The 72,089-nt window shown below is 44.9% G+C and overlaps 2 protein-coding genes across 2 annotated transcripts; both read right to left on the bottom strand.

Moving 5' to 3' along the window:
- Positions 1–34,035: 34,035 nt before the first annotated feature.
- Positions 34,036–61,027, bottom strand: LOC8041917. Its single transcript, XM_029994280.3, has 5 exons — positions 60,933–61,027; positions 59,307–59,322; positions 44,465–44,612; positions 36,863–37,250; positions 34,036–34,360 (listed from the first exon to the last, which is right to left on the bottom strand). The coding sequence occupies exons 1-5, from the start codon at positions 60,978–60,980 to the stop codon at positions 34,055–34,057; spliced, it is 906 nt and encodes a 301-aa protein (XP_029850140.3). The 5' UTR covers positions 60,981–61,027; the 3' UTR covers positions 34,036–34,054.
- Positions 61,028–63,574: 2,547 nt separating this feature from the next.
- LOC121837308 (uncharacterized protein K02A2.6-like) lies at positions 63,575–67,117 on the bottom strand. The gene has a single exon (XM_042292909.1). The coding sequence runs from the start codon at positions 67,115–67,117 to the stop codon at positions 63,575–63,577; it is 3,543 nt and encodes a 1,180-aa protein (XP_042148843.1).
- Between the last annotated feature and the right edge of the window lie 4,972 nt (positions 67,118–72,089).

The following is a 72,089-nucleotide window of genomic DNA, read 5'->3' as shown; positions in this document are numbered from 1 at the left end:
TACGAGTATAAAGCAAAGCTGCATCACCGCGATGAAATATTTATGCATATACAAATAACGTTTTGCTAAAATCATCATCTGCACATGCAAGTAGAAAGAAGGGCATCTGTGCATTCCCCGTACAAGTAGCCATCCTCCTGACAGTGGCTCTGGCACAGCATGTCGTTGAAGGGGCAACCATATGCAGGTTGACCTAAAAGAAGGAAAGGGTTTGATGTCGCATGTTCATTATAGGACAAACAGCTTCTTCTACCATAGTTATACCCTGTCACTGATCCTTCATTCTGGCGGCTGAATATAGCCCGTAATGCAAGCCGCAGATTTGTGCAGTAATTTGTTTCCAAGCAACAATACATTTACCTTCAAGTCAAAAAGCCGTTAAATATGTGTATTCTCGTCATATTTGAATAAAAGGGACAATAATGTTCACATGCACTCCATGGTCGTTGTGAAGTGTCCGTGCGCTCTGGGATATCTATTGCAATATTAATGTCGGAATAGAAATCAAAATGTAAGTGCTTTCAGCATAGTTTACCATAATGATAATGTATATAATATTATAATTAAAATCAACGATAAGATAAAATACCCTTTAGAAATCTTCATATAAATTTGTTATATGTACATCCAGCACACACTTCTCCTTATCTTGAACAGAATATCCGACTCGGGTTCTATTCTTATAAGAACCAGAAATTGTTCAAACTTTTTTTTTACGGTGGAGGCCTCAGCGATTAAGGAAAAAACTGCAGAGCTGTGTCTCCTCTACAATGTTAAAACATTGCAAAGATTTATTTATATAATTACATTTTTTAAAATTAGATGCAACCTTATATCTCCAGACTCATAGGGTTGACGAGGAACTCAACGGTTGATTTAACATGTTTTCGGAGCCCTATCGGATTCTTAAATGTCGGTTTTGAACATAGTTGATTTGTTTGGGCCTGCTTTAGCTTGATGTCTAAAAGGCGCTTTACACTGCGAGTCGCTGTTTTGTTTTGTTTCGTACTTAACATTTTTGCCTTTGGACTCGACAAAATAGACAGCTCTAATGTTTCGTTAAAAGTATGTGATTCCAAAATTTTGCTTCTCTAAATTTTTTTGCTTAATATATGCAACACTCACACGTTTAAGCCACGTTCAAGCTGAACCCTTTATCATAGCACAAATGACACGCGTTTTGCTAACGAACCATTTCTTTTCATCTGAACGCGATTGAAATGCCCCAGGAATACTTCGCAGAAATACTTGACTAGTTTGGCACTAATTTTATAGATATTATTGTCTGCGAAACAAAGCTTGTATGTTTGGCAATTCCCCCCAAAATTATGAACCTGAATATTCATCATTTATTACGCACAATACAGAGTGTTGCCTGCCATTCTACTCCGATTTTCTGTTCAGACACAGCGAAATTTTTATGTATCGCTTTCGATCTTACATTTTCACAAAGTTTAAACCTCATAAAAGGGTGTACCAATGAGCTTTCTTGCTCAATGTTTTACATTTAAACATTTTTATTACTTGTTCATAAAAAGATTACAGCCTGCTCATTGCTCTGTGGTACACTCAAACTTGTACGGTACTCCTTACAAGTAACCGAATTACTTGTAGTTGATTACTTTTTGAAGTAATTTTGTAATCATTTGAACATATTTATCAGGAAGTAATCACAAGAGCGACGTAATGATTTTTGAAATCACAATAATATTATTTGTAACCATTACTATTTTCCCACTCCTTTTGAATTTCGCCCCTTTTTTTCTACAAGTTTTCTAGCAGCGCATCCTTGAACCAAGCTTCTGACAGGATAATTAAGAACAATGGGTAGATTCAGAAGAATGGTAGTTTATAATTCGGTGAGTCTAACTGAATCAGGGACAGTAGAAAAGACCCGTTTTCAAACCGGAAGAAAAACCTGTCGTTTTGAAAACTTGAAGTAATCGGAAAATTAACGGTTGCTATTTCGAACATCGTCTGATTACTTTTCTTCTCAAGTAATCAGATAGTGTAATTTGTTACTTCTTTGACCGAGACTAATTGTAATTCATACCATTATTTTTTTTTTGCGAGTAACGTTTACAAGACTGTACGCACAACTCAAGTTATTACAAGTTTTGACAAATGCTCTTCTTTTTGTCGCGCAAACGAAAATGGTATTTACTAATAAACACTTCGTAAAGTTTATTACAAGCATACAACCGACTGTCTGAATAGTTTTCACGCAGGTTATTTACCATTTACTAATTCATTCTTAGCTAGCAAAAATAAACATTAAGTTTCAATAAAAAAACTTTTCCACGTGCGTCATTCAAGACGCATAGGTCAGTCGATTTGAGAAAACTTAAAGCAGATGTGAAGTGTTGAGGTGCACGAAAGAATCCCCTAGTGCAGCAGGCACAAGGCTGCCGATGCGGAAACGCGGCTGATATTCTTATTCGTGTTGTCGCGTCACCAGCCTGGTGCCTTCTCCACGAGTGGCAATTTTAACGCACTCCCACTCGTCACACGTGCTTCAAGTCTCTCTAAAATTCACTGGTTGAAGAGTTCTCAGTGACATTACACATTACATAAGTTTCTAATTGGTGTCATACCTTTATATGCACTAATTAAAGAGTTAGAAAATTTTAGGTAGTTATTTAGTTCATTAGTATCCTGTTTTTTAATCCCCGACGTCCACCGTGGCTGGCAATTTATTTCCCGAAAGCGGTTCTTTTCCCTCAAGCAGGCTATTGGTAGGAATTGTTTCTTTTAACCTACGCTCATACATACGGTGTATAGTTTTCATTTAGTGGTACCATACGTATTCCAATTATTGAGCAATATACAGAATTAGTTTGCATTAATGATAAATGATATCATCAAGCGGGGTCTTCGACAAAGTAGAAATATATAAAGGGCAAATTCTGAAGACAAAAAAAAAATGTTTTGCAGAAAAACTACAGGAATATCTTAGAACCATTGACTATATTGTCACTTCGTTACCGGGTGTAAATTGCAAAATAAGAATACGGGAATGCGGAGCTAATCACAACAGCCGTCTGAATCACGAATAAGGCCACCAGGCAGCGTCAGAATCAAAACATATAAAAATAGGTATAAATAAAATACAAGTGCGGGACAGACCGGTTGCTGCTTCTTGTTGGCGAGCGATCCGACAACCTACTTTTTCTGACATAACAAGACGCTGCTAAATATGGCCACGAATATCAAATGATGAGGCGGCTAATAACTGAAAAAAACTAAACGTTTACTACGCAAACTTGTGCCCAAAACAAAATAGAGAAGGTTAGCGTCGCGGTCGTCGATGTTGGCGAAACAGCAGGATCGAGCGCTGGGGCGAGCCTGGCCTCGGACCACCGCGCAAAGAACCTTTTTAGGGGCGAAGCTCCTTAGGGGTTACCATGTCCGTATGTCCGTCCGATGTCCGGCGTCGGGTGCTCGTGCTCACGAGCACGTGAGCACGTGCTCCCGTGCTCGTGTAGGGCAAAAAAAAAAAGAAAAAAAAAAAAGAACTGCATCTCTACGGGGTGAATGACGGTGATTGGGGTGAAGCTCTGGTGGTGCTTGTCTGCGTAGACGGTGAGCCGCAGCATGCCGAGCCTTTCGTTCGTTTTCATCCATGTCAGAAAGAGAATGTATGGAACGTGTTTATATACGCATTTGAGCATTTGACCGTACCGTGACATGGATGAAAACGAACGAAAGGCTCGGCATGCTGCGGCTCAGCGTCTACGCAGACAAACACCACCAGAGCTTCGCCCCAATCACCGTCATTCACCACGTAGAGATGCGTTTTTTTTTTACCCGCTTGGATTTCTGGTACAAACGCCGTAGAACGTTTGGGGCGCAGAACATTCATACTTCGATCAGACGACAAGGGGAACGCTAACTTGAACGAATAAATAAAAGAAGCGGCCGCTTCCAAGAATCGAAGCTGAGGCCACCACGCGGAAGACAAGCACGGTAAACATTCGGCCACGCACGTGCTCGCTCGGCGAAGCGCGCGGCAATATTTCAGCGTGCTCGAATGAAAACAACTTGAACACTGACCACCAAATAACGAGTAATTTTTCTACTGCGTAGCCTTCCCACGCAGACGATTGAGCAGCAAATGGTCACCAAATTGTGACAGGCAAAACAAGAGCACGATTCGTGCATACATCAGGCAAGTACGGTCGTAGACAAAGCAAAATGGAACGACCGTACTTGCGTGAGCGCAACTTCCAGGTTGCACGGCCTCGGTGCGAGAACTTCCTACCAGCAACGTGAAGATAGCGTCCAGACCAGACTGTGGTGCCTACTCTACATGGGACAGTCTGATCATGCTTGAGAACTGCGCGCTCCTGCAGAGAACGTGCGACTCCGCGCGCGTTTTTAGTTATCGTCAATTTGGCTGGTCCATGCACTTGACAAATGATTTACCCGGCGCCGACATACACCCGCCCTGATATTGAAATGAGAGACAAGATCGAGTGGTCGGGAACAAAGGATTTAGGCTAAGTGCTCCTCCCACAATAAAAACGAACAGGCTTAGTAAGTCCGCAGTGGCCACCTCGCCCCTGTCCGCATGTTACATCTCGTTGCTAGTTCATCTCCATGTATTGCAGCAGTGCCAGTGGAACATTTCGGTCGTCGCTCAGTCGTTTCAGCTTACATTGTTCACAACTCTGCGTGGAACTATACAATACTTTAAGGTTCTAATTTCCCAGAACGTTCGTATTATTGGAGTGAATGCTTATATTTTCGACGCGATAGCTAAACTACTAAACCAATGTGTGTTGGTATATTTTGAATTTCACGGTGTATAGAAATTTTCTTCGTGTCGTACGCGGTCTGATCTCTTAGTTTGGATTTAGCCGATTCTTTGGTACTTGCCTTCATTATGGTCAACGTGAACTCTTCCCGATGCCACCGAAACTGCTGAAATATAAACAAAATATTTCAAGACACTTTGACTGTTGCTGCTTTACTATTAGTCTCTTCTGTGAAACACTAGTTATTATCAATATCTAATTGCACTACAATTTATCTTCTGCATTCTAGCCAAAACGTTTCTTGTTGAAGTCCTCGATTGAATATCACACATAATTAACAAACTAATGGGCGAGACGAGCTGTTTTAGGTTAAGAATGACGACAACACAACCGAGATTGCACACAAGAAAATAATGCACCCTGAAACATGTGAAGCAGAGACTTTATGACGTACGTGTGTTGTTAATTTTTTTTTCTAGGCTGGTTTAGGGGGAGAGGTAGTCCTCATGCATGATATCTCCCTTCGAAGACTCTTGTTATATGTATGAAGACAAATAAATGCTGCTTTTATACAGGGTAGCCTGAATGTTAAATTACGCGTCTATTAAATAAAAAAAGCCTGTTTTAAGCAAAGCACAACCAGAAAATTGGGCACCAACTCACCTACAAGAAGGACGAGAAGACGCGAGAATCTCAAGGCTGACATGGTTCCTCACACTGTCGTCACCTTTCATAAAAGTGTATGATAATAAAAAACAAAATACAGTATTTGCCTTGAAACACGATAGAATATTTTAGTAGTATATAATAAAAGTGTTCAATACCCTCCTTAAAACAAAAAACGAATCAAAATAATAAAAAAAAACAGTAAAGTCGTTTTTTTTTTTCAATAAAGCTAAGTTTTTTTTCATTTCTTAAAGGGCCCATGAAACGATTTTTGGGTTGGGATAAATCATTTTAGATTGGGATTTTACTAATAGCACATTGTTCAGTGGACCAAAAGAAAAAAGGTAGAAAGTCAAAAGCCTGACTTTCAGTGCGAAAATTTGAAAACAGAGCGGACTATTTCGTACCTCCTCCCCTTCGCGACCTCTCTGCCTTTTCACTGTGATACATCCGCGGTCCCAAAAGCGCATCATCGGGTCCAAACTGACGTCACACGCAACCGGACCTCACTTATTCCCTTCACCCCTAAGCTGACATTGTGGTGGAAGCTACACGCTTGCCGGACCAATCAGCCGCCTCCCTTTCATCACCTGACTTCATTCTCTGCAGCCACATTTGCCACGCTCACGTGGCAAGTGTGGCTGGTCCAACGATTACGTAGCTTCAACAGCACTGTCAGCTTCGGAATGAACGGGGTGGGGAAAGCAACTTTTGTCTGAATTTTGAGCGACGGGCTAATCTTCTAGGGGGAGAATGGATGTGTCCGGATTATACAAACGACAGTGCGAGAAAGAGGGGTCTCCCCTTTTTCGTCTTGTTTAACTCTTTTGGTGGAATGCGCGATTTATGAGTTGAGGAGGAAAGCTAAACAGGAAAAAGTTGGAAAAGCGTTTCATGACCCCTTTAAGGGGTCACCGAAACGGAAAAAGAAAAGATGTTATAAACAGTCTGGTGGAGACACGCGTGTCAAAAATTGAATTTTACGCGAAAAAAAAATAATGTTAGAGAAATATTGGCGGCGCAAGACGCGATTTTGACGGTAGTCACCTCCTTTCCAATTGTCTTCTCTCTCGGCATTTCTGGCGCGTGGAGGAGAAAAGCAGTGGCAGTGAGAAGCTGTAGCCATCACGTTGAGGTGGAAAGAGTGTACTACCATTCCATGACGTCATGGACTTTGCGCGCATAATTCAGACGCAACGTAAATGAATCTCGCGCCGTCAACATTGCGCTAAAAAAATATTTTTCGATTAAAATGAATTTCTCGACAAGCGTGTCCAACACACAGACTTTTTAAATTATTTTTCTTTTCGGTGTTTTTTTTTTTAAGACTGCGGAAGATTAAGGGCATTATAATGTAGGAATCAGATGAGAATTAGATGAATCGTTCCATTTTTTTTATTATTTGGGGTGATTTTATTAAATACAAAGTGAGCGATGACGGTACTTCGTTTAACGGTCAAGAATTGAGATGGCCCTTCAGTTGATTTGAGGGCAGAAGTAAGTTATAATGACAACTCAAAAGCTTCGTTTACTGTAAAAAATGCAGTTATATACATATGATTTAAAGCATATTTCTCGCCTGCAAAACATACTCGGAATTAAGTATATTTCAAGCGAAACAACCTTACCTCAGATTGCCGATGAAATGTTGTTACGGGAATTTTTACGTACCCTTTTATACTGTTCGGCAAAGCAGAGATGTATGTCAAACAGCGTGACTTTGATACCTGCTCAGACATTCAGATAAAACATATCATATCAAAAAGCCATTAAGGGCTATGACCTGCTAAGATATCCTCTGTGGTTGCCTCACCTCAAGCGTTCATGCACCGTAGTTTTATCATACGTTTTGAGCTTGCTGGGAGCCTGAGCACATGTGTATAAGTTCTCCATATATCTTGTCTTTTGCTTACTTTATATACATTAAGGATTGTTTCGTTCTATTTACATTTTAACAGAAACTAGCCAGGTTAAATTTTGAGACCTTTGCAAGGCAAACTAGAAGAGGTTTGACATCTATGAGATGTATATTCAAGAATCATCATTCTTCTCATTTTGTCTACTTGTGAAATATATCTTTTCGCTCCAACATATTTTTTATCATCGAATTTGTGTTAAATTTGTGATGTCCTAATGGTATTCACACACACACACACACACACACACACATATATATATATATATATATATATATTTTTTTTTTTTTTGCATTGTGACACCATATTTTTTGTGTATATTTGTTGATCAATCCTCTGGTGACTAGAAATGTTTGGAAACAATCGACTAAACTGAAAATTTCTTACAACAAATATCTGCGCAGTTTCCGATTTAGGTGGCATAACAGCGAAGACTTCTCGATAAAAAAATATTAACGCTAGTCGCCTTTTCTCAAATTTAAAAATCGGCATAGCCCCGAATAATTTTAAACTTCAAAAGTGTGACACAAGTGTGACCCAAAACAGCAATACTTGATAGGTTCATGAACACACGTTAGTTAGTCAGGCGGTCGTGACGGTTACTAGGGCTAGGCACTTCATCGATTAACCTACGGATTATTCAATTAAAGGGCACTCAGGTGGTTTTTGGGGAAGCTACTTTTTGGTGCGATGGCGTTAAGGAAGTGTCAGTGAATGAGTATCTTCAGTTTTGGAAGGCAGAACCGCCTATTAATCACGCAGGAATAAAATACGTGCGGTCTCTTTTCTGTTCCTGCGCCGACCAATGAAATTATCGTATGTTTGAAAATTTTGGCGGCCTTTGTAAAGTTTCGCTAAAAAAACAATTTTCAGTTCATTCAGATATGTTGTGCATGATAATTTCACAAGACGTAAAATAGTTCTAGTTTAGAATACGCGATACTGCAATTATCGTTTCACAAACAAGGGACTACGTTTTCTCCTTGCCTTCCTCCGCGGGGGGTGAATTTCCCGTTCCCTCGACCGGCGACTAGAGAACTTCGGCGCTCACTTTAATGAACGAAATTTGGTGACGTCACGACCAATAGGAGCACGGAAATAGACGCGGTCTCCTTAGCCTTGTTCAACGCCCTGAGGAACATCGGAAACATTGTGCCTTTACGAACCATCGTCGAACGAAAGGTGAGTGGTTTGCGTTTTCCTGTGATGTGAGCTCTATGTGTGGGGGATCGGTGGCCGAGTGGTCTAGCGCACACCAGCTCGGAGCACCTGGAGCGAAAGCTCGCGCTGCAGAACCCAGGGATCCTGGGTTCGAGCCTCACCCCTGCCCGTTTCGATCTGGATGAGCATCGTACCGGCGTGCGGTCCTGTATCACTACTGTGTGATGCACGTTAAAGACCCCAGGCTAGCGGCTGTACCGCACTGGCTAAATTTCTCATCTACAGCTGGGAGACTCGTCGCCCCTGTGAAGCAGACCAAGTTCTAGGCTGTATAAACACACACACAACCCAAATCTCTATGTGTGTTCGTTCCACGCGTCCGAGCTGTTTCTTCGTTTCAAATCTATTTGGCGCCGCTGCCTACATTGTTTGAGCCTGCGCTCACGATTAAAACACGCATCGCAGAAAGCTGAAAGCCCGCCGAAGAACCCGTCGGCTGACTTGCGAGCTAAACCTAATTCAACAAAACCATTTGATCCGACAGAATAATGTGCTTGATCTTACATTTCATGTCAACAAAGAACTGCGCTGTCTGTCTTCGTCCTTACATCTTTTATTCTTTCGTGTTTTCCAAATCTTTACCAACCCGCGTCCGATCGAATGCCCCGATCACAACAAATAGTTGGTCGTGCTCCGATGGCCGTTATCATCAGCCGGTAGGGCAGTTACGTTTTTCGTTTCTATATTTCGACCCAAGTAACGTCATATTCTCAAACTGTGAAATCCTATTACCACCTCTAGTTTCCCATTCTGGTGCACTTGCAACTTCCTGTACCCCTGCGAGGTTTCCTGCGATCGTACCCTGTATATCATGGATTTCTTGCCGCACGCGTGTGCTCTCGAAGGCGTGCTATACACTCTGTAACATAGGTTGTGTGCAGAAAAGGCACAGGCCCGAGCGCATGACAGTGAAAAGCGCCCTTTTTGCACGAGCAGCCGTGCAAAAAGAACATTCTGCGGAGCTACGCCCTCGCACCCGTGCCTCTGCTGCACACAAATTATTAGTAACCGAGCCGTTCTCGTTTCTTTTGCATATGACTGTGAAAGGAGTGTCATTGTTGTTTTCTTCTCAAGCAAAACTCAGACGCGAGACAAAAGCAAACAGATAGGAGTCTGCACATCCACACCCTTGTGCGACTAGTTATAGCTGGTCGCGATTCAACAGCGTTTCTTTTGAAGCTGATGGGTACCACAAGGCGTGAAAGACGTTGCTTGCAGCTTTTCTAAGGCAGCAGCAAGACACTACAAGCCTTCGCAGCAACTGGCTAGCCAGTGCCGCTCTGTTCTGAACAGCACTGCGTGCCATGCAGAGGGTTTGTGCAAGCTCGCTGGGTGGCGACGCTAGCCACGGTAAGTGCATCCTATGCAGCTTTCTTTTAGGGATATATGTGGCCTGCAGGTCATGTCGTGCATCTGCCACCCGAGGGACAGCAGTGCCAGTGGCAAGGCTGTGCTGATGGTAATCACCACTGCACTGTGTTTTCATTCAATAACTATCAAGGAATCAAGTACTTCCGAGAGATTCTCGGTTGTGCTTTGATGAACTCCAGCTCGCTTATGAACCGGTGGATGGCACAGCTGGCCTTTGCTAATGGACTTGATGTCCGTGTTAACAATGCAACCAGATTTCCTTTTAGTTTGTGGCGTTGTTTCCGTTGCGGGTGGCTAGCATTGCAGTAGAGAAATATGCAAAATAGTGTAATGTTTGCATTACTTACCTAAATTAATGGCGGGAATAACTGACCTACATTTCCACCAACTGCATTTCTCAGAGAAATAGCCTGGACTAGATAGCTCGCCGCATTATGTCCTTCCCCCTTAGCCTGTACAACTCGGCGTCTCCCCCTGATTGTCTTATGTGGCTGCTTCTGTGTTTGCCTAAGCACTCGGTTGAAGTAGTGAAAGCTGTCTGCATTGCACATAATCGCCATGAAAGCCAGTGCGGACGTAGCTGGGGTAGCCCCCAATATGGCTTCTCTAGCTCAACACAAGTAACGTTCCTACCACTGTCGTGTTCGTAGAAATGAGACCTGCTTAAAAAATCCAGCGATATTTTGGGCAACCCACCTAACCACATTTTCGAAATCGCCATCTTTTACTCTTTCCGGTATGCTATTTACTATCACGAAATTAAAAATAGTTATTGTGAAATCGGCAAATAAAAATGACGCCAAGACCATGATTCAAATACTTGCGCTTTGCATTGCCGTGACGTCATGGCAGGCACGTAGCCAGGATTTTGTTTCGGGGGGGGGGGGGGGGGGGGGGGAGGGGGGAGGGGGGAGCTGCCTAAGACAAAGTGCTGTATGAGGGGGAGGGGGAGAGGAGGTCCCAGCAGAATGGAAGATTTCGGGGTGGGGCCCGGGTCCTATGGGCCTCCACCCTGGCTACGTGCCTGCGTCCCGGGATGGCAGGCTTGCGGTTCGAGCGGGCTGTCTAGAAATGAACTATGCCGAGCATTTGTTTCGCGCTGCGCGGGAGCTGGAGCGACCTTCCAGAACATTCTTTTGACACCACGAAACGATTTGTGATCAGTTGGGAACAAAGTCTACAGCCCAAAGAGTGAACCCATGCCTTCCCATGACGTCACTATTTCAGTGTTGCCAGTAGAGCTTTTCACTTTGAAAAACACAATGATGACCAAAATTGTAAATTCTGTAACTTCGCAGAAAAAAAGTTATTTTGGACAAATATTTAGGTTACTATTTCAGCAATGTTTGTTGGTGTGTTAAGCAAGTTTTTAGGCAAATCGGGGACAATGAAGAAAATGCCGGAGTATTAAAGGAGAACTCCGCCGACTTTTCGAGCTACCTAATCCAAGGGCATAATATGAATGCGGATGGCTTCCTGATTCCGAAATGCTATCTCGTTCTCCCAGATTCACTCTAGTTAACCGAAACATCGTTCTCCCTAGCTTTTCCCCAGTTTTCCCCGCCGCCCAAGCGTCACGTCACTTGTGTGCAGCAAGGCGCGCGGCCGGCAATCCGGTACGCTCGCGCCCGCCTTTCTCGCGTCTAACAGCAAGAAAACCTGGGCGTTTGTGCTGTTTAAAGTTGATAATTATATATATATTTGCACAAAGTATAGCCTTGGTCTATGTGCATAACTATAAGAAAGTAAAAGAAAAACGGGAGCGATTGGAATTTTCATAAAACCGATTTTGGAACTCGCTACGCTCAAGCCGCGCCTCGCTAGTTTCATCATATCGCTGGTAAATTCATTCTCTTTATGTTAGAAGATGGCTGGCAAAGAAAAGTCGATGAGTCACGCAATACATTTTTTGACGAATTTCCAAAGCACAGTGGAAAATGCTCGGAATGTGGGTGGTTACACGCTCGTATGACCTGAAGGAAAGTGCCATTTGTTTGGAAAGTGCCAAAGGAAAGTGCGAAAGCGTAGGCAGCGCAGCTGTTGCCGAGCAGTTTTCCAGTGAACCGATAATCACCACTTGAAATTGTGGTTTGGTCAAATCCTAGTTTCGGGAGAAACAAAGTATGACAAAATATTAGCCACACGATTGCTTTTATTTTTCATAAGAACAAGCGTGCACGAACTAAGTGTGATACCATTTGTTTTTGTTTGCATTATCAACACTATGTTTAATATGAGGCGCAAATAGCTAAAGAAAAGTTATTTCGCCCCCTTTTTTATTTTTGCTTTCTCTAATAAGTGTGGCCGTCTGGGTGACCCTTTGTGCTCCGACAATTGCACTCCACTTTCCCTTTCGGTAGGAGTCGGTGACCTCAGTGCCCTAGATTGAAGACTCCAGCTTGCCCCTAAGAGGGCAAAGTCACATCGTCACAGTTGCCTTGAGGTCACTTTGAACTACGCTTCCTTCGCTGTACTCACCAATCCAAGTGAGAGGGAAGGAGAGGGGCGAGAAGAATGTCCCCCTTGCCCTGTTACCCTAAACCCTGGAAAGTGAACTCATTCGTCATTCTGGCAGTGACCGGTGTCGAGCAATAACCTCTTTCTAGACCGTCTTTTTGAAGTTCACCACGTCTTCCAACCCCATTTGCCGTTGGACGTCCGCACTTTTGAATAGAGCCGCTACGAATCGACTTCCAAGAGACTTCCGCCGGCGCACCGAACTACAAGCAGATGGAGTTCTTCAGTCCGGAGGCATTCGAACTTCACTTCCACAGTGGTCCTGTGCCAGTGACGCCACGAGGTAGCGAGTAGCTACACGTGAGCCACATGATTCAACCAGGTCACCCCAAGGTACCTACCAACACCTCTGCACAGCGCCAGTACGCAGCAGCAAGTAACATTGCGGGGGGCGACGCTGCTCTCGGATGCCAGCCGATGCTCCGAACACTGCTTCAAGGTGAGCTTCTGGTGCATGCTCCTGCGCACCAAAACTTCCAGACCCCAAGCAGCAGTGCCGCCTGTGGCTTCGCGCCTGACAACTCTAAGAATCTCTCTGGAATCCGAGTCACAGCATCGATGAGGTCCGAAGCAGTTCAGCAGCGGAATGTTTCCTGCGGTGGCGTGCGTGAGCAAGCAGGGGACGGGCTGACCGCCTGCAACGTCCGTGCGAAGCAGGTCAAGCGGAAGATCCTCGCGGCTGGTCGCAGGACCCCTACACCACCCATACCACGGACGCCCAACAGGTTGCACTGCATGTTTTGTCCGAAGGTCTACGTCAGAGAGGTGTGCTTCCTTTCGCACATCAAGCATCACCTGGAGACCATTCCCACCTCTGGCGTGAACGCGAGAAACGCCTGCTGGGACGCCGCTGCTGCAAGGCCCTCTTCATTCATCTTCAGGTTGGAGATCGGTCCATCGCCGACTGCCCCGGTGGCATCTCCTATTGCCACCAACTTCTCATCACCCGCCGTCTGGGGTTGTTTTGCTGATCTGGTTCCATCAAATCAGGAGTCCCCACTTGACCTGGATGTCATTGATTCTTCCGAATTGCTGCGGTTTGCCACAGGAGAGGACCAACAGAGCTTCGACCTGCAGTGTGTATTGACGACAGAGGATATCGTGGATCCCCACATTGGAGGGTGAGGACCGTGCTCGGTCACTTGAAGCCGTGCTGCCCCGCGCCTATGACCCCTGTGATTCTTGCTGCGTCTGGGCTGCTGGGGCATGCCTGTATGCAACGGCGCGCCTCTGTACCCATGGGAGTCTGTCCTTTTGACAAGCGATGTTGTCGTGCAATAAATGACGGCCTAAAACAAATAAACTGTCTCCTCGTTGACGTCCCTTGTTTATTATATTTTTTTATGAAACGGCGCAGATGCAACATTTTAAGTTTAGTTCAATTTATTGTACGAGTCGATAGACAAGGGTATTAAAATATGAAGTAGATATGTTGGGGCTGTGCAAAGCAACATTAATTTCCAATCTAATATTAACTACGCTAACACATATATGAAGCGCGTCATTGTTAACTGGACGCTTTCCAGGTAGAATGAAAGTAGCACGTGTTTGCGTTGTACATAAGGGTGGTGCACGGAATAAACTCAATAATTACAGGACGAGTTCTGTACTTCCTATTTTTTCGAAAATTTTAGGACAAATAATTAACAATCGCCTGACGAGTTTTTTTCACAAGACATAATATAATGTCCGAACAGCAATTCGGGTTTCAAAAAAAAAAAAAATCGACAGAAATGGCACTCCTAAACATTAAAGATAAACTTATTACAAACATTCAATATAGACAGTTTACCGTCGGAATATTTTTTGACTTCCGAAAAGCCTTGATTCAATCAAACATCAAATACTACTAAGAAGGTTAAACATGTATGGTGTAAGGGGCATAGCGAACGAATTAATTAATAGTTAATTGAGTGGTCGATTACAATTCACCATTTGTAATGGCGTCAAATCTGATATCCAACAAATAGCGAATGGCGTCCTGCAAGGATCAATTTTAGGACCATTGCTGTTTCTTATTTACATGAATGATGTCGTTAACAATTCGCATCGCTCAGAGATGGTGTTATTCGCTGACGACTCGAATGTATTTTTTTCCGATAGTAACCTTCAGTATCTTGAAAGCACAGCTAATGATTGGTTAAATGATTTATCACTGTGGCTAGTTGCAAACGAGTTTGAACTGAATATTTTAAAAACTATATATATTGTTTTTGGGGCAAGAAATAAGATGCTTAACTACGACATAGATATAAAGTTTAACTCCTACAAATTGGAGAAGGTTGAATCATTGAAGTCCCTGGGTGTATGGTTTCATGAACACCTGAACTGTACAACTCATGTGTCCAAGTTGTCCATAACACTCTCCAGATGAATTGGCACAATACACAAATAAGATATTTATTACCAACATGGCTTAAGTGCCAATTATACTATGCACTTGTTCACTCTCATTTACATTACTGCTCATTGGTTTGAAGTACGACAACTAAAAGTAAGCTTGAAAAGCTACTAGTGCTCCACAAAAAAGCGATCCGATCTTTCGAGTGTTTAAGTTATAACGCTCACACATCTGCTTATTAAAAAAAAAAAAAAACAAAAAAAACATTGCTTGCTTACTATACAACAGTTAATAATGTTCAACCATACAAAAGTCATCTTTCATTATCTCAAAACTGACAAGGAGTCATTTCACACCCAATTTCCCCTAAGAGAAACTCACTACAACTTAAGACGCGTGGATTATGCTAGAGGTCAATCGCGTACGAGCTATGGTGAACAAACATCAACACAGCAAATTCCCCAACTTCTAAACATGCATCCTCAAATTCTAAAAATAGCTGAAGGAGTAATTTCAATAGATACGTTAAAAATATGAATAAAGGATAATATTTTGAAGCATGAATAATATATTGTATAAAAATATGTGAACGACCTTGTCTTTTCTTTTACTGTTTTTATCTGTGTTGCCACTCTGAAACCTGTATGGGGCTCGGGATCTTGGTCAGGTGCTATTAAGTACATTGTGTCCCTGCCACCCCACTTCTAAATGGCTAATAAATGAAATGAAATGAAACAATAGTACTTTCAAGCATAATTCAAATCGCTTCACAAATAAGCCCAGAGCTTTCCCCTCTTAAAGTGCCTGTAATGAGGATCGGCTACAAAGGAGTGACAGTAGTGAAGTAATTATACATCGTGAAAAACAGTATCGTTCAGTCACAACATAGCAGACAAACAAAGAAAAGTTCACTGCACTTTTTTTTTCACGCTACGTCCGAGTACAGATGACGCTAAAATACGATGTAGGCAATCGAGGAAACGCAGCGCAGCATAGCGACGGCGCTAGCAGTCTTTTTACGCTCGTTACCACGGACTAAATCACTAACAAATAAAATAAAATAGCCCAGGGTCACGGCGTATTCACTATGCCTGATTGGCGTAGCCAGTGATAGCAAACGAACAAAGGCAACGAGTACCGTGGCAAAGCACTTTAGGCGGTGCTCGATTAGCTTCGTCGAATCAGAGCGTCGACTGCACTCGGACTTTGTGGAATAGAGTACAAAACACTGCAAAAATCACCTTCTGGGCGCTGCCCTCTTTGTCTGCTGGGCTTTGGAACGTTTTATGAGCATGCGCTGTTTGCTCTGCTGTGCGGTATATCAGACGCTGCGCATCCGTCCACAGCTCAGTGACTCAGCATTTTCCGTCCCGGTGAGAGGCGAAGGTGAGGGCTACTGTATTCTTCCGGGCGAAGCCGCCAATAAACACTTGTAGGAATGTCTACTGGAGCTGAGCACGGAAGATCTTCTCACTGTGAACTAAACATTGATACGCAATTAATTGATTTGTTTTATACGTACTGAGCGGTCTCCACGCAACCGCCACTTATATGGGTAATGCTTCGCCACTGCGCGTCTGATACCGTTTGGAAAAGTCTGCGCACCACCAGCGCAGCTGTTGCGGAGCAGTTTTCCAGTGGACAGATAATCACCACTTGAGATTGTGGTTTGGTCAATTCCTAGTTTCGGGAGAAACAAAGTATGACAAAATATTAGCCTCACGAATGCTTTTATTTTTCGTACGAACGAGCGTGCATGAACTAAGTGTGATACCATTTTTTTTTTGTTTGGGTTACCAACACTATGTTTAGTTTGAGGCGGAAATAGCGAAAGAAAAGTTATTTCGTCCCTTTTTTTTATTTTTCCTCTCTCTAATAAGTGTAGCTGTCTCGGTGCCCCTTTGTGCTCCGACAATTGCACTCCCCTTTCCCTTTCGGGAAGAGTCCGTGACCTCAGTGCCCTAGATTGGAGACTCCAGCTTGCCCCTAAGAGGGCAAAGTCACATCGTCAGAGTTGCCTTGAGGTCACTTTGAACTACGCTTCCTTTGCTGTACTTACCAATCCAAGTGAGAAGGAAAGAGAGGGGCGAGAGGAATGTCCCCCTTGCCCTATTAGCCTAAACCCTGGAAAGTGAACTCATTCGTCATTCTGGCAGTGACCGGTGCCGAGCAATAACCTTTTTCTAGACCGTCTTTTTGAAGTTCACCACGTCTTCCAACCCCATTCGCCGTTGGACGTCCGCACTTTTGAATAGAGCGGCTACGAATTGACTTCCAAGAGACTTCCTCCGGCGCACCGAACTACAAGCAGATGGAGTTCTTCAGTCCGGAGGCATTCGAACTTCACTTCCACAGCGGTCCTGTGCCAGTGACGCCACGAGGTAGCGAGCAGCTACACGTGAGCCACATGATTCAACCAGGTCACCCCAAGGTACCTATCAACACCTCTGCACAGCGCCAGTACACAGCAGCAAGTAACATTGCGGGGGGCGACGCTGCTCTCGGATGCCAGCCGATGCTCCGCACACTGCTTCAAGGTGAGCTTCTGGTGCATGCTCCTGCGCACCAAAACGTCCAGAGCCCAAGTAGGAGTGCCGCCTGTGGCTTCGCGCCTGACAACTGTAAGAATCTCTCTGGAATCCGAGTCACAGCATCGATGAGGTCCGAAGCAGTTCAGCAGCGGAATGTTTCCTGCGGTGGCGTTCTTGAGCAAGCAGGGTACGGGCTGTCCGCCTGCAACGTTCGTGCGAAGCAGGTCAAGCGGAAGATCCTCGCGGCTCCTCGCAGGACCCCTACACCACCCACACCACGGACGCCCAAAAGGTTGCACTGCATGTTTTGTCCCAAGGTCTACGTCAGAGAGGTGTACTTCTTTTCGCACATCAAGCATCACCTGGAGACCATTCCCACCTCTGGTGTGAAGGCGAGAAACGCCTGCTGGGACGCCGCTGCTGCAAGGCCCTCTTCAGTCATCTTCAACTACGAGATTGCTCCATCGTCGACTGCCCCGGTGGCATCCCCTATTGCCACCAACTTCTCATCTCCCGCCGTCGGGGGTTGTTTTGCTGATCTTCAGGTTCCATCAAATCAGGAGTCCCCACTTGACCTGGATGAGATTGACTCTTCCAAATTGCTGCGGTTTACCACAGAAGAGGACCAACAGAGCTTCGACCTGCAGTGTGTATTGACGATCGAGGATATCGTGGATCCCCACATTGGTAGCTGAGGACCGTGCTCGCCCTCTTGAAGCCGTGCTGGCCCGCGCCTATGACCCCTGTGATTCTTGCTGCTTCTGGGGCATGTCCGCATGCAACGGCGCGCCTCTGTACTCATGGGAGTCTGTCCTTTTGACAAGCGATGTTGTCGTGGAATACGCGCCGGCCTAAAACGAATAAACTGTCTCCTGTGACGTCCCTTGTTTATTTATTTTTTTATGAAAGGACGCAGATGCAATATATTAAGTGCTTCTTTCATATTTTTCATAATGCTTGCCTTCTTTTAGAAATTATGGCAGGGGGATTTTGTTCAATGTATTGTACCAGTCGTTAGATAAATGTATTAACTATGTAGTAGATACGCTATAACAATGGGGCTGTGCAAAGCAACAATAGTACTTTTAAGCATAATTCAAACCACTTCACAAATAAGCCCAGAGCTTTCCCCTCTGAAAGTGCATGAAATGTGGATCGGCTACGAAGGAGTGACTGTAGTGAAGTAATTGGACATCGTGCAAAAAAGTTGCCGCGTATTTCACACCAGTTGTTTTCTTAACATATACAATGCCTTTTTAACGGAAATCCCAAATTCCAGAATTTTGTCCCTCCATTCGTGAATTTCCCGCTAAATGTAGCAAGAGAACTGAATTGGTGTTTAAGTTACATGATGTCAATTGATGTCTCGTTATCTACACATCAATTACCTTTCCCCGCCCAGGACGGCGGGAAAATGGATGCCGCGTGACCAATTTAGTATCTTCCGCAAATTTTGCGATAAAATTGATGTCACGTAACCTGTACACAATAGGGGGAAATTTTACACCAATTTAGTTTCCGGATTTAATGTATCAAACAATTTGATAAGAATACGGGTTCTTCACTTGTCTAAACGACAGTTTAAAGTCTTAAAAAATGTTTTAAACAATCGCACCTTAAATACTGCTTTTCATGCATCAGAGGACTTTGGAGATAAAGGTTGCTGCATATTTGTTTTACAACCTCACTGTTCACAAAGTGTGACAAGCGCGGTTATCAAAAAAAAAAATTCATTTGGGCTAGTTGGTAATACAATGTTGCTAATAAAAGCGCTAAAAATACGAGGACCAGTAAGAGAAGACACGCACACACCAAGAGTGCACTTGCAACTGAAGTTTAAGCTAAATTGATCACACACACAAAACAAAGATGTATGCCTTATCATTAAAACATCTATGCCATGCAATCGCATTGTCCCACCAATCAAAATTTATTCCGGGTGTAGCACGATTGCCCCCCGTGCAGAATCCCTGTCGCAAAAGCCCTGCTTGATTAGCCCCACGTTTCGAAAACCCCGCGTTCAATTACCCCGTCCCGTATTCCCCGCGTGCCAAAAGCCCCGTCCTCACTGCCCCGTCCCACCTTCTTCGCGCTTCAACCAGCATTGTTCCACGTCTTAAATTAGTCTGTTCAGCGCCTACTAAAGGTCTTGTACTTGAAAGAAAAAACAAAACAAAATAAGGTTAACTCCAGTAGGCGAAAAACTTGGAGTGACTACATACATGTGGCCAATTGCATAAATCTGCCTCACCAGCGGTGCACTCCGCAGTCACTGATGGATACTCAGATGCAGTGTTATGAACTAGATGCTTGGTACCATGAAAAGAGTTAGATGGTTGGTACCGTGAGAAAATGACACCATGGGCTGCGGTTGAACGATTTTGACAGAACCCACTTCGTCAATCAATCAATCAATAAATCGAGTTTATTGTCATGAGTTGCAGCATACAAATTATTGAGAACCATCTGGGCCCATAGCCTTTTGGCTAGTTTGGGCCCATTTTAATTATAACATATTAGGAAGGCAGCACTCTTAATAAATATTACTGGAAATACAATAAAAGGAAAAGAAAAGAAGAAAAAAAGAAAGAAAGACTAGAGACGAAACATAGAAAGTGACTTGTTTAACTACAGCAAGTAATTTATACATTGTATAATAACGACAGGCATAAGAAGCACGAGTGTATTCAAAGTGAAATACATTATTATAATTCAATAACAGAAGATGCGATTGAGTTTCACGATGGTGAGAGTGTTCTATTCAGAAAAAAATAGTATTTGAAAGCGCTGTTAAAGTTGCATGACTGGGTGACTGAAGCTTCGGTTCAATGCTTATTGATAATAGCTGTAACTTCAAATGTTTTGCCAGTTAATGATATTGTCTGCGTATTTTCACTTCTAAGCAAGACGTGAAGTGAGTTTAGTGCACGCCTGAAGAACGGAAGCTTTATACGGTTATTCATTACTTGAGCCCCGGGTACCTCATGATCACTTTACACAAGCTCGCGTGCACACTGTCTCTTAGATAAAAGCAGAATGTTCCGCCGTCACGGGTAGGACCCGACCGCCTGGCACGAAGGATTCGCGTCATGGGCTTCTGAAACGGGGGCTTTTGAAAGCGGGACAAAAAGGACGGGGTGTTTGCCGCGGGGTATTTGACACTGGGTTTTCGACATCGGGTGCTTCCGTGCACCATACTTTATTCCTACTAGTTTGAGCTATCAAAGGACTGTAAATACGCCACTTCTGAACCATAGAGGGTACTTGCAACTTCAGTTGCAAGTGCACTCCTGGTGTGTGTGTTTTCTTCTACTGGTCCTCGTTTTTTAGCGCTTTTGATCGTCACAATCAAGAGGCTTATGTCGTACTGACTTCTGCGACTTGTATTTCATTATGTTGTTAAAGGGGTCTCCATTTTGCCAGTAACAAAACGATAAGATGACGTTTTTATTTCAATCGGAGGTAGTGCACAGTTTCAAACAATATAAAAGATCCACTCTATTTGGCAGTTTCATGCGATTGTGCTGAATTCGCATGGACCAGACGATGATTGGGTGGGGTGAGGACATAAACGAACATTTGCTTTACTCGCTCTCCAGAAATACAGTGCCTCCGGCCAAAGTGCACTTGGTATACCGCCACGTCAACTGCGTCTGCGAATGGTTCATTCTTATTGTGAAAGACTGCTTAAAATTAAGGAATAAACTTACTTCGTTTAAAAGACAAAGAAGAAAAAGGGTGTTTTAGGAGCTCCATGCCGCCACTTCGCAGACGATACATGCGTAGCGAGAAGTGCTGCGGACAGACCGGCATACGCCGCGTCGAGGGAGCACCAGTCGATTCAGGTTGATAGCAGACGATCTCGCAAAGCACCCGAATCGGCCATCGCTCCCTCAACGCGGCAAACACCATCTGTCGGTAGCACTTCAATATATACCTGTGCATCGTCTGCGTAGTGGGAATTTAAATTGCCCAGAAACCGTTTTTTTCCTGTTTTGTTTTTTAACGTGGAAAGTTAATTTCATGATTTTTTCACTGTAAACGTCCATTACCTGCTTGCACCTCTGTAATAAAAGCGAATATGTTAGGAAACCGATCTCGAGGGCCGTCTTCAATGCATTAGAAGCGCTAAATTACATGCGGTATAGACGCTTAAAACGCGCGCCAAATTACAGCTGGCATTGCTGACCTCCTCATGTCTTACCGAGATACCAAGCCAGTGAAAAGGGACTTTTATGAGCCTCCACAAGGGCCATTGCTGGCAAGAAGGACGTAGTCGAATCTAATATGGCAATTAACTCTTCTGCTGTCCTAATTTTCAAGAACGGAATAAAAGGAAACAAAAACTGAGGGTCCGTTATGGCGGTTCTCATGCACAGCTGCTCAAAAGCGTCTATACCGTACATTTGACGTCCCTTTTTTGTGCCATGTTCTCATGGATTCCGTATTGTCCGCGGAGCTCCATAACAAAAAAGTGCCCATTGTTTGCAGTCGTGGAATCCCTACAGAATGGCGAACTAAGACCGCAACGTCACACCACACTTTACGCATTCGGTTGGGTCAGAAGGCAAAACACACCCACAGAAAAGGTGATGAGCATAGTGACGTTGCACTCTCGACAATGTTTCATTGGCTCGTCGGCTTCTAGTGTTGACCGAGCTCCGACGTTCGTTACGTTTATTTATTTATTTATTTATTTATTTATTACATGTACCCCACAGCGCCCGTGAAGGCATTATAGTGGGGGAGGGGCAAAAAGAAGAAAAACAAAGGGCGTCACAGAACATTAAGTAAAAGCACTCGCAGCCTGCAGCAAGGCATAGAACAACATGAAACCAGCCCTGCGAAAATGTAACGCAGAGAAACGCGCTCATTGTTGCACCAATATACACGTAACAAGGAATAACACATAACGAAGACAGCATACATTGAGTGCTAAAGGCCAAGCAGAGCTTGAAAAATGTTTGAGTTGTTTTTCTCTAACACTAATTCCTCCGGTAATTCATTCCAGCTCTGAATAGTGCTCGGGAAGAAAGAATGTTTAAAAATGTCAGTTTTGGATGAGAAAGGTCTAATTTTCCTCGAGTGATCACGTCTTTGGGAAATGAAATGTGGTTCAAGTAAGTATGTTCCTTTATCAATTCCAGAGAGTTCGTAATGGATCGCGTGTAGTAGTTTTAATCGAAGGCATTTTCGGCGAGTTTGGAGAAGCTCCCACTTGAGCTCCTCTTTTAAGGCGGTCACGCTTTGACGCCAATTATAGGAGTTAAGAACGAACCTGGCAGACCTATTCTGAATTCTTTCTATGTCGTTGATGAGGTACTGTTGGTACGGGTCCCATAGCTCGGAGGCATATTCAAGAATCGGCCTGATGTTCGTGAGGTAATAGTATTAATATGTAATAGTATTAATAATAATAATAGTTTTATTACTCATCAATGATGAAGGGCAGGCCGGAGAAAAAAAACTTAAAAGGAACAGCTTGACGGGTCTCCGGCCCCCTACAGTGGCAAAACAGACGGCAGCAAGAACAAAAAATAAATTTTAAAACAAAAAATGGAAATAAAGGATGAAATGCAGTGGTTCGACAGTCATTCATGGTTACATTTTAGCATTGACAGCACAAATTTCACATTTATTTAGCGAAGGTCCAGATCACTACTTGTGAAGCTGTTTGACCTACACGTTCTACGATGTCAGTTGTGCCGCCATTGTGCAGTAGTTCCGACCTTTTAATAAATGACACGTGACCTTGGAAAGGGGTCTTTTTGGTGTCGAGCTAATTGCGCGAGCGTTTATAGACCACTTTTGAAAGTCACGTGCCGGTTCATTAGAAGGTCAGAACCCCTGCACAGTGGCGGAGCGACTGCATTGAGGAACGTGCAAGTCATTCTATAAGATTGCGAACGTCGGAGCGCGACTTGACACTGCGAGCTGACGGCCCAATCAAACAGCGTCGAAACTGCAACGTCCTGCGCTCATTACCTTTTCTGTGGGTGTGTTTTTTCCAGCGTGTTCTGACGTTGAGGTTTTAGTCCGCCATTGTGCAGAGATTCCAGAGCTGCCAACAGAGGGCACTATTTCGAAAGGGGTCTATGAATGAGGAGCAAACCGAAGCCTCCGACTCCACCAGCATTGCAGGGCTGCATCTGTGTAGAGATTGCCCTACCTTTGACAACGCAACACAGAAAAGTGTACACCCTTGCTGCGGTCATCACCCAGGCGAGAAATGCTGAGTCACTAGGCTGTGAACGCCTGCACGGCGTCTGATATTCCGCGCCTCTGCGCATGCCCAGAATACGTTTCACTGCCCGGTAATAAAAAATGACAACACAATGATTATTAAGCGGCATACTAAAGGAGTGGCCGGCACTACTTTAGCAGTAGACAACGTCTCCTTTTTATTTGGGTTTGTCAGTTGATTAAGAAAAAAAATGTCTATGGACCAACCCAACGACGTCACGCCACTGCGGTCACGTTGCTGTCGGAACTGCGCATGCGCAAATGCTTCCCCTCACACAATTCTGGTTTTTCGACCGCGCAGTGCCCACACCCAGTGTGGGACAGTAGCGGGCTTCTTTTTATACAGCGTGTTAGTGAGAAAACCGTTGTAATAGTCACCGTCTGCTTGTTACCATTCTTGTCTCTTCGGCCCTAGAATGCGTTCTGAACGTGCGCTGTAGGTCGCACTTAGTGCGAAGCGGAGTACGTGAGGCGTTGCCGACATCTTTTTTTACCTCCACCAGAGCCAATAAAGAATTATATCCTGCGTTCTTACAAGAACGCGCGATCATCTGTTAGAAAACAACGAGAAAACAAATTGAGTTGTTGAAGAGGAATTAAAACATGAGGAAATATATGCCACATGCCAAAACCGCCTAGTACCAAGAAAAACTCATACCTATTTTAGGTTTTATTATCACCTATGTGCGTTTATTCCTTGGGGTAGATAGCCGAACTGAAACATTAGGTTCTGCCCTTCTTATTTTTTGCACTTTCGAAGGTTTCAGGTTTCTGGGGTTCATCGATGCCCTGACCATCGCTCGGCTTGAATTCAACTTTCTCTTTCGGATGGAAAGAATGACCTCAATATCCCCGATAGTGGACCTCAGCAAGCCCAAAAGGGAACAAGGTCAATCGTAATAGTTGTCATTTAGGGTAGAAAGAAGAGAAAGGGTTGAGTCAATGTCCCCCTTTCCCTAATACCCTGGACTCTTCAAAGTGAGCCGTTCCTGAACTCTCCAAAGTGAAGCCGAAGGGGTGATTACTAGACGACGGCTGGTGGCCGTCGTCTAGTAATCACCCCTTCCTTGATCGTTCTTCCAGAATTCTTCGCGCTCACCAACCTCATCTGCCTTCGGACGCCCGGACATTGCAGAGAGCAGTTACGGATGAACTTCCAAAAGGATATCACGGCTGCACAAAACCATAGGCGCGGATGGCGTTTTTCACTTTACAAGCAACCGAATTTCACTCCCATGGTGATGCGCCGCCAATGGCGCCGCGGTGTAGGGGAAAGCTCTACGTGAGCCGTATGCCACAAGTTAGAACCGAGGTACCTACCTAACCACCCTTGCACAGACGCTGCAGCGAGTAACCCTGTGGGGAACAATGTTGCCAATGGGTGTAGTTAAGTATGTAGAAATCCTGTTTATTAATTAAGGTGTTTTCTTTTGGTGGAAAATAACATTTCCAGAGTTGCGACGGCATTTTTTTTTTTTTAATCTTTCGATTTTGGTGTTGGCGTTTTGGAAGGGGCATTTGCGAGTGCAGAGCGGCCAAAGATGGGAGCGGTTCCCCCACGTTCGTTAAGAAACGTCTCGGGCTCCGGGAGTCTGTTTGGACAGAACCCTGGGACAGCCCGTTCTTGGAGATGCTTGTGGCTGTTAACCGAGTGTGCCTGTGTATGGAGGGTTTGGCCACTTAGTGTCATACTGTCGTTTTTTGCCCGATGTAATAATTTGGCTGTTGGCGCCAGCCAGACTGGGAAAAAATTCAGGGGACGACTTTGGAAGGAATTTGGTTTTGGCGGTTGGAGCGCCAGGCTGACAGCTCGCCGACCGTTGGAGAACAGTGTACCACATGGGAGTGGTGGAATTTGAAGAGATTGGTCGGTCCCTGAGGGGAAAGGAGGCCCCTACGGGCCTACAAAAGGAGTGCCGAGGGGATTTTGGGGGATCTTTGGATGGGATTCGATTGAGAGAAGTTGGGGACGGGGTCGAGACTCTAGACGAGGCAGGATGGTCTCCCAAGTTGGGACTTGTGACTAGTAGTCCTCCCGTTACAAGTTGGGACTTGTAACGGGAGGACCAACAACTTTAACGGGCGCAGTCGACAGGATGGTGGCGCGATTTTTGGTGAGGTGATGTGGCGGCGACCTGGCGGCGAAGTACGTGAGCTTTGGCTCAACGGCGGACGAGGCAGCATCCCTGTGAGAAGCCTCGTGGGCTCCAACCCGAAGTGACCAAGACGACATCCCCGTGAGAGGTCGGGGGGTTTCGACCCGAGGTGGACGAGGCGACATCCACGTGAAAAGCCTCGTGGGCTCCGGCCCGAAGTGGACGAGGCGACATCCCCGTGAGAGGCCTCGTGGGTTTCGACCCGAACAAAAAAAGGCGACATCCCCGTGAGAGGCCTTGTGGGTTTCGACCCGAAGTGGACGAGGCAACATCCCCGTGAGACGCCTCGTGGGTTTCGACCTGAAGAAAACAAGGCGACATCCCCGTGAGAGGCCCTGTGGGTTTCGACCGGAAGTAAACAAGGCGTCATACTTGTGGGTTACGACCCGAAGAGAACGAGCGGACGGAGCAACATCTTCGCGAGAGGCTTCGTGCGCTGCGGTCCAAAGTACAACGACGACGCAGCACCGTCTTTGTGAGAGGTTGCGTGGTGTTCCGACCCGAAGAACGGACCTGCTGTGCCCGAGCCCAGGACCGACCCCGACGGAGGACATAGAGCGACACCGGAGATTCATCGCCTCAAGAGCGGCGCACTTACACAGGTGGGACTCATTTCTGTTTCCTCCGGGTTTCGCATGTCATTGGCGCAGTATGGCCTTCGTCGCTTTTGCGCCAGTAAACCACCAATACTTCTTCTACTTTCGCATGTCAGTGGTGACTCGGTCGGTGACTAAAGGAGCTCGAGGTGCAATGAGTGAGAATGGTGATAAGAGCCCGCCGATGTTGACGACGTATCAGAAGGGGGAGGGAGTGAAAGGGAGAACGCGCTCAAGCTAAGAATTGCAGCCTTAAAACTCAAACTCCAGATAATCCAATTTAACGCTAATCAGGCCGAGGAGAAGCTGCGCTGCGATGGGAACGATGAGGGCCAGGTTGGAGCGAGCGGAAAATTCGAGGCGGTCGTCAAGACGGGCGAACAACACCTGGAGGAGTGGGAGAGTCACCTGCTGCCGTCAACGACATGCCCGGAATAGGTGAACGTCAAGGCCCGCTGCGAGAGCGTGAGCGATGGTGACGGCGGCGAAGGGAGTGAGAGCGAGAACGCGTTTGAGCTAAAAATGGCAGCTCTAAAAGTCAAACTCCAGATCACCAATAGACCCTTTTCGAAATTCAATGCCATCTGGTGGTTTGTAAAGCAGTTTAGGTTTTGCCATATCAATGGCGGAAATGAACTTGTATCGGCACCGCGACTTTCGCAAGTCAACGACATGGGAGGAATTGTTCAGTGTGAGTTTTTTCTCGATCACTTTCAGTTCGATGGTGACCAAGAACCTGCATTCAGGACAAAGCTCCAACCCACTCAGATGCCTTCAAAAAATTCCATACACCAAAGTGCTTTAAAGTCGATCGTGTGTCCCCCACAGATTGACTGAGTCTGAGTTATTAGAAATAAACGCTTACGTATATAGCTCTTGTGTTCCATTCCTACGTCGCGTCGTACTAATCCCCTGAATGTACAGGCCTCGCAAGATCCGCTTAGGAGCATCTTCAGCGTCTTCCTTTATCAGTCACTAGAATGCCGCCATTCGTATGGCACAGATGCCGTTCCACAGATGATGATAGTGATCAAAGTGGCCAGACTGAATTTCGGAAAGGGTCTATTTAATGTTAAGCAGGCAGAAGAGAAGTCGCGCCGCGGTAGGAAAGACGAGGGCAAGGTCGGAGCAGGCGGAGCTACCGATGCGGTCGTCCAAACGGGCAAGGGACACTCCAAGCCTACCGAGAAGACAGACGCGGACGACGATGACTGCGGCCACATCGAGGTCGAGCCGACGGTCCAGACGGGCAAGGGGCACCCAAGCCCACCAGGAAAACGGACGACTACGACGGGTGGTCCGAAACCTTGCTTGAGCGGCAGAAGGGTGAAGATCCGCAGGAAGAGCGCGAGAAGAACGCATACGGCGATGACCGCGGCGGCCGCGAGGTGAAGCCCGTTAGTTGGGGAGCTGGCGCCGACGAGGCAGACGCACCCACCGGTGATCCGGTGACGCAAGGAGGCGAGAGCGGGAGCGATAATGACGGCGGCTACGAGGGGATGCACCTGGTTGGCGATCTCGATCGTAAGGATCTAGGACCTCGGCGCACCGGTCTCCGCAGCACTGGATGCAAGGGCCGTCCCGGGCTCGAAGAAGCAGCTGCGCAAGGGGCGCATCGGAAGCTCAGAGTCGGTGGTGCGTCGCAGAACGACGCCCAGGAAGAAGGTTGCATCGGGCTACTCCAGAAGGAGGAGTCTGGACGCAAGGTGCTACGAGGGCGGCAAGCGCCAAATGACCACGAAGGAGAGGAGAAAGCCACTCCGGCCAACTCCCAGAGCTCGCACGCGAGGACGGCAGACTTCAAGTTTGAGCTCGGGATGAGCGAGTGTCGGGGAAGCGACCGACTGCGTGCCGCCCCAGCCAGTCCTTAGAACGTCTTCGATGGCAACGAGCTGGACGACAAGACGGCCACGATTAGGGGGTAGCTAGCCAGGCTACTGAGTTTTTATTTCGCCTTTAGTCTATATTCATTTCACGGCCCTCCTGATTAATTTTTCATTTGCTCATCGGTTGGCCCCTCGGTATTTCATATTCTTCAAAGTATATATTTTTCGTGTTCAGTCTTTATTCTCTGCACGAGACGTTTGAGTGTCCGCACGTATTGAAAACGTGCTTCGTAACTATAGCGTTGGTAAGCATGTCGAGGCTAGACAAGCATGATTAGGGCATGATGATCATGGCGCAGTTTTGAGAGCTCCCACCACTGATTTTGCGGGACCCTGGAATGTACAGGAGTGGGTCCAACTTGTGTGTGATCGTTGGTGGCAGTGTGATTTTGAACATGACAGCTATCATGACAATATTCTGTTTGTGCACCCATTCTGGTCTGTGCTCAGACGTTTTGCCTGCAGCAGCAGTGTGTGCAGTGTTTTTGGTTTGAGAATTGTAATCCTTTTCTCTTTTTTTTATTGGTGCCGTCTTGATTTTGTTGACATTTACGGATGAGAGCTTGGTGAACTTTTAGAGCGTAATGTTGACGTTGTTGCTTTTGGTTAACTGTGGGCCAAGCGGTAGGTTTAAATATTTGTCAGTGCGCTATTCGGGGAAGGAATTTATGTTGCGCTTACATCAAGTGTCAACGCAACAGTCTTGGTGGGGAGGAGTTAATTATGTAGAAATCCTGTTTATTAATTAAGGTGTTTTCTTTTGGTGGAAAAGATTATCTTTCCAAAGTTGCGTCAGCATTGTTTTTTTTAATCTTTCGATTTTGGTGTCAGCGTCTGGGAAGGAGCATTTCCGGGGGCAGAGCTGCCGAGAGGTGGGAGCGGTTCCTCCGCGGTCGTTAAGAAACGTCTCGGGTTTCGGGAGTCTGCTCGGACAAATCCCTGGAACAGCCCGTTCTTGGAGATGCTTGTGGCTGTTAACCGAGTGTGCCTGTGTATGGAGGGCTTCGCCGCTTAGTGCCAAATTGTCGCTTTTTGCCCTATGTAATAATTTAGCTGTTGGCGCCAGCCAGACGGGGAAAAATGCAGGGGACGACTCTGGAAGGAATTTGGTTTTGGCAGTTGGAGTGCCAGGCTGACAGCTTTCCTACCATTGGAGAATAGTGTACCACGTGGGAGTGGTGGAATTCGAATAGATTGCTCGGTCTCTGATGGGAAAGGAGGCCCACGCGCGCCTACAAAAGGGATGTCGAGGGGATTTTGGAGGATCTTTTGATCTTTAGATGGAATTCGATTGAGAGAAATTGGGGACGGGGGTCGAGGCTCTAGGCGAGGCAGGATGGTCTCCAAGGTTGGGACTTGTAACTAGAGTAAATAAATGCACATAGTTCTCTACAAGCAGTGAGTCGACCCGTCACTCAGCGACGTACGTGCAACCACGCTCCAGAACATCGGAGCGGAACCTGCCTCGCACACCATCGGGAGGACCAAAACCTTAACTGGTGTGAATCTCTTTAACGACCAAGCGCAACCTACGCAGAATGATGCACCTAAACTTTAAAGGCCAAAGCCCCACTGCCGTGTGTGGCGTCAAGGTATTTTAAGTTTGCTCCTGGAATGCATCATACGGCATCGACGTGGCTGCACATTTTCTAGCAGTGGAGTTTGCCCCGCAATCTCTGCGGTTATATATATGTATATCTGCTACAGCGAAGAGCATCTGCCCGCGCACGCAGGGGCCCCAGATTTTGCCTGAATCCATCGGACATAAACAAAGCCCTCCTCAAAGAGTATTATACAACACTGACTTTGAAGGCGTTGCGTCGAGCCTCAGCGAGGCTAGACGCAACGCCTGGATTTTTGCAAATCAAATTGGGGGAAGAAGTTTTCCGCATTTGCACCTGGAGTACTTCATACGGCAGGAAGCGTTTCTTTGCGTACGGCTTTTGGCACCTCAACTGCACCAGACAACATTCAAACGGCTATTCATAGAGTGTTAGATGAACTTCAAGGTATCCCTGTCATCATGGCCGGCATTCTGGTGTGGGCACAAACCACGAAGGAGTACGACAAAAATTTGCGAACAGTTCTGAGCGCTGCCGAGACAGCGGCCTGAAACTCAACAAGAGGAAGTGCCAGTATTTGCAGGAACATATCCGGTACCTTTAACATGTCCTTACCATAGAAGGGCTCAGCTTAGACTGTTAAAAACTTCAAAAAATACCAGAACCAAAATACAGTAATCATCTGCGAATTTTTCTAAGAATTGTTAATTTCGTGGCGTGATTCATACCAAACATGTTAACAAGTACAACTCCGTTGCGGAAGTTGCTAAGAAAGGATGCCGCCGTAGTTTGAATTGAACGCCAACAAACGACTGTCAAAACTTTGCGCTAGTCGCACAAAATGAAGCCAGTACTGGCATATTTATAAAAGAGCAACTGGTCACGCTGTCGGTAGACGCCATTCAAATTGGTGTAGAAGCAGCGATTTAAAAAAAAATTACAGCCAGTAGCATATTCGCGGCGTTCCCTCACAAAAGCCAAGTAGCAATACGCGCCCATTGAATATGTTGCAGGTATTGCTGTGAGAACAAATTCATTGCTGTGGGAACTACTAATAAATGTCGATGTCCTTTTGGTCCTTGCCGAGAGGCCTATTTGAAAAAAGTAATGTATAGTTCATAATAATAAAGTTATTAATTATTTGGGAGTAATTAATTACTTTTGTTATTAGATATATAGGCATGGTATCAGTTAGAAACTTAACATAATGATAACAATTTTATTTACCACGTAAATATGGTGGGAGCAGAGAATAAAAGCTGTCCGAACAGCTTGATAGGCCATCAGTCCCCTTAAAGTACAAAGCCGGGCATCCATCGATAACCACTGCATTTTCCAATTCCAAAAAGACGCGAGGCTCGTATATCCCGTCGCGATGTTCCGAGAAAAGAAAAAGAAAAACTCAATTCGAACGCGTTTCTAAGTGTAGGTTTCCTGTCGCAGCCAAGGAAAACAAGTCTTCCTTAGGAATCCAATGTCACGGTTTCAAGGCAAAGCCCTACTTCGAGAAGAGTAAGAACATTTCCACGTGAATGTTATTGGTCATGTGCCTGTTTCTAAACAGCGGCTTGTGGCCATTGCGCAGGGACGGAAAAGGATCCGGCGATGGTACAACTCCGGCAGCTCGCAAACAACGCATGGCCTTCAAGGGAAAAGCTCCGTGCCCCAAAGCACTTCACAGCTACCGACATTCTTGTAACATACCGCATGTACAAAAGGGCTTGTTTTCAAAAGTAGAAAGCTAATCATTCCAGAAAAAAACACGGTAGGTATTGGCTAATTCACACGCCTTATATGGAATCGCCGAACGGATGAAAACAAGAGGTGGAAACGTCACGTATTGGCTTGGTACCAATAGTAACGATGAAACCAGCGACGAACATGACTATAGACCTGCACCAGGAATAATTAATGGTGTGAGTGCTTGTCCGTTATTTTATCTATTCCAAGGCTCCAGGTTTTTTTTTTCATTTTGGAGTTAATTTACCAGCTCGCCTGCGTATTTTAACTTCATCAATTGTTACAATGACAAGTTGGCGAAGTGCAGTGCTTCTTCCTAAAACTTCAAGACAATTATGTGGACTATTTTTAACCGCGATTTCTCCAGTTTGCCGTCCCAAATTAAGGGAAGTGACCTATTTTACTACAATGGACAAGAGTTACTAGATTAGGCTGAATTTTTTAAGTCAGGCCTCTGACTTGAAACCGACTGAAGTAATGTTGTGCAGCGACAACGGATCACCTTACAGCTACCAACATTTCAGAGACCTCGTCAGGAAGCACTTCGTCACTCATGTAACTTCCAGCCAGTACTATCCAAGTCCAAATGGGAGGGCCGAGCGCGCTGTGAAAGAAGCTAGGAACTGCTTAACGAAATTTCCTTCAAGTCTATGGAGTGTACCTGTAATTTGATGAAATACAGAAATAGCCCAGGGGACGACCGCTCCATGTCTTGGGTGCCGAGATTTATGAGAAGGCAGGCATTTGCGTTGCCAACAAGGCGCTTGATGCCCAGCACCGTTCCGCCCAAAGAGGTATAAGCCCGACTCCTGGAGATCAGAAAGCAACAGCGCACGTACTACAGGAGGTATGCTAGACCACTGCCGGACTTAAAGCAAGCTACCCGGGCTGTGCTCCAAAATTTACTCGATCTAACTCCGGAGTTTAGGTTTCGTACCGTGGCTTTTCAAAACTTATTCACTGCAGAAGGTTAATTACTCCGAAGTAATTACCATTCTCGATCGGGGGGTAACGTCGGATCAAATCGAGTAAATACGTCACGCGGTCTGTTCGTTTGCTTCCTTGGCTTTTTTGGCGGACGTTCGCAATGACAAAGAATGAGGTACAGCGATTTATGTGTGATTATTGCGATCTGCTGTTTTCAACGCAGGAATTGACTGTATTGCATCCAGACGGTGCACCTTTCCCAGGAAGGTATACTTGTTATTATCAGAGTGCGAGAGTAAACAGGAGCTTGTTCGCATCCTCGTCCTCGGCATTGAAATGAATGCTGTATTCTCACGTTCAAGGCTGAAATTGTTCGAACGCAGTAAATGACGAGGTAGTATTTTTGTTTTCCCCAGAGTGTGTGTAATGAGAGGAGAACGCTTCTAAAGCAGTTAATGCTTCGAAGATTTCATCTGTATCACCAGTCAACAAACCCTCCTCATCTCCCTCCTCTTTGTGATCCTGTAATCCTATTCGCGTTTAAGCGAACGTTAGTTACATATCACTTTTGAGAAAGCCCCCTGCGCTGTAGCGCTACACCGTGTGGAAGCAATTTCTGCAAAACGTAGTCGGTGCAAATTACAATCCATGAAAAATATGCATTTAGGTTTTCTAAATAGTACTCAATTTATAGCCATCGGGCTGATTTATAAAAAACATTTTTTTAATGTCTATAACTGTAAGGAGTACGTAATTTTGATATCAATATACAGCTCAAAAAGAAGGTGAGAAGTAGAAGGAGCTGGTGGATCCACCTCAGAAAACACCGCGTCGTCAATAATATCATCGTCTCTTCGAGTGTTTCTTCTATGATCAAAAAGGATCACCTGCTATTTTCTGCCATCGCTGTTGTGTTTTTTTTTTTTTTCCGTAGCCCAAGACGAAGCCAATCCGCGTAGTATCCAGGTGACTGTCCCGGCCGTTCCAAAATTGAGTCGCGGATTGTTTACTCTCGATGTCACGTGATATAACTTTCTGACGTAGGAGACAGGTTATTTGGGTAAGATTTCTAACATAGCCCCGGTGTTTGTGTACGAAACCGACTCGCGCACGTGGGCTACAGGCGCTGTAGTAGGTCGAGCTTTTGTACCCCACGTTTCCATTTCATTCGCACCGACGACGGACAGCCATTACATCGAACACGCGAGTGCCATATTTGCCTCATTTGCTGAATAAATTTATTATTATTACTAATATTATTATTCGAGCGAAAGCACAGCCGGGGCTCAGAAGGAGCTCAAGGCTACGACGAAGCCCTACTAAGTTTCCAAGACCTGAGAAAGCCCGAATTCTTCCCGACTCTTCAGTGCAAACCTGGCTGCATTACTAACTATTTTGTTTTTCCATGCCTAATTTGAATATATAAAACAGTTGTAAATAGTGGACGTCATGCACCGCTCTAACCCCGTGCCGCTTCGTACCTCCTATCAGCAAGCGGCATGCCACTTCGTGACTGCATGTCTACATACGCGTTCTATTTCTTGAATGAACATCTTACTTTTTTGACACACGAGAGTGCTACAAATCAAATCAAGATCGCCAACGTTTCACAAAATAGAAGAATTTATTGAAAAGCGCCAACCTTTGATTGGCGCTCACTCAAAGGTAGCGTGCGGTTGGTAATTTCCAGGGGTTCCCCGTCCTTGTCCATCAGCGCGTACTGGGACACTCTGAGGTGAGCTTCGGCACCGTAGACGCTCGAGAAGGATCCGCTGGCGGTGAACTGCAGCACTCCTCGTCCGACGCGCTTCAGTAGCGGATCCCGCAGGTTGCTCACGCGGTAAAAAAACAGGTACGCGCCCTTAACTTTCGTCTCAAAACAAACCGCAAACGAGCCCCCAACTCTGATGTCCGCTGTCCAGGGAATTTCCTGTAAGAAGAAGACATTATCTATTTTAGCCGCTGAGAGCTTCAGGAACGCAGGGCCAGGCTTATCATGATTCCGCTTTTTCTTTGGTGATTAGTCCCGGCATTCTTATTGACCAGTGCCGCAGTCCCACTAGATACGAAGTAATGTTAAGATTAACTCGAGGCTAGCTTCGCCAAGCTTTTAACAAGCAGTTGAAGATTATGTAAAGGACGAAGTTAGAAGCGAGTTTTTTTAATTTTTTATGGACCTAATTATTTAATAATTGTCCTACTTGAAGCGAAAACGGGACTTTTGGACAATCGCCACCATCCAATTCTTGCTAATGTTTCTTTGAGTCAAGTATAGGGTATTTAAGTGCCGAAACAACGAAGGGCATCTGGCTCCTCCCAACAAAGAATTGAAGGTTAATATCGACCACCTTCTTTCGTCGCGTAACCAAAAACACGGTTACACGGCGTATCATCCACGACAAGCCTCGGTCAGACTGCTGGCTTCTCGACCGGGGTTCAAACCCACCGACTGGGCAAAACATCTCTCAACTTTCAAATTACGGTCGTTTTTGCAGAAGTAATCTTACGGGGACTTCGAAACAATTTAATTATCTAGATTTTACTAAACACTAATGATACTGCATTTCTTATGTTTGATATACGTACCTACACATGTGGGCAAAATACTTTTAAAAATGTCTTAAAATATAAATTCAAAATGCTTCGGCAAAAAGCATGTCGAAATACAGATATGATCACACTTTTTTGAAAGGTAATTAAATGCAAGATACAAATACAGGTATTTGATTATCTTGATATACTTTTGCAAATGCATGCTGTTCCAATAGATAAAATTTTAGCCTTAAATATACCCCCAGGTAAAAAATAAGATTGCGCCAAATTAAAACAAAAAAATAGGTTTAAACATAGCAATTTCGATACACCTAAAGAGCGTAGCTCCAAATAAAATTTGTTCGTTGTCAGATGGGTGGATACGTCAGTAAACACAATGAACTATTCAGTATCAGTTTAGTATCAAAGGCTCATTAAAGCATTGAAGCCTCTTCAAACAACATATGTCGTTATGCGACGTCTGACAAACTAAATCCAGTAATTTTACCAATCCCGTTCATTTCTCGCTCTATTATTTCTGTCATTTCTGTTTATTATGAACAGTTATATATATATATATATTTTTTTTTCTGGATTTGAATTTTATTTGTAAGAGTGTCAAATACCGTTTTTGATTGCAAAGAACCGAGCCCAAAATTTTGTTTGGGACGTTTTTATTTACTAAATTTTTAATATTTAAATAAAAATTTCAAAAGCACTCCCCCAAATGTAAATACCAAATACAAAAAAAAATATATATATATATATATTTTAAACACGTATTTCAAATATTTATACTTGAAATACATCTCATCAGCAAATCAGTAGAGAAAACTTCGGATATAATAGATCAACCCTAATACCCTTAACTTGAGCAAAGAACAAGATTTGTAAGGTGTTCTTTTCTGGTCTTTTTGGTCGTACAGCAAATGTCATCCTAAGTCGCATTCCTCGTTTGGCATTTCCATGAATTGTTCTCGTCGTTATTCCAGGTGGACTTTGATGACTTACAAATTAATGTACCTTCGTTTGTCGAGAACCCGATAAAAGCATATGCGGCAGGTTAATAAACATGCGTTTTCTAAAGCTTGTGAATGTTTAGTAACAGCCGATATATAGGGCACGAAGCAGCTGCTGCACACCTCCCAATACAATCAGCTGGACACAACGTCAGCAATTCTTTTTTTTTTCAGGAGTCGGGGTTTAAGGTTAAGGTTTGCTTCCCTGACTCGTGCAGGAGACAGTACACTTTCGCTGCGTTACTTGTTTTCGAAACGGCCTCCCATGCTAAATATAAAACAAACGAACAACGTCGCTTGTTTACGCCTGTGGCCTGCTTTGTGCCACTCGTGTTTAGAAAACAAGTTTAAGCGAATCATGCACAGACCCCATGCGAACTGCGAGAAATGGGCGGATTTTGTGAAATAAATGTTCTCAGTTGTATATGTAAGACGCCCTTTTATGCTATCATTTGCATATAGAAACCTATAAATATTTTCAAAATGGGGGGCTGCACAGTACATGGCACTGTTCTTGCACCTCCCAGGTGTTTCTCTCTATTTCTCTCTATTTTTTTACTTGGTTGTCAGATTATTTATTATTCTAAATCCGCCACTAGGATCGATTGACCATATGTACTGAGAAAATGAGAATGGCACGGAGGGTCTTTAAGTTGTTCTGCCCCCAACGCGATCCTCTTTTGAAGACGTTTCGGCATCTCATGAACCTCAATGGCGCACGCGCGGCCAAGTCACTGCGGAGGGCGACGACATCTCTGCTGGGGATCATGGATCCGAAAGGGACGCCCTGCTGCTCTCAATCCGTCAGCGACTATAGTGAGATCTAGCAGAGGCGAGCGTAACCGGAGACTATCGACAACTATCGAAGTTTGTTCACTCACTCTGACAACATCGGTGACGACCCACTCGATCTTCGCGGACCTCAGCGGGGGCACATCGACGGCCTGCTTGACCGTGTACTTCTCGGTCTCGGTGTGAGATTCGCTGTTGAGCCTTGTCAGATCAAAATTTGTGGAAACGCTGGCGCTGATGCTGCCCGCAGATCCATTCAGTTTGGCCTCGACGGATAACTTAAAACCGCAGTTGAAGGCCTTCTTAGTGCTGTGCGTGTGGGTGGTGTTGTGCAGCGTGGACCTCTTCACTCTGGTCGTCGTTGAGGTGTCGGGCTGTTCGTTGTGGACCCAATTTGTGTAGATCACCTTCGGTTGGAGTGACTTGATCTTCGCCTCACCGAACTTGATGGGACCGGCCTGGACGACGATCTTGTTCCTGCGAGAGGGCACCGAGCCAGGTTTAAATAAGCTTGCCAGACGGCCTGGTGAGAACGTTCGATCGGAGTAAAAATTCAGGAGAGACTCCGCCTTGAAATATTCAAGTAAATCAGCTGTGAGGCATTTTCCTCAATGCAAAATTAAATATATATATATATATATATATATATATATATATATATACAGGGTGTTTCAGACAACGCAGGCCCAATCGCTCCTGCGAAAAGTACTCATCACAACGAAAAAAGGCTTGTGGCGTTTTGGTCCTGGGTCAGGGGCCCATTTAGGAAAATTATTAAAGCCCGGGAAAATTAAGTTGTTAATTATTTTTGCTTAATTAACTTTTTTAATATTGTGTTGAAGGCCATGGTTTACATTTGAAAATTGCTCAGCATCATCGAAAAACACTAAATCAATAAATTGCAGAACGATAGAAGGCACGCGAAGCATTTTACGGCTTTCTGAAAAACCGCACAAAATCGACAAGTTTTTAAGTTTTGTTTTCCTATCGGAGCGCATCTCAGCCCCGGAGGCACCGCGCCCCGTGGAGAGATAGTGGAACCAACCTCTGCTGCGCTGTCATCGCGTGACGCAGCAGAGGCTGGTAGCACTATCTCTCCACGGGGCGCAGTGCCGCCGGTGCTGAGATACGCTCCGGTAGCAAACCGAAACTTAAAAACCCGTCGATTTTGTGCGGTTTTTCAAAAACCCGTAAAATGCTTCGGGTGCCTTCTATCGTTCTGCAATTTGTTGATTCAGTGTTTTTCGATGATGCTGAGCAATTTCCTATTTTAAACCATGCCCTTAAACTCAATATTAAAAAGGTTAATTACGCAAAAATAATTTACAACTTAATTATCTTGAACTTTAATAATTTTCCTAAATGGGCCCCTGGTCCAGGACGAAAACGCCAGAAGCCTTTTTTCGTTGCGATGAGTAGTTTTCGCAGGAGCGATTTGGCCTGAGTTCTCTGAAGCACCCTATATATATATATATATATATATATATATATACACCTTAGTTTACTTCACCTAGATTATTTAACAATGGCCACCGGTTTCCGTACTGCGGAGGGTCTATCGAAGAAGTATTACCTTACTTCACCTGTATATATATATATATATATATATATATATATATATATATATTAGCACGAGCAAGAAAGAAACGTCTGGCAACATTTTTCTTTCAGATGGACAGCCACCTGGCGAGAGTTACGGAATTGCAGTTGGGAGCAAATTGGCTTAGAAGAGCGAAGGGCGGAGTCATACTTTTGGTTTATCAGTTTCCAGGCTAGGTGGGACAAGCTACCGCACGATACAAAGGGTAGAGTTGTTGGCATCCATCCAGCATCCAACACTGATTTGTATTGTAGTAGGCTGGACTGGGAATCGAGACTTGTCTTGCTGGGGTCAAGCGACAACACCGGCAGCCACCGCTTGACACCAGCTAATGCTTGGGACTCTACTGGAAAAACGGGAAACCTGAAATGTTTTGCCTTAGTTAACTTCCGTGAGAATGAAACTTTTGCAAATCGTTTAAGGGATTTAAGTGTTTACTTTAAATTCGGTCTGCGTGGTCTTAAATTAAGAACACTAATGTCTTAACAATTATACGCGCCGCGTAATGGTCACTGCCGAAGGAAAAATCCATCAATGTAACCCTGTTTGGCAGTCAATGTTTTCTAGTGGACCGCTGACTGTGCCTGACTGTACGTCAAGCATGTCTGATAGGCCAACAAGTTACTCTGACCGACAGTCAAACTCCAGTCACACTCCGCTTGTCGGCTTTCTGATGGTTTCCTGGTGGCAGTCGGCCGCCGCGAAATGCCATCAGGATGTCTTGGTGGCGATTCTGACTGTACATCGATTGTCTCTGACTGTACGTCAAAAAGCTTTGACGTGCAGACAGACGTACGGTCAAAGGACGTAAAGTTCGTTCGGATACCACTATTTCGTCAAATCTATGAATACGAAAAGTAATCTATGCACGAGAAAACGATTTCGGGACGTGAGCCCATAAAACCGCTGACGTTAGAGATATGACACGCAACCGACCGACAACCTTGATCAGAAGCCCGCCGAAGCGCCGAACACGACACTTCGCTTCGGCCGTAGAGACTTCGCCGAGCTTTCATGAACGATCGCTCTCGACTCGTTTTGTTTGCCCGCTTGCTCCAACCTGTCGATCCTGCCCGGGCTCTACAACGTCTTATGTTTTAGTAGAATTTCTACTCGACAAGACCCAGCCTGTTGTGAGTTCCGACGATGTAAGGGACTTTAGCGGTGTAGTTGAAGACGTCAAGGTGTACCAGGTCTACTGGGCCGGTGACGCGCGAACAAAAGGATCGTTCTACGACGCGAAAGTACTCTACATGGCAGGTGAGTAGAACTGAAGTACGGCGAGTGATGTACGAGTGCTTTGCATAACATGCTGACGGCTTAACTGCATTTGCAGCCGAAGCATCTCGTATAAAACGAATAGTCAAATCGAGTTTCCAAAGCGGTGGCATGGCTTAAGGTGCCCGACTTGTACGCAAGTGGTCGCGGGTTCGATGCGCGGTAATCCTGCTTTTTTTTTTCTTTTTTTTTAACATTTTGTTTTATCAAGGCATTTGGCGATATTTATGAGTGCGTATAGCTTTACTCTTATATAAATAATGCCCTTGTTGATGAAATTCACTTGGCGGTGGCAGTGAGACGTCATCTGATGGACCATCAGATGACGTCTGATGGTCCATCACGTTCCACCAAGGCTGCTGACTGGCAGTCAGTGTCCCAAATTACGTACCTTGATGGAATTTTCAATAGGGTGTCTGATTTGTCATAATTTAAACCCCGAGACACCGAAGAATGAAAATAACGGACAAGACGACACTAACATTCCAGATTTAGTGACGTCTTGACCGATATTTTATTTCCTCTCTCTCGTGGTTTAGATTATGATGTTTCTTAGCCTGCTCCCCTGAGCGTCTTCGCATCTTGCAAAGTCTGACTTGATTTTGTGGGTGCGTTTGCAACATTCGAATAAAGCCTAACAAACTTGTTCTTAGGAAAACACGGTGAGGGCGAAGAGGAGCTTGTGTAAGTTTACCATTTTGTTAAACCATATGAGACTGGGTGAAAGAATCTTGAAATAACCAAAGGAAGAAGAGACAGGGAATGAAGTCAGTCATTCCCTGTCTCTTCTACTTTTGGTTATTTCAAAATCATCTCACCCAGTCTGAGCTTAGGTATTTTAACAATTATTTTTCTGAAGGGAGTGGGTGCGAGTCCTTTCCATTTATGGAAAATAGGCGAAAGGGGCACAGAAGTTAATTTTTAGCTCGAATTTGACGATTAATTTGTTTGACGAGCGATCTAGCGGAGCCGTTTCAGGTAAAAAGATCAGTCCTGGGTGAATCCACCTTACAGGCGCAGACGCCTCATCCAACCCTAATGCATTCTTTCACTGACGTAAAACTAAAGTTCCGTGCTTTCGGATAAATCCCCAAAACTCAAAAGAACACGCGCCGGTAAAATTCTGGTTTATCCGATAAACTCCTAATATTTATATGCGGATGCCGGGAAAAAAATACAATATTTCACAATTAAGCTTGATCACCGCACAAGCTCAATTGTCCCGCGAAAATGGAACCACAGTTACCTTTCAAACCTCGGACCCTTATCGAAAGGGATCTAGCCGCTCATCTCGTCAACGTTCATTTGGGACAAGACAAAATGCACTGTTTTGGTTTCCAGTTTGGGCCATACTAATTGTGCTTTAGAGGAACGAGAGGTTGAGTTTTTGTGAGAGTGCCTGTTCTGGACCATAGAGGTTGCATAAAGTGGGGAAAAGGGGCGGTTGAAACTTCTCTATTACACTTTACACTACTCCACCTCGCGCGGCGGTGGGGTATAGGTTCAGGGTTGGGCGGAAATACACCAAAAGTATTTTGAAAGACAAATAGTTGGATATTTGGCAAAGTCACCTGAAATGCTGATACTGAAATAAATTTATAAACAGGTATTGCGATACGTATCGGAAATACATTAGAAAGAAATAAAATGCAATTGACAACACAAATACAAGAATATATTTTGCAGAGATGCAGGTACCGTAATATCCGGAGAGATGACCCACCTCTGAAAGACATCCCACGCCTTGTTTTAACTTAGTTTTCTTTTTCTTTTGTTTTAACTCGGAACGATAGTCCATTTTTAGTCATAGTGTTCAAATGAATGACGGTCTCGGCGTTTATGCGCCCAGTTGTTTGTGGCAGGATATGAGCAAACATTGCTGAATGGGAGGTTGAGTCGTCTTTGCTTCATTACCCCACGTCGCGATAACAAGTTGGAGCACATAGTCTAATTATTTTTAAAGCTTTTCTCGATTGCGCGCCGAAAGTTAGTCCATTCAATATTTTCAACTGATTTGCTCTTGTTCTTAGCTGAGCTACTTCTCGGTTTATCAGTACAGTCTAGATTTTGTCAAAAATATGCTTTCAGATGTGCTTATAATCCGTAGGACCCGTTGCATGCACCCCCTAGTGGATATGAGGAACAAAGAAAGAAACATGCTCTACATTAATTTGGGGATATTTGTTAATAAACAAACGAGTGCACACTGTAAACTTTCATCTTTTACTTTTTTGAGCTCAAAATAAATAAACGACGTATTGAAATATGCAACGAGAATCGAGATACATCCAACCCTGATGGTATCGCGATAACAGGAGTACGCTCAAAAATGTATTTCAATACAGAAATACAAAGTACTGGTGAAATATTGTATCGCAATGCGACAATATAATTGCAAAATGCATTCCTAAAATACCATAGCGATACATTTGTATCGCGATACTGCCCTACCCTGGGTAGGTTGGTAGAATAGCATGGGATTCGTACGACCTCCTCAGCGTATACCTTTAGGAATTAATTGATTTTAAAGTATCGACGTATATCGAAGCAACACTTGTGTCCAAAATTTGTTGCGGGACAAATTAGTATCGCCAATGGCAATACTAATTACAACTGAAGAAACATTATTTGACACAAGCGCGCTTTATATTTTATCCACACCCGGATATTATTTGCGTACTTATTTTTAATAGAAAGCACCGCGAAACTAAACTCCGAATTCCGGCAAATTGGGAATCAAACAAACGGAACAAACAAACTCAGGCAAACTCCAAATTTCCGTAAAAAACAGACTGAAAAGAAGTGAAAGCCGTTTACAACTCCCTGTAACGCCGAATTAGAGCGCAGCTCTTGAGGAGGAGTAGGGAAGTGTACTGGGGGGGATCAAGTGACCTTGGGTGGGGGTCACGTGACCTAGGGGGTCACGTGACAATGACGATGCTGATGACATCATCAGTAACGATGACGATGCGGATACCGATGACGTCATCGGTGATGATGACGATGACGATGCGGATGCCGGTAACGTCATCAGTGACGTCACTGATGACGTCATTAGCGATGATGACGATGACGATGCGGATGCCGGTGACGTCATCAGTGACGTCACTGATGGCGTCATCAGCGATGATGACGATGACGATGCGAATGCCGGTGATGTCATCAGTGACGATGACGATGACGATGCGGATGCCGGTGACGTCACTGATGACGTCATCAGTGATGATGACAATGACGATGCGGATGCCGGTGACGTCATCAGTGTTGATGACGATGACGATGCGGATGCCGGTGACGTCATCAGTGACGTCACTGATGACGTCATCAGCGATGATGACGATGACGATGCGGATGCCGGTGACGTCATCAGGGACGTCACTGATGACGTCATCAGCGATGATGACGATGACAATGCGAATGCCGGTGACGTCATCAGTGATGATGACGATGACGATGCGGATGCCGGTGACGTCATCAGTGACGTCACTGATGACGTCATCAGCGATGATGACGATGACGATGCGAATGCCGGTGACGTCATCACTGATGACGATGCGGATGCCGGTGACGTCATCAGTGATGATGACGATGCGGATGCCGGTGACGTCATCAGTGACGTAACTGATGACGTCATCAGCGATGATGACAATGACAATGCGAATGCCGGTGACGTCATCAGTGATGATGACGATGACGATGCGGATGCCGGTGACGTCATCAGTGACGTCACTGATGACGTCATCAGCGATGATGACAATGATGATGCGGATGCCGGTGACGTCATCAGTGATGATGACGATGACGATGCGGATGCCGGTGACGTTATCAGTGACGTCACTGATGACGTCATCGGGGGTCACGTGACCCCGGGGGTCACGTGACTTGGGGAGCCACGTGACTTTGGGTGTCACGTGACCTTGGGGTGACCTTGGGGAGTCACGTGACCCCCGGTGACCCTTGGGGAGGGGTCACGTGACCTTGGGATGACCTTGGGGGTCAAGTGACCTTGGGATGACCTTGGTTACGCCGACGCCGACGGCGACGGCGACGCCGCTCAAGCCGGGAACGGGCCCCTAAGAGCTGCGCTCTAAAAAAGCCCTCCAAATGTGAGAAAAAATAAACTCCAAAAACACGGAATCCCACGTATAACTAAGCCCGATATTCTCCCGCTGTAGCGGCAAGTCCATCTTTTGCGCTCCGCTTCTTCTCCGACTGTCGGCACCTTACGTCGAAAAGCCATCGCCTATCTTTACTCGAAGAGTGACACTGGCGATGTCAGTCTCCGAAAATAGCCGTTTTACTTCCATCTGCCGCTCAAACCCGTCATATGCATACCTTTAAAGATGAACGCAATGGACGCCAACTCCAGCCTCAGCCTTAAAGTCGGTTGTATTATGTTGCCAGTAAGCTAGGAACCTGCTGCGCGTGTTTGAGTGACGTAACGTGACATTACGGTTATGCGTGGAGGAGTGACGTGACGTCACATGACTTCATAACGTGACCCGTTACCATTACGTGACATGACACCGAGAGTCCACGCAACGGACGCCCCTTACGCCCTACATAATTTCGAGTGGGAGATGAGAGCCCGTAAGAGCTGTAAAAGGAATTCTATTGTGTCTATGAGCACACGTACGAAAGGGTTCTGCAGCGCGAGCTGGTCCGTTCACGCAGTGTCGCCCCCCAGTGAAAGAAAGTATAAGCGTCGAGGTGCTGAAACACGTAATTCCCTCAAGAAGTAGAGACGCACGTAAGGCTAAAAATGAAAATAAAATAAACGATCAAATGCACAGTAGACGTGTTGTGGACTTACGGATTCGTACTGACTTTGAACCACTTAAATTGCGAGTTGTTCCCGTACATGTCCCACCAGGACACCTTGACGCCGTGCTTCACCGACAGTGCGTCCACGTACTCTTGAATCTTTTCCTCGAGGTCGAATAGGAGGGGGTTGGTTGCCGCTGGTTGGGTGTGATGCAAAAAAACACATAAACAAAATAGATAAGTCAATGACATAAAGTATACAGGCTTGATCGGGCTGACAAATGCCAATAATGTAAACGACTTATTCTTCGCGGGCGCAATATTTCGCGTTTTAGGTCCAAGCTCAAATTTCGGAATAATTCGCGGGTTCTAATTTTCGCGACGCGGTGGGATCTAAATATAGATTTTAATGTGTTTACATTTTACCGGAAACGCTCGCGGGACCTATTTTCCCCGGATTCTTGGTGATTCCCGACATTCGCGAAAATTAGGCCCTCGCAAAAATGAAGTCGTTTACAGTGTATATTTGATTACCTACTTATTCGTTTTTTTACATCTTTCTTTTGACTTGTTTTTACTTTAATATCCTATTTTGATCCTATATTTCCCTCATTACTTAATAATTTCATTAATGATTTATTTTTAATTTAGTTTTGTATTATTTACTAATTTTTATACCTATTTGATTTGTCTCTATTTTTTATTTCATGATGTATTTGTTTATTTTGGTTGTTTTAGACATTCTATTTGTATCTGCTAATTAATTTTATATTCTATTTATTATTTTCGATCAAGGCCTGTCCCAGGCGCCGGCACTTTCGCATTGAAATGAAAAAAATCATTGACCCATCCTTTTTTTTAGCCCCCCACTGGGCTACTATATATAGTAGCCCAGTGCGGTAAACGACGTTAAAATAGCGACCGAGGTCTTTAACCAAGGCAAGTAACATGTCCCGACGGCCTAGGTGTAGCATTCTATAAAGACTTGAAGAATAAGATCGCTCCATTTTTATGTGATGTTTTTAACGGACCTATGAACTTAACGTTTTTTCGCCATCTTTTTTGACGTCAGACACTGTCCCAATCCTTAAAACGAAGAGCGCCTTCCTAATAAATGTTGGTTAGAAGATGTTCATAAAAAAAATTAAAGCCGTTTACAACTTCCTGCAACGCCGAATCGGAGCGCAGCTCTTGAGGAGGAGTGAAGGGTACTGAGGGGAAGGTATACCCCTCCTCCCTCCTCCTCCCTCGTGATCCTGCCTGCTACTCCTCCCCTCCTCCTCCTCTCTCCTCCCCCTCCTCCTCCACCTCCCTCCTACTGCTGGGGGGGTCACGTGACCTTACGGTTACGCCGACGGCGACGCCGACGCCGACGCCGACAGCGACGAAGACAGCGACGCTGACAGCGACGCCGACAGCGACGCCGACGCCGCTCAAGCCGGAAACGGGCGCCTAAGAGCTGCGCTCTAAAATTCAGAAGCCACTATTTTTGGTTGTCTATGAATAGTAATAGCTAGCATTCGTCATAGGTACCTCCTTTTGTTACGAAGCCATGGAGAGCGACAAGGAAGACATCGAGGACGACGTCCTAGAGGACGGCATTGATGGCCAATTCGTCTGGGCCCGCATCGCACCGGTGCAGCGCGGTTCGTGGTACACGGAAGGCTAGAAGGGAGAGGGGAGCTTCATTCTCTCCCCGCCAGTTTTCCTTGTACTAAAGTGGAAAGAGTTTACTGCACTGGACGGGTGCGGAGTGCCCCAGACGAATAGGCCATAAGAATGACGTCTAAGACGACCTCAAGGACGACGTCTAGAACGACGTCGAGGAAGACGTCTAGGACGACCTCAAGGACAAGCTCTGGGGCCTAGAGCCTTAGAGGTTGCCCTGGAGGCAACTTCTGGGGCAGTTCAGGATCCCGCTAAATTTAGCGAGGGAACTGCCTTGGTGCATAGGTCACGCCAAGTCAATTTTTTCGCTTAACTTAGCGAAAATCTGTATTGACTCCCTCCCCGTCTACTACATTGAAGACTAAAAAATCAACGATGACTAGCTTAATAATGCTAACGCATTAAACACACTGACTAGAAGTCGACAGTTAGTAATGACAGAACCTGCCATTCGCTACCAAACGTGTGGAACAAAAAGGAGAACTCTCTTCAGAAACATTTAAAAAGCGCAGAGCGTGCTGGACCGTTGCGACGTAATAAATACGGGCGCAAATTTAAAACTCGAAACGCTTTCGATTGGGTAGCCCATGATGTTCTTTTATAGGTTTTCGACCAATTAAAGGTCGGCTCTCTTATACATGCAGGAGTCCTCTACAGGGCGACGGTGGTTGATTGACCAACCTTATGGTCAATAAGTCGGTTTGAAAACGTATAAAAGACTAAAGGGGACGCTTAAGACATTCCAACAAGCAGCGCGCATTCCTACAAGCAGCGCGCCACGTCTTCTTTTTTTTTCACACAGGGCTCTGGCGGTGAAATCACGCTCCCCCACTGCCACGGCCCACTGCGCAGGGGCAGCAAACCCCGCGGGCTCCACGGCTTTCGTGACGATGCATCTGCGTTGCTGTGCTTTTCTTTAAGTTTTTATTTCTGAGGCGCGTCCGCTTTCACCTCGAGCGGCCCCTCGGCTACCCTGACGAAGCATCTGCGTTGCTCTGCTTGTCACCAATGAGAATTTAACTGCCGTTTCGCTAGACAATGGGAATTCAACTGCCGGTTCGCTGCTGCAGACGGTTACAGACAACGCCGGCTTCGTTCCATGGTACAGTTAATGCTTTCGCATTAAAAGTCAAGGTTCCATGCGTCAGGGTTCCCTCCTTCCACCCCTACATTCTTGTATTTATATAGTCTTTTTTGTTTTAGCATCCTTAGAAAAAATGCCACCAGTGGTTCAAAAGTTCATTCTTCCAATTTACCCATATTAGCTTGCGGGAAAGGCATTGATTGCTACGTTCTGTGTAAATCAAAAACGCATCGATGAAATGGTGAACACCTTTATATGTTTGTGCTCTTTTAGTGGAAACGCTGTCAATAGGGACACATCTTTCTGCCTTTGACACGGTAATGGGCATTCAACACCATGCGTTTCTGAAAATTAATAGAGATTATCGAGTTATGTATAATATATGGGGGTTTCACTTGAGAATTACGCGGACAGCGAACCCTACTGCCGTGTACAGGCCGCAGAGCTCCGCGAGAAAGCAGAGAATATCAAAGCTTGGGATTTGTCGATCTTCGTCCTTGCCACATACAATTTGTTTTTAGAGCCCAGCTCCTAGGCGCCCGCTTCCGCGTACAGCGGCGTCGTCGTCGGCGTAACCGCCCCGCTGAATTTAGCGGGAAACTGAATTGGCGTTGATGTCACGTGACGTCAATTTTCCCGCTAAATCTAGCGAAGAAACTGAATTTGTTCATGGGTGACGGGACACGAAGTCATGGGACCTCATTTTCTCCGCTAAATTTAGTGGGGAAACTGAATTGGTGTTGAGGTCATGTGACGTCATTTTCACGGCTAAATTTAGTGGGGGAACTGTTTCCAGCTAAATTTAGCAGGGAAACTGTGGGAAGAGGGAAGGGTATGCAAGAGGACGACGGCAGGGTACGGAAGAGGAGGGGAGGGTACAGAAGTAGAGGAGGGACGTGGAGGAGGGGATGAGCTAGGATAGAAGAGGAGGAGGAGAGGAGGATGAGAAGGAGAGGAGGAGGAGAAGAGGGTACGTAGAGACGAGGAGGGGCATACCCTCCCCTCCGCACCCTTCTCTCCTCCTCCTCCTCAAGGTCTGCGCTCTAATTCCGCATTACAGAGATTTGTAAACGCGTCTTTCATTTTTTCTTAACAAATTGTGGTACGTGCTACAAGTTTTTCACTGTTCAGAAGTAAATGTGCACATATTTCATCGCGTTATTTTTCGCTTTAATTTGGAGCTCGACATAAGAGCGTTGTACAAGCCGTATGACCATGTTTCGCCGCGTCTTCGACGGCGGACTATAGGACTGTCACATTTATTTTTGCACCAAATAGTGAAGTGTTTTCTTTTTTTGCGACACCACTGATCCTTTTTTATGCATCGTTTCATGTGTGAGATTAAGTAGCACTTGCCCGAGATCCTTGTTCCCTCGTCAATTGAGCCTGGTTGTGTTCAGGGTTTTATGAAAGAAGTTGTTGCCTAATGTCCATTTTTGACAACTCGGTGCTCCTCTGAATAACTAAGCCACGCATGACGCAGAAACCTGTATAGATATCTTTTCGATGTGGTTTTTCCCATTCCTTTGTATAGAGCCGTGTATTCTGCAGGCTGAGACTAAGACGTCTTATAGCGGGTTAAAAGCCCACGGGTTCCGCCGGGTGTTAAGACATTATTTTCTTTTAATTATACACCGGTACAACAGGGAACTGTAGTAGACCGTTCCCGTAGCCCGCTAAGCACCCGGATAGCGCTCCCTAATCCGCCACATGACCTTGAACTATGCAGAGAAGGCTGGCAGCGCGCATGCGCAGCTGCGACGTTTTCTTCGGGGATACCGTAGCGGAGGAGAAAAACGATCTACTACAATTCCCTATTAACAGTAGAGACGGGGATAGCGGCTAAGGGGTGTTCGTCCCATGGGTGACCACTGTTTTTTATGCTAAAAAAACTGAAAATATCGAGCACGTTTTTCTGGACCGCGTCTTCCTATCGGACGTCTCCCAACGCACTTTGAAAAAGGACTTTCTGTGAAGAGGGCACAGGGTCAGCTACCTTCCTGTCTAAAATGAAGACGGAGTACCCTTTAATATGTTTATGTTACTGGGCCTGCACAGTGTTTGGGAGTCTCGGGTGGCTACGCGCCATGCCGATATTAATGCACGCGAGGCTAGTGAACACTTCCGCGGAAGCTTGGATGTCTTGCTAGATGAAGTACATAAGGCAGAGGAGTGCGTACCAGAGTGGATTCCATATGTGAAACCCCTATTGGCAATTAAAAGGTCTTAAGCGCCTGCTGCCGTACGAAAGCAGGTTACTTATCATTCTCTTTATCATTGTCAACCCCTTAAATTGTTAAACTGCTCACTTGTATACCTCGTCCTGCCCTAAATCGGTAATACAAAGGAATTCCCAGGACACCTAACCACTTCTTATGAGTTGTGAATGCGAAAGCATGCATGTCGTTCTTCCGCACCCACAGTTCGTCTGCGCTGTACTGGCGTGGACGTCCACGTTTTGCTAGCGCCGAAGTTGCGGCCGCCGACGATATAGTAGATGCCTTACACGCCGCGATGTTCTTCGGCGCCGAAAGGAGCAAAAGCAGCCGCAGAAGGGAATACATAGACTAGGAAAAAAGGCGCCGGGTCGGGATCGTCCAGTTATACTCAAGGTTGTGGAAGTCATGGAAAAGGTGACTATTTTGAAAACCCGCTTTAAGCTTAAGGTACACGAATGCGCATTACCGATGACTTTTCTAAAAGGGTTGAAGAAATAAGAAAAGAAAACCCATGGCACCCTACCGCAGAAAAGAAGCGACAATGTGCCAAAGTCAAGTTGGTATTTGAGAAGATAAGGCTCAGTAATGCTTTCTAAGCTTGGAACGAAATTCAAAATGAGAGGTACAAGTCTGATGTTCTCCCAGGAGCTGATAATGAGTGACTGAAACGAAGTAATACTTTTTGCTTTAACGTTATGGTTATAAACGTCGGCAGTATTTTGAGCAAGACAGTGGAATTTGAAATTACCTTCTTAGAGCACGAACTTGAAATTTCCGAAATTACGAAATCCTAAGATATTTGAGACTGAGGTCACGTCGCCAAGTTATACAATAGTACGGAGGGACCGAGGAGTAAGGGTGGCGGCGTTGCAATTATTGTTAAAAATATCTGTCATTTTTTATCCTTTGTGATGTGAGTGATGTTGAAGCGTTGTGGATTAAGATTAAGCTGAATGCCCGTAAAGTTCACATTGGAGGCATATATCGACCTCCCCGCTCGTCGGTTATATACTAGATAAACTATAAAAAAATTTTATGGGTCTAAAGTTTACTCACGAAGGTAATATAATGGTTTTATAATTATAATTTAGCAGGAATTGACTGGATTACAATCCTCGTGGAGCAATTGAAGCAGCTAGTTGCGAACAATTATTAGAACTCGCATTTTGCTACAATCTAACTCAAGCCGTAACATATTACACAAAAATACGTACCAAATTTTGTTCCCAAGCGGTTGGAATCTTTTTTTTTTTAATTAGGAAACTGAAGAGGGTATATCTCACCTCAAAATGACACACCTGTGCATAAATAGGAGTCCCTGCACTTCTCGCAATCATGCATTGAAAGACGGTTTTGAATATAAGGGCCCTTGATAATAGTGATAATAATAATAACATCGTTATTTCCCATTTACAAAGGTGGAGGCCGAGAAAAAAAGTCGCGCGAGACGGCTTGACGAGCTCTCGGCTTCCGAATCGCATTCTATAGCAGTGATAATTCCAGAGAGAACTAAAAAACGCGCGCGCACACCAAAAGGATGAATCGGCTACAACAAAATGGCACAACAACGCACGCAACTTTCATGTTGATCGTATCTAACTGAACATCAACGAAAATAAAACAATTAAGCAGTTTTAGGTAATCTGTAGGATAACATTTCTTTTCCTAGGTTTCATAGGCAAGTATACATATTCCAGTATTCAGGGTTGCGAAATTGATAATTGGGAACGCGTTGGATTAAACGAGACAGTTCAATTATGTAAGTAAGGTTACTGAACAATTCATGTTTATACTTTGCAGAAAGCCTATTTCATACATGTTGTAGATATGAATATATTATACATTCTGAACAGGTTTTCTGTATGCGGGCCGAACGGCACATTAGTAATTGTACGTAACATTCGTTTTTGGAGTAAATGTGTTATCTTTAGATCTGTTGCCGTGGTAGTACCCCAAATCAGGTGGAAGTCATTTAAATGAGCAGAAAAAAAAAATAGAGATTTATATAGTAATATTTTAACTGACTTCGGAAATATATATCGCTTCCGATATATCAGACCTACACTAGCATGGAGTTCCTGAAAAAAAAATTTAAAATCATACGTCGAGTGGCTATCCAAATATCCTACTTTAATTTTCCAATCATCTGTAAATAATTGTTATTTTCTAAGCTCATGGAACCTGCAAAAACGATACCGGCGCACAAAAGTGGGAGTGCTTCAGACTCATCAGCACGTGAGCTAAGTTACTTGAACATATCTTAAACACCTAATGTCTCATCTTGAATTTGTTTCAGCTGTTCTTCTGAATGGCTTCCGTATATAACTTTCCGCAACGACCCAGCTGATCTAAATTGTTCACGACTTCCCACAGACTATATATCTCCGTGGTCAAACTGATATAGTGATTTTAGACTTCGCGAAAGCGTTTGATAAAGTGCCAGATTCAAACGTGATACTAAAGATCAAATAAAATTTTAAAAATCCAGTCGTCATTCAATGGTTTTCGACTTTCCTTTCATTTCGCGAACAGTATGTGAAAGTTGGATTCTGTGAATCTAGCCTTCCAAAAGTGGCTTAGGTGTACCCCAGGGGAATGTCTTGGGTCCCTTCTATTATTTATTCTTATAAATGATTTTCACAACGTTATTTCAGTAAGAATACAGCTATTCGCTGACGATTGTAATATTTAAAATAAATTAGAAACAACGGATGACAAGGTCCAGCTAAATTACAATCTACAAAGAATAAAAAAATGATGTGGCCAAATGCAGATGGTGCTGAACCCGATAAAATCGGTCTGTTTGTCTATAACTAAACAAAATATTTTGCATTATTATAATAGCATAGATGCTAGGGTGCTTAACAGGGTCAAGTAATATAAATACTTAGATTCAACTTTTACTCCTGATCGACGACGAAATACCCATTTGATGGCGCTTTCAAAAAGGCTGGCAAAATATTCTGGTTTTTGCGGCGAAACTTAACTAGTTCAACAACTGAAATAAAAAAAAAACTTGTTTATAAAACTTTCGTTCCACCTATTATTGAATATTACAATATCTTATGGGACCTTCGTACCATACAAATTCCTCTAAACTGGAGAAATTTCAGAGACGAGCCGACCGTTTCGTCTTTAACGAATATCACCGCATTGACTCGCCTATTAAAATATAGAAACTTGCTAACCTTCAATCACTTGAATTTAGAACTAAGCTTGATGGGTTAATACTTATTTTCTAAACTATTTGTAATCACGTTAAAATGAATAAATCCGTCTACTTTGAAATCCGCTCAAGCAAATCATCAGGGCATCGCCATGCATATTCGTTCCAAACCCATATATTCGTAATGACTGTTGTAAATTCAGTTTCTTACCTTGAGCAATAAAAGGGTGGAGTGTTTTACCCGCTAAAGCTGTGTCAGGTACATCTTCCAGTGAATTTTTAAAATGCGTTGAAAATATTGTTTGATGGCATCAGTGATATTTTCTTTTTGAGTCTGAAAATAAAGATCTGTTGTTCTCTTTATATTTTTTCTCCGATTTTTTTTTGGCCTTCTGATTTATGCTTCGCTTATTCATGGCATTATGTTGGTCTTTTTTTACAGCGAAGTTGTATAAGACTCGTTGGTCGGGTTTTTTTTTTTTCGTGTCCGTCGACAGAACAGCGGTCGACAAAAGAGTCCACAGAAAACCACCGAGCGCTCCTTATCGCCGTTCGCGCGCGCCTTACCTCCTATCATGTTGTTTTGGCGCTTGTTTAAATAAGAAAAACCAAAAAACAAATGCTAAAACCCCGTGACAGATGTTAAGTACCTTGAGCTTTGGGCATGCGTTTCTCAATCACATTGCGGTTGCATAAGCTGCCATGGCAACGGCAGAGTACGAAGGCTGTCATATAGAACAATGTTTCGGGTGCAGTGCATTTACCTTTCTTTCGTCAATCATTCGGTATAGACCCTTTTTCTGTTTACAAACATGAAATGCCCCTTGCGTCCCAAGCGACTTCCGGACGCAGGGTCTTTGCAAGCCTGTCGAGCTTGTTTGGGTCACCAGAGCTAGAGAGCAGAAATGCTACACGGACAACAAAGTTGGAGATTTAACGAGGGCCTTCGGCTGTTCAATATTACATTTTTGGAATAGGCAAGTTAGTTTACAAGAATATTGAAATCATTTAACAGATCTCGCACTTCTTCGTTTTTCTTTTTTTTTTTCGTTCATATGAAGAATAGGTGGTTAAACGTTTCATATACATTTCAAGCAGCAGTGTTAAGGTGGCCTTTGATGATTCGTTTTATAAACCGGAAGTTCTCTGGGACGTCAAAGAGTGGAGCACCACCTGGTGGGGGTCGTCATAAAACGTGTCTGGAGTGCAGTGGGCAATCGTTGCAGGTGATGCCACAACTTCGCTGTCCAACCGCCTTCACTCGGGAGTTGGAACTTTAATTCCTTTATTGGGCAACTTTTTGAGTTATATATTTATTTATTTATGTTAGCGTATTTTACGTTGTGATGTCTATACCACTAATAGCCCTTACGGGCTGACAGTATGAATGTGTGAAATAAAATAAAATGAAGTCGACTAATATAACTAGCTTTCATGAGACGATAATGAGCTAAGAAATCATTTTTGTATTTTATTCAACTAAGCTAAATAAAGCCACCATTTCTCTCTAAATACAGCCGTTTTCACCAATTGGCCTCGCGATATCTCGGAAATGGCGAACATAAAAGGCATTTTAAAAATCTGAGAGTTCACTTTCCTGCAGAACATGTAGCGTCACGCCGAGCAATAGTAGGGCATCCGCGAGTTACAAAACTTAAAATACAATACACAATTTAAAAAAAAATGCAATGTGCGCCAGGGAAATTAGCCTAACGACCTGAGAGAAGACGAGAAACAGAAGAGTTTCCACGCGAGCATCGACGCCAACCACAGCAACCTCGGCATGCGACTCCAACGAGCTGCTTCAGCGACCCGTGACGTCAAAACGCCCCAGAGGAACGTGACCCTTGGTCGGGTTTTTTATTCGACCAGTGACGTCGAATACTTCAAGAAGCGCATGACAAACGATAAGCTTGTCGTTTCGTGTTGCGTCTGTGACCGACCATGGTTTTAATCTGATGTGTCAACGGCACGTCCAGAATGCTTCAAAATGCTTGCTCGAGAGTTCCCTAGTGAAGACGCCACGAGCTTTGTTCTTTGCTCGGTATCCGAGTCGACGCTCAATTGAGATAAGATCCCGCACCTCTCCCAGAGCAACGGCTTTTAGTATCCACACATGCCCAACTTGCCCCCGCTAAACGACCTTAGAAAAATGCTCATCTCACCGCCATTCCAGTTTGTAAAGATCCGACGGCTATAGTCCAGGGTGGTGGACGAACAATGTATCGCAAATTTCCCCGTAAATTTATCGATTCCAGAAACGTTCTTGGTTTACCCCCAACAACGTTGAACAATAAAAAAAGGTCAACGTTAGACCGTTCAAATTAAGCATTAGATTACAATAGCACCAGTAGTCCTAAACCAAAAACATTTCACGTAGAAACGCAATTGTTGGACAGTTTGCGATACATTCCTCTGCTGTCTCGCTTCGCAACTTGACCGTGCTTTCCCCCCTCCCCCACACCAAGAAAGAAATTCAAGAAAAGTCAGTTTGTGGATGATTCTATGCGCATTCTGTAGCTACCAAGAATATAGATCTACAACAACAAAAAAAAAAAAAAAAGGAGGAAGGGAGGGGAGCTCATTCATTTAAAAGTTTCTCTGCTGCCATTCAAAGTGCTAGGGTTTGGAAGATGGCCGTAAAGGCTGGCTCACACATTTGCAACGGTTGCGCTCGCATGCAATCGAAACGAGAAAAGCGACCAAAACACCGTGACTCGTGGATTGCTTCGCGAAGCTACCTCGTGCGTCGCTTGCCATGCTGCATCCGGCGAACGCTTGTCCCGCTGACTGTGTCGTTGCGGTCGTTTTGGTTACGTGCGAACGCAACCGATCCAAATGTTTCAACCATCCTTAAAGGGGCACTGACACCCCAAAGGTCGTATTTATTTTTATTGTCTAAAACGATGCAAGTTGCAGTCATAGACACGCAAAAAAAAAAACGCATCGCGAAAAAAAATTTTCCCGCGCGCGCGCGCCTTTTATTTTTGGCGTTTGATTTTCCCGCCTCTCGCCTCCTCGCTTCTTTTGATCGGTGACGTCAAAAATCAGGAAATTTAGAAGCTTTGTGGGCGACATCTCTATAACATTTAATTACGGCAATCGTAAAACATGTTTTTTAACGCAATTGCGAACGCACTACGGCCCTTCTTTTTGAAATACCAAAAATCGGGAGTTCGTTGTGGTGCCGTCTCCTGGATTTGTATCCTCCAACGGAAAACAGGCGACACCGCTCAAAACCGGTCCGCCGTAACGCCGCCGCTCACTCCTTTCCTCCTCGCTTTGGGTCGCCATGGCAACAGCAGGGAGTGGTGAAAGAAAGTCGACTCTCAGGTCTCCGCGATTTTTGACGTCAAGGCACCGGCGCCGATCGCGCGGGAACTTCGAATTCGGCATTTGGAAATTGTTTTTTTTACTTCACAAATACTGAACTCCCAAATTTCAAATTTTGAGGGTAATGTCCCGGCATCGTTTTCAATCGTTTCGGATAATAAAAAAAATATGATTTTGATGTGTCAGTGCCCCTTTAAAGGGGTACTCCACAGATTTTTTTTAGGTACCTCAACTAACTATATTCTCTGACTCCCCGGCCTTTACCCCTTCCGGTGTGCTATTTAGTATCGCGAGATTCATAATAATTATTGTGAAATAGGCAACTGAAAATGATGCAAAAACTAACATTCAAATATACCCGCACTTTTCACTGCCGTGACGTCAGTGCCAGGCAGGCTTGCCAATCGGGCGAGCAGTCTAAAAAAATAGAATATGCCGATCGTTTGTTCCGTGCTGGAGCGCGGGTACTGGAGCGAGCTTCCAAAGCATTCGTTTGACACCATGAAACTGCTTGGAATCAGTTGAGAACAAATTCTACAGTCCAAAGAGTGAACCCCTGCCTCCCATTGACGTCACTTTTTCGTTGTTGCCAGTAGAGACTTTCAGTTTGAAAAACACGGTGAGGACCAAAACTGAATTCAATAACTTCGCGAAAAATATTTACTTTGACCTAATATTTGGGATACTACTTTAACGATGTCTGATTTTGAGTTTAGCGAAATTTCAAGCAAATTGAGACAATGAAAAAAACCTGCGGAGTTGACGGTAACCCAAAGAACTCAAATGTGGTGAAGCATGCAGTACAGATGTATCTTCAATACACAGGAGTCGTTATTGGGAAGCGAAAGGGGGCCAGGAAAGTTTTCCTCTGGGGGGAGTTCCTCTACGTAGTTGATCTATTAACACGTTGCTCGGGGCCAACCGATTGTATTACAAAGTATTAGCCTCGTCGGTGATCAGATAAATCTGCTTTTCTAATTTAGTTTACTCCTAGACAAGTAAAGTAGTCTTAACTTGAGGAGGGTAATCACAAGAATACTTTATATTCAGAAAAAGCAAGCTAAGTTTCGTTGCAAAGGAATCGTATACTGCACACACGGGGAAAACTTGTATTGCTCATTCTTCGGCGTATGCTGGACAAACGTACCCCCAGTAAAAATAATATATTACACTAAAAGTATAATACTTTTGTTATACTAAACTGTACACAAGGTATATAGATTACTGATAGATAATAAATGAAACGTATCATACTTTTGTGCGTAATTACCAAGGAATCATCTGTTCGCGAGCGCATAAAATGAACAGATATATGAATGAAATAATATATTATAAAATTGGTTGTCTAACCTAGTAGCCAGACGATATAGACGCGCGAACCGCACCCATAAATTACGAAGTACACAATCCAGATAATAAGACTATACAAAAAATATACCTTCTTCTCTCAAAGAAGTACACACATTAGTACGCTTTTACTGCATTGCTTTTTACCATTAGGTGAGAAACACCTTCCACCGTTCATCTCTCGCATATTAGCAGTATGATGTTCTCTGGTACCAATAACCCGAAAGCCCGCCATTCTGATTACGCACTCGGATAACGGTCATGCTCAGACCATCGCCCTGCCTGCAATTGCCAAGACGCAACGGCTGATGTGTTTATCAGACAACGTTGTCGGTCCTTAACCTTGTGTCTAACTTCCCTAGCATTTTCTCTCGTCGGCGAGCAATTCAGTGAACCACAACACCACTTAGCTACAAGATATCAACGAGTGTAATATACCTACAATCGCCTTCTGCGCTGCCACCTTGGTCTATAGACAAAGATGAAACGCATTCTGGGCATGAAGAGTAGCTCTCTCCTGCGTAATACCAAACGACGCGAGTGCGCCAACAGCTCCCAACATTTCCATAATTGCCCGAATGATAAGGCCTGGAAAGCTGTGCATTATGTGCGACAATTTAAATATATTCGAAAACATGGCACCTCATGACAGCGCTATAAAACGAACTTCTGCAAGTTCAGTACTTCCGCTCACATGAAGACTTAAACCCGCACCACGCAGTAGTCATTGCAAGGATCAATGTTGCTGCAAGCCCACTCGTCAATGAAGCCGATCTCCGACTCCGCGTCGGGCGCTTTCGTCCCTCCTGCCGCCCAAGCGCTCTAGAACGAAGCATGAATGCCACCCACCCCAAGGCTTACTTTGCAAGGTCTCCTCCGAACCTTCGTACAATTCAGCCATTTCGCATTGCCAGCTTGGTGTCTGTCCCATGCACTTTCTCCCCCCCCCCCCCCTTTCTTCACCCCTGGTTCCTCCATTGAACTCCAAAGGAATATTTATTTTAATAATGCCAATATAATAGTGGTTGCTTTTGCTCGTGCTCACGTGCAACCATATGCCTGGATATGACAGTTATGCCACGAAATAAACATCCCCTAAAGAAAAAATTCGAGTAATGTTTGCATATTGTATTAAGAATATAAAGTGTGTAAATATCGAATAAAAATTAACGTCATTTTTTGTTCTAGGGATAAATATTTTGAATTCTGTCCCCTAAGATAGAAACGAAAAACGTTGACAACTCCCTGTAACGCCGAATTAGAGCGCACCTCTTGGGGAGGAGGACGGGAGGCTACAGGGGGGACGGTATGGCCCTCTGACTCATCCTCATCTACTCCTCCCGTGCTCCTCACCTCCTCCCCCTCTTCTCCTCGTCCTCCCTCCTCATCCTCCCTCCTTCTTCCCGCGCGGTGCATTATGGGACGTTTGCCATAATGCACCGCGCGGTTACACCGACGGCGACGGCGACGCCGATGCGTTACGCCGGCGCGTTAAGGTTACGTCGACAGCGACGCCGCTCAAGCCGAAAGCGGGCGCCTAAGAGCTTCGCTCTAAAAGCTTTTTGGGGTCAACTATTATGTAGTCACATACCTGTCTGATCCAGGCACTTTCTTTTCTTTTATTTTTTTTAAGGGAGAGGGGGGTGGGGGAGTTGCTTTGCTTTAAGAGTGATTCGGAAGGAAGCTTCTACTTCGTGTTCGACGTCAGAAAATATAGCGACATATTTCTGAATCGGTCCTAAGTCTAAATATGCCTCGTGACGTATTTATGGCAATAATTATTTTTTTTCTATATTGCTTACGTGGCGACCTACTTGCGCTATCCCGGCACTTCCAAAAAAGGTCTAGGGAATTCGCCTTCCCTTCGAGAGTCTAGGTCCTAACCCTGTGAGCGGAGAGAGCTCAAAACATTGACTTATTTTCTTAGATTGACTTCTCCTTTTTCCTTCTTTATCGTCGTAGTTTTGGAGAAAAAATGCTAACATATTTTTTCTTCCAGAAAACCGACATTCCACTTCTGACTTTTATGAACGCACTGCCCACGAGGTGACGAGACATGGATTTATCTGCTTACCGACGCCCTGAAGCACCTGCAGGGGAAAAGTAAGAGAGAAAAAATCAGACGCACTTATACAACAATAAGATAAGTATATGCTTTTAAAGAAATCAGAACTCTATATTTCCTGGACTGCCATTAGTTAACCTTCAATTTACCCCAAACTCCTACTTTAGGCGAACAAAGTGAACGCAAATTAATCTGCCCTACGAGTACGTGGTCAGAGATTCCAGGAAATCTTCACAGACCATTTAATATTGTATTGTCTCTTCAAGTAAAGGCAAAAGGTCTATCGATTCGTTATCGGGTCGATAAAAAAAACAGGAACGGAAGCACTGAAACCTGATAAGTAATAATGCCGCGTGCGGTGCAGTTGGGAACTCACGCGGTGACGGTTGCCACGCGGGGGCTCGAAGTTCAAACCCCGCTTGGTTCAGCTTCAATTTTCTTTGTTTTTTTAACTTTGCTCTTTTGAATAGTTCCAGCTCATACTCGGCTGCCATCGTGTGTTCTGGTTTAGAACTTTCCTTAACATAGAGCTAGAACCAAAGCAGCCGTAAAGCGCTGCTTCGGGACAGTCGTCCTTTCGTCGCCGACGTAGAATGTAAGGTTGTTTTTTGTTTTAGTTTCAGGCCCAAGTTCTCCTCATTAAGCCTTCATTATCAGTTCCATAATTATGTGCTGATTTTATTCGTGAGCATATTCATTCCGTGTAAAATAACTCCGTGAGAACTGGCGCTTTAAGATGCATTTATTGTATAATCTCGGTGTATTACTGAATCGGATTTTCAATTTTAATGGACATTTTGCAGAAATAACGATTAGAATGTAAATAGATTTGGTACTTTCTTTCTCTCTCTTTTTCCTTTTCTTCTGGTTCAGCAGAGAGGGAAAATGGTTCCTTTGTATCGTCTTCGGTACCCGGGACAACACATATGATGTGGAAACAGCTAAGTTGGGAGTGCCGTATCTCGGTCACACCGGTTCAATAGCTAACAGGTTGTACCTGATGTTTTGCCTGTCGAACGGGTGGGAGAGGCCTTAAGGCCCGTTCACACTCTTGCAACCGAGTACGACCGAGAGAGACCAAACCGGTTTTTAAGCCTCTTGCGATCTCTTAGGACCAGCTCCGCTCAGCGCATCCGGTCTCAAGAAGTCTTTCTCGGTCGTACTCGGTTGCAAGAGTGTGAACGCGCCTTTACGCGTGCGCTGTTTTCTACAGTCGGTGACAGCGTTCGCTCTTCCAAAGGGGACAAAGGTGCGAGGAGCTTACACTTCACTCTTAACCAGTCATCGACTATAGCCACCAAGTCTCGAACCAACTCGCTTGTCTAGGTGCCAGCAATATATTTGGAAAAAAATGGATTAAAGCATCGTTCACAGCATCCATCGTAGTTCGCTTAGAAACGTGTAAGTCTATCGGCAGTCAGACTGATCAACGGCGCGGTCTGTGTTTTCTCATGGCGGATTTTGTTTTCGAGGGTAGCAGCAAAACAGTTATTTGCCGCCGCTAACCCTCATCTACATCTCTTTCCGAGAAACGCGTAGCGTCCGTTAGCTTGTCCGGGAAAGTATTCCCGTGTATTTTTTTTTTTTATTTTATACACAGTATGAGAAGACAAGATAGGGAGAAGTCAAACTTACGATTTGTGACGCGCAGCATATTGCCAGAAGAAGCATGTAGGGAGTCATTTCTGATGGCTGGCAGTAGGAGATACGTGCATTAATTGGGTGGAAAAGACAGTCCCTTTTATACCAGGGACCTCTTGAAAACGCACGAGATAAGATCATTCGCGCCTTTGAGAGATAGGCTTCGTCGGTCGCCGTACAAGAGGGAGGAGTAGTAGAGGGGCAGGCGAGGAGGACGCATCTTTGAGTCAGCGCAACATAGGTGTCGTAAAACGAAAAACCTTCTTTCTTTATTTATTTTGCAAAAAAACAACACAAAAAAAAATACAGACCGTATCCTCCATATTTTTACTCTACGACTGAAGTGCGGTCCCAAACCAAGCTGTATTTCGATTTCTTATGGTCAGAAGGCGGATATTTCTTTTTCAGTGGTGCGACGTTCACGCGGTGACGTTTTCCGGGTTCCGCTCGCCGCAGTACATTTACACTCTTGGGGGCCAGCAACAACCGGACGGAATCAGAAAGGGGAAGGTACTCCTCGCTTTTCGGGAACAGCACAAAAGGTCAAAGGGGCAAAAGAACAAAGGTTCAAGGAGCAGCGACTTTCGTTGTGTTCACCTCCTGAAAGTAGCCCGCCAGGACGACTGTTTCAGGCAAACTTCTGTCATTCCATCATATCTCTTGTTCCCTCACTCAAATCCTAAACACCACTCAAAATACAAAAAAAAAAACTGTTTCTTTTAATCTTTGTGGCGTCCCCCACTGCGCGTGCTTCCTTTTCCACGTGTAGCCAGCGTAACGATCAACCACCTCGATCCTGTCATTCGGAGATTTCAACTTCCCCAATATTAGCTGGTCAAGTCTAACAGTTTGCTTTTTAATCTAAATCAGGTTCTCATGAGCCCAACCCGTGGGGATAACATCCCTGACCTTGCACTCACGTCCTCCCCTGATCTTGTTTGACTCGTTACCTACAGCAATGAATTCAGTGACCATAAACTTTTGACATCCCTTCCCATTTTTGTTAATGTGTCTGTTAAAAGGTGATACGGGACTACAGTAGAGCAGATTTCATGCCAATGAACAGAAATCTGACCACTTTCTTGCAGTCGTATCAAATCCAATTTAATCTAAGGAGTGTGAATGACAACTGGATTTTATATAAAAATAAATTGAATGACCTTATTCAGGAATTTGTACCTACTCTACGGATCCGAAGTGATGGTTGCCAGCCCTGGTATAACAAAAGGCTTTAATCACTTGGCAATAAGAAAAAACGCCTCTTTCGCAAAGCAACGATGACTTGCTGTTCAAGTATCTGGGAGAAGTATTATGCTTGCCTTAAGGATTATATCCACTTAATAAAAGCTTCAAAAAGAAAATATTTTAATCGGGAGCTCCCAACTATCCTTGAGAACGACCCCAAAAAGTTTTGGAAAATAATCACGTCGAAAAACAACAATGATATCATTCCACTTATCGATGAGGGTGGCAACCCAGTTGAGGAAAGAATCTGCTCAGAGGTAATGAATACCTTGTCCGCATTCATCTTCACGGACGAGTGTCCTTTAAATGTGCCTGAACTACCCGCTGTTCACTACGAGCCCATGAACCCTATCAACGTTTCATCGGCCGGTAGTGCCGCTCTTATCAATGGGCTCAAGCTTTCATCATCCTCAGGGTCAGATAACATATCATCGCAGATTCTGAAAAAGACTAAGGTTGTATCTAGCGATATTTTGCAACTGATATTTAATCAGTCACTATCCGAAGGTTGCTTCCCATCCGATTGGAAAGTAGGTAGGATTGTTCCGGTCCACAAAAATTATGATCGCTCCTTGCCTTCTAACTATCGTCCCCTTTCACAAACTTCCGTTCCATTTAAACTTCTTAAACATATCTTTTATTCGCACATAATGTTGCATTTATATTGCAATGACTTCTACCACCAAAATGGCTTTCGCAAAGGTTACTCTTGTGAGACGCAACTCTGAATTAACGCATGACCTTCATTGCAGCCTTCAATCTCGCAACGAAACAGACGCAATATTTTTAGACTTTTCCAAGGCATTAGGTCGTGTCTCACATATTCGTTTAATCTCTAAACTTTCTCGCCTTCATCTAGACCCCCAAGTCTTGATGTGGTTACGTAATTTTCTTGACTCGCGAATGCAGTACACAGTCTTAAGTGGGTACGAATCTGATTTAATTAATGTCACGTTTGGCGTGCCCCAGGGCACAGTCCTTGGGCCTCTTTTTTTTCTAATATTTATGAATTACCTTCCAAATTCTATTTTTTATCAAATACGTATTTTTGCAGACGAATGTGTTCTCTATCGCAAGATCACTTCACCTAATGACCGCAAACTCATCCAAAAGGATGAGTTTGCAAATTAATTCTCGTAAACGAGTCCCTTCCTCTTTCCAGTATGTGCTGGACGATGAGATCATCAAAGAAGTCTTTATTCCGCAACCAACATGGGGAGCGACTTGCTCCGTAGCGTACAGCTCAAGCGGCCTAATGCAACAGACAACTCGCCGCCCGGGTGCCCCATCCCAGAGTTCCCCGCGGCGTTGTACCCAGGGTGACCCGACCCGAACCTCACTCCGCCAAACACCACACTCTTCCGCACTTGATTGAGAAAGTCCCCCTTAGGTCAGTCCCCCGGTGAATAACGATCAGGAGGGCAGCGCACTCTTGTTGGATAGCGCTGAGTCGGCGTTCGAGGCCTTGAAATACTGGTCGACCCCAGGTCCGTTGAGGCACTTGTAGGTGGGCTGGCAGGGGGAGGCTGCGCTTGGCTTGCTGTACTTAAAGCTTGCGGTATGAAGCTAGCTCCATCTTCCTCCCGCGACGCCGGCGTTCCAACTTCCTGGTCCCCCTCCTGCCGAATGTGATCCTGATGGCGTCGCCAGATGACTGTGTCATGGTCCCGGTACACACGCAGCTTGTACGAGACAGGACCGCTCCTTGACAGTATAGTTGCCTTTAGCCACTTGTCTCCCCGATGGGGGTTCCACACACGTACCCGGTCCTTTATTTTAAACTCTCGGGTACGGCAGCTTCTTTGCAACATCTGGCGGAACTGATGCCTGGCCACTCTGTTTTCTACAGATGGCTTGAGAACATCCAGTCTAGTGCGAAGGCGTCTTCCCAAAAACAAAACTGCTGGCGCCTCCCCCGTTGTTGCATGTGGAATGTTTCGGTAGGTTTGCAGAAACTTTCCTAAGGTCTGCTGCAGTGGCTCCGAGGCAACTCCCTTGCGCAGCGCCGATTTTAAGGTTTGCACAAATCTCTCCGCCAGGCCGTTGCTACTGGGGTGATACGGTGCTGTTAACACATGACGTGTTCCGATCCGTTTTAGAAAGTCCTTGAACTCGTTTGACGTAAACTGTGTACCGTTGTCAGAAACCAACGTCTCGGGCATTCCAAAACGCGCAAACACCTCCTGTAGCTTTTCAATAGTCTTTGCCGAGGTTGTCGCTTGCATAATAAACACCTCTGGCCATTTTGAGTGGGCATCCACAATTACCAAAAACATAGCTCCTCGAAATGGTCCAGCGTAGTCTACATGTACCCGCTGCCATGGTTTGGTGGGCCACGACCAAGGATGCAAAGGCGCTTGCGTAGGCAGATTACGCTGTTGCTGACACTGCTCACACGCCTTCACATGGTTTTCCACATCCTGGTCCACTGAGGGCCACCAAAAATAACTCCTAGCTAGCTCCTTGGCTCGCACTACTCCTGGATGCCCTTCATGGATTTCGTCCAGCAGCACGCTCCGTAGCTTTTCCGGCACTACCACTCGCAGTCCTAACATAAGGCAGCCCTGTTGTGCCGACAGCTCCGTGTTACGTTGAAACCAAGGTTTCAGCGCTTGGTCTCCCACGTAAGGAGGCCACCCCTTCAAGACGTAGTCGTACACCCGCCTCAGCAACGGGTCTCGTGCGGTTTCTCTTGCGATGTCCCGACTGTCCACCGGCAAGGACAGTAATCTTAAGGAACAAAAAGACTCCACTTTTTCGTCACTCTCTTGCCGCCCTTCCACTGGAAGTCTGGAGAAACAGTCCGCTTCAGCATTCTCAGTCGACCGCTTGAACACCAAAGAATACCTGTAGGCAGACAGGGTCACTGCCCACCTTTGCAGACGTGCAGCTGCCATTGCCGGGATCCCAGTCTTTGGTCCAAAAATAGTCTGCAAGGGCTTATGGTCCGTCACAAGCTTAAACGTGCGTCCATAAAGGTAAAAGTGAAACTTCTTCACTCCAAACAGCAATGCCAGCGCTTCCTTTTCCAACTGGCTGTACCCTTTTTCTGCAGACGTCAGTGTCCGTGACGCGTATGCGACTGGCCGCGCAGTTCCATCTTCCAATATGTGAGACAACACAGCTCCGACACCGTAAGATGATGCGTCACACGCCAGTTGTAAGGGTGCTGTTGGGTCGTAGTGTACAAGCACTTCTGAGGACATCAGCAACTTTTTGACTCGTTGGAAGGCCTCTTGACATGTACGGTCCCAGTGCCACTTCACATCTTGATGCAGTAGCTTGTAGAGTGGAGCCACTATGGTTGCCAGTTGAGGAACAAACTTGCCGTAGTAGTTCACGGCTCCCAGAAGCGATCTCAGCTGCGACACGTCTGCTGGTGCTGGTGCCTTTACGATAGCAGCCACCTTCTCCTCCGACGTCCTTATTCCTTCAGGACTTATCACATGTCCCAGGTACTGCAACTGATCCTGGAAGAAGGCACACTTTTCTCGCTTGATGCGAACGCCTCGTTCCGCAAAACGCTTGAACACCTCCTCCAGACTTCTTAGATGCTCCTCCTGCGATTTTCCGGTAATTAGCACGTCATCCAAATAACATGCCACCCCTGGGATTCCTTTCAGCATGTTATCCATTACCCTCTGGAAAATTGCCGGGGCCGACGCTATTCCAAAAGGTAGGCGATTCATGAGGTATAGGCCTTTGTGTGTCGTGATGGTCAGTAATCGTCGGGACTCCTCACTCATGACAACCTGCTGATATGCTCTGTTGAGGTCGATTTTTGAAAAACTCTGACCTCCCGCCAGCACTGAGAAGAGCTCATCTACTCTCGGCAAGGGATAACGCTCAACATCCAACATCGGATTCAATGTCATCTTGTAATCGCAGCACAATCGTATGGTGCCATCCTTCTTGGGAACAGGCACTAATGGTGTCGCAAACTCGCTACTGGTTGTCGGTGTGATGACACCAAGTGCTTCTAGGTTCGACAGTTCCTTTTCTACAGCTGGAACCAATGCAAAGGGTACACTCCTGGCCTTCAAAAACTTGTGATGACTTCCTTCTTTAAGGAACAGCCTCGCCTCCTCTCCAGAGATCTTCCCCAGTTCGTCCTTGAAGATGGCCTGATACCTGTCTAGTAATACTTGCAACTTGTCCACTGGCATCGGACTTGCCCCTTGTGTGCTCCTCTGAAGATTGTTGAAGCCCGTCACTTGCTTCCAGTTCAACCGCAGCCTCTGTAGCCACTCCCGGCCAAGAAGTGGTGGCCCTGACTGGTTCAGGACATACAATGGCAGGACTCTTGTTTCCTCTTGATGCGAAACTTTAACTTCCAGAACTCCACAGGGCTTGACAGTTTCCCCGGTGTACGTCTTCAACCGCAGCGCCGTCGGCTTCAAGTTCAATGCCGCAAACCTCTCACGGTACTGCTGCTTTGAGATGACTGATACCGCCGCTCCGGTATCGATTTCCATTGTCACCGGCGAATTCTCAACCAGCACTTCTACCGTCAATGGCTGGTCTTTTGGAGCTGTAATGCGGTTGACATGGGCGTCCTTAGTCACCGTTAAAGTTTTCAGCGACTTCTTCCTTCCTTGCGGCTTCCTCTCCTGAAATGAGCGGCATGCGCGCTGAATATGCCCCACTTTCTGGCATTTGTAACAGGTCGCCTCGCTGTGTATGCACGTGCGCGCGAGATGCTTGCTTGACCCGCAACGGTAACAAGCCACCCCTCGCTTCTTAGTATCTTCCTTGTCACCTTTCAACTTGTGGACGCTGGCGCTTTCCACTTGGTCGCTGTTGCCACCAGACCCGTGCACCTCGGATGTGCTCTTTATCGCTGTCTCCAAAGCCACGGCCCGGTCAACCGCTTTCTGGAAGGTCAACGTCTTATCTTCGGCGAAAAGTGCTCGCTGAATGTCCACGCGGCGCATTCCGCAAACGAACCGGTCACGCAATGACTCATCCAAAAACGTGCCAAAGTCGCACGTTCGTGCGAGCGTCCTTAGCGCGGCGACGAACTGCGCAATAGTCTCGCCCTCCTCTTGAATTCGGCGATGAAATCTGGCTCGCTCTGCAATAACAGACGGCTTGGGTTCTAGATGGTCTCGTAGTAGCTGCGTTAGCTCGTCGAAGGACTTCGTCACTGGTAGCTGAGGAGCTGTTAGCGACTTGAGTAAGTTGTACGTCGTAGGCCCAATTAGGCTTAAAAAGGCGTCAACCTGGTCGGTTTCCGGCACATGGTTCGCTCTCAAAAACGACGCTAGTCTTTCTTCGTATGACGACCATGAGCACAACGAAGCGTCAAAATGTTCGACTTGCCCAAACTTGGCCATGGCTTTGCACCATTCCGCTGCGTCGCTTGCTCCTCCGTACCCGCCGCAGTTGCTGTCTTCTCAGGCCTACACGGCGTCCACCAGTTGCTGCTCGAGTTCTGCTCGCATGGGTGGTCGTTCGAAAGTCCTCGTCGCCACTTTATGTTGTGTGTCCGTCGACAAGGAGAGACTTTGGTACGGAACGTGTCTTTATTCCGCAACCAACATGGGGAGCGACTTGCTCCGTAGCGTACAGCTCAAGCGGCCTAATGCAACAGACAACTCGCCGCCCGGGTGCCCCATCCCAGAGTTCCCCGCGGCGTTGTACCCAGGGTGACCCGACCCGAACCTCACTCCGCCAAACACCACAATAGGTATAAATATCTTGGTGTCGTACTAACTTCCGATATGACATGGATTAATCACATTAACGCAATTTCTTCGGACGCAGCAAGGACCCTTGGTTAATTTTGGCGTTGCCTGAATGCTGCTCCTCCAAAGCTTAGGAAACTTGCATACGAAACCTTCATTCGACCAAACTTGGAATATGCTTCTACAATATGAAATCCGCACCAAAATTACTTGATCACCCAACTTGAAGCAAAGTAAAACCGAGCAACCCGCTACATTTTATCAAGCTGTAACTATAAGAACAGTGTCTCTGCTATGAAAACGAGCCTAAATGTATCAACTCTGGAGGTACGCCGCAAGGATGCACCGTCTTTGCTTACTCCATAAACTTTACCACTATCATCCCAGTGTTCGAAGCTCATTCCTGCGCACTCCCGCGCAGTCGTCTCGTCGCCTTAATAACTCCTACAATTTTCAACGTATATCGGGTTCCAGTAATGCCTTTAACAAATCATTTCTGCCACTCACAATTGTGGACTGGAACAATGCTCCAGAATCGCTCATTACAATAACTGACCCTGTGGTTTTCAAAATCTCTATCATGTTGTATCTTTCCACACCAAATTAGGTCTTCTTAGCTACGTTGCATGAGTGTGCGTTGTTATGTTGTTTTTTTTTGTTTTTATTTCTTGTATAAATTATTGTGTTGCCCCCCTTATGTAATGCCCTCTGAAGAGGACCCTTAAGGATTAATAAATTAATGAAATGAAATGAAACTCAACGCAGTAATTTCTCAGACGCAGCTACATGCTCTAAAGGATTAATTAAAATGTGAGGTTGTTACATGCTATTGTTAACTTTTCTAGTTCATGCACAGGATTCCGTGTTTTCGGAGTTCCTTTCTCGTGAAATTCAGAAGTGTTTTTCTAAGTTTATTCTTCGCCAGAGATTCAGAGTTTATCGGCGTTTATTTTTGTTAGATTGACAATTCTTCGAAATTCAAATTTATTTTACCGTGTAAAACAAAACAAAAAATTGAAAACAAAATAAATAAGATCGGGGTACCATGACCCGTTGTCCCGAGGGAACCTCGACGCGCTATAAAGTAGACCCCTTTTTTGTCATTAGTTTGAAATTTAAAAGGGAACGGAACCGGAATCTCCCCAGGACTACTGACCTTGTGCTCTTCAAAATTTAGTTGTAAAACTCCGTCTTTTTCGCTGTTTATTTTGTCGCTGTGATGTCCACATTCGGAGTCTTTCAGACAAATCCGAATTGACGGAAAAGTTATTGGCGAATGTTTTTCGGATTTTTTCGGATTTATTCGAAAACAAACACGGAACTTTAGTCATATTGCAGCCCCTCTTTTACGCTTTCCAACGAATGTAGCTCTTTTTAGGCTTTTTAACCTGTCTCTAAATAGATGACTCAACGACTCGACTGACAAAAGCAATGATGTCTTGATGTCATTGCTGTCATTTCTGATGTCTTGATGCTGTTAGTGAAGTCATCTAGCACATGACAATCTTTAGGCTTTTAGTGAAGTTTATTTAGCACATGACAATCGTTAAGCTGTTAGTGAAGTTCATTTAGCAGATGACACTAAATCTGCTTCCTTGCGATTTAATTTGCGTATTAGTGGCATGTGGTAATTTAATGTGAATTAATTAAAGGTTCTTAGTTAACAGTGATTCTGCACTCGTGAACTTGCTCATGTACTGAAAGAACCATATGTGTGTTGCCATACCTCTAAGGCGCACCAACCTCTTGTTTAAAAGGCATTGAACCTCTAGTTTTACTAAATATGCAGTTCTTATAGCTTCATTTGAGCGCTAGGAACATTTTGCACGCAATGTTTATATAGAATTGGAACGATTTTTTTTTTGCGATGACTTGCAGGAAGAATAATGCACGATAACGCCATGCGCCATGATGACGTATCTTTAGACTCCGGGTTCCAGGTACGTCCGACGTATCTTTAGACTCTGGGGTCGGGAAACGTCCGACGTACCTTTAGACACAGCGTTATAAATAACATTACAAATACCGACAGCTATCAAGGAGGAATTGCAATTCCGTCGGTGAACCTTATCGTTCATCAACACGACACATGGCGATCGTACGAGGGGTCGCCCAAACGGAGGCGCAAGTGTTTCTGGCGCTGAAATTATATTTCTTGCATATTCATGAGGTTCAAGAATATCATAGCCCGCTTTGCGAGCATTGAAAATGGCCCTTGAGCGGATGGCAAATCAACTCACGATCCAGACTCTGCGCGTGCAACTTTGCATGCGCTTATTCGCCGATGCTTTAAACGCCTTTGGTCTGAAGGCTTTTAAATGCTCGTGGTACAGTGTTTACGTAGATTGAGATTCCTAATCATATAGTTCGCATACGTATGGAGGCATGTTTTTTTTTTGTATTTTTTTACAGCATGTCATATTAGTGGAAGCGTATCTCTATCATAGCAGAAGAAAACGGCCCAATTGCCCCCAGTTCACATCCATGTCATGTATTTAATGCCCAAAATATGCATATCAATCTTTCTTTATTCCCGTCTTGTGTATACGGGAAAAAACACCCTTTAGTTTGAACTGTCAGTTACAGGTGTAAGAGAGACTACTGCAGGACCCCAAGGCTTTTTTAGTCTCCAAACTCCTTACAGCTGGACCCCTTGAAAACAAAGGGAAACACGGGGAACAGCAAGCGTTTGAACTCCTTTCCAGTAGAAGATGCTGCTTTAGTAGCAGATGTGGAACTCTTTGGGGGTGACAGCTGGCGTAAAACAGGCATCCGATATTTAGCATCAGGAAGACATGATTTAGTGAAAACCTATAGTTTAGAGCTTGCAACGCGCAAATTCTTGAGCACGGACTAATAACGAACTAGACACCTTGACTTACATTTGTTGTACATTACTTGTACATTACAATCATCAAGACCACATATGCCAAAAATATAGTACATTGAAATACTAAATGAATACAGCAAAAGCAAATGCGAGCAACGTAAACCAATATAAATAAATTACTAGTATATATCAGTTTTCCTTTTTTATTTGCTTGCCCTTGTACTTGTGCTTACTCACAAGGGACTTGCGATTCTCTCTGCATGGCCCAGGATATACTTAACATGTTGCTTGAGTATCAGTTTTTCTGCTTCGGTGATTTTGTTGAGAAGCCTGAATACCAAGAAAAAAACATAGTACACATAACCTGTCAATTCATTCAGATTATCAACAGAATTGATTGTGTTAAATTTAAATCGATCTTGATGCTCCTGCAAGTGCGGGCAGATTGTTCCCTTTTCATATACCAGTCAATTTTAGCGCTGCCTTTCCTGTTAACCATGCCTGAAATATTGGTTGAAGTTTCGCCTGTAGCTACAGGCAATGCATCATCGGTGTCTGCCGAGAGACTGAACGAGTAAGTTAAAATTGTGAAGGTACCTGTAATATCAGTGCAATGCTTTACTGCTACACAAGATATTTCTTCTGAATAAACCATAAAAATTCCTCTCTACTTGGCTGTTTTCCAAAGCTCACTGCAGAACCTGAGAAGTTTCAGTGGGAGCTTGGTGTTCAAATCGACACCTACTAGTGATCCGTTCAAACGAGGGCAACTGAAAACTATATCCAAAATCACGGACAAAAAAGGGTTGCTTGAACAGACCGGAGTGTGCTCATTAGATATATTTTACAACATCACAGAACTGCACACATAGGCTCGCGTGCTTCTCATGACACGCAGCTTTTGCTTAGGTGATGATGATGTCGTTCTGTTCAAGTATATAAAGCTGCATTACAATGTAACGTTTTCGCTGTTGTCAGTGTTGCTTGATGTCCACAGTACAAGTGTGTCCAATATGTTTAAAAAAATCGATCGTCACTTGTTTCTTGCCTCCTGGAGCACGCCACCCTCTGACCAGAAAAAAGAGGCTATTCAGCTGCTTCATGACCTACTGTTGGAAATATAACGAAAAAAGAATGGTGCTTGATTGCTCCGAAATCGAAATTGAGACCAAATAATTTCATGCCGAGGCTGCCGACGTCCAGTCAATATAAGCGAACTTACACAGCGAAGGCGCTCGTGAGAGAGACACCAGGAGGCTTGGTCAGCTATGATAAGCCCAGCATACGGTCGAAAAGCGTGAGATACGTTTATCTTAAAAGCGTCCCAGCTGCTCGACAAGCGCATTTCACATGTGGATAGCTTAATGGTTGATAATGGTTTCTGATTAA

This window comes from Ixodes scapularis, unplaced genomic scaffold (assembly GCF_016920785.2).
Source record: "Ixodes scapularis isolate PalLabHiFi unplaced genomic scaffold, ASM1692078v2 PGA_scaffold3__209_contigs__length_174095766, whole genome shotgun sequence".
Lineage (NCBI taxonomy): Eukaryota > Metazoa > Arthropoda > Arachnida > Ixodida > Ixodidae > Ixodes > Ixodes scapularis.
Note: the sequence above shows the minus strand (reverse complement) of the source record. Positions and strands in the feature narration are given on the sequence as shown.

What these genes read in the sequence shown, in the direction of transcription:
- LOC8041917 (XM_029994280.3), bottom strand. Translation starts at nt 60,980, where the DNA reads ATGACTCCCTACATGCTTCTTCTGGCAATATGCTGCGCGTCACAAATC. An exon ending in TTCAAAGTCAGTACGAATCC is followed by an intron (nt 37,251 to 44,464) that starts GTAAGTCCACAA and finishes GCCCTCTCGCAG; the next exon opens with GAACAAGATCGTCGTCCAGG. An exon ending in TCGTCACCGATGTTGTCAGA is followed by an intron (nt 34,361 to 36,862) that starts GTGAGTGAACAA and finishes TTCTTCTTACAG; the next exon opens with GAAATTCCCTGGACAGCGGA.
- LOC121837308 (XM_042292909.1), bottom strand. Translation starts at nt 67,117, where the DNA reads ATGCGCCGCGTGGACATTCAGCGAGCACTTTTCGCCGAAGATAAGACG.